Here is a 72089-nt window from a genome sequence, read left to right on the forward strand (position 1 = left end):
TAACGCTGGAGCTGAAACAAGGGCATCTTTTAATTGTTGGAACGAAATCTGACCTTCTTTTGTCAACAAATAAGGTTCACTTTTTACACAGTCATACAGTGGTTGCATTAGTTGACTGGCATGTATAATCCATTGTCTACAATGAGACACTATTCCTAAAAATGCTCGTAGCTGTTTATGATTTCTAGGCTCATTCATCTGTCTTATTGCTTCAGTTCTTTGAGGTGTAAGATGCTTTTTACCTTGACCGCGTATGGCCAATAAAGGATCCTTTCCGTAAAGCATCCCCCACCCCCAACTACCTTGCCCCTCTTAACCCCTCCATCTATTACCCAGGAAAACACACCACCACGTTAATTTCTTTTTGGATAATTTGGCCACAGCGGCCATTTTATTAACAAACAAATACATAAATAACAACATGTAAACAGTAAATATATAAAACCTCGAGGGGGGGGCTCTTGGAGCTAAAAAATCTGGCTCATAATAGGCAGAGAGCCTACCCAAAATTTTTACAAAAAACACGTATTTACCCTCAGCCGTAACCACCAGCTCGAGGGCACCATGTAACCCATTTCGGGCAAACCAACCACAAAGCTCCCGAGGTAAACACCCCGTCCAGAGCCCGTACCAAAAGCCAGATCAACCCTATCAGCATCATCACCAACTCCAAGAACCCCACCCCCCGCCAACGCCACTGTGACAATAATACAGAATGCTTGCCTTCAATAAATCAACAGAAAAGAAATATAATTCAAAAGACCCCTTTTTTTTTTTATTTTTACCTTAAGAATTGACGAACTCGCCGATCTTGCCTAAAGCTACGTTGCCTCATAGAACCGCTAAAACAGGGAGGGTGGGAGGGACTCACTTCGCCCGTCTAAGGTAACTGATCTCCCCTTTTCCCGCACTTTCCCAAGCCCCCACCTCCCTTTTTGCATAAATCCCCACCCCAAATCCTACTCTTCCAATCCCCGGGCTCCTTTACTCAATAACACCTTTATTTTTTAAAAGAAAACCTACTGCACTGCTCCCATGGCAACGCAGTCATGTGGGGGCCTCCTTTTAGCTGCGCCCCATACAGCCCCCCCTCTTGACCGCGTATGGCCAATAAAGGATCCTTTCCATAAAGCATCCCCCACCCCCAACTACCTTGCCCCTCTTAACCCCTCCATCTATTACCCAGGAAAACACACCACCACGTTAATTTCTTTTTGGATAATTTGGCCACAGCGGCCATTTTATTAACAAACAAATACATAAATAACAACATGTAAACAGTAAATATATAAAACCTCGAGGGGGGGGCTCTTGGAGCTAAAAAATCTGGCTCATAATAGGCAGAGAGCCTACCCAAAATTTTTACAAAAAACACGTATTTACCCTCAGCCGTAACCACCAGCTCGAGGGCACCATGTAACCCATTTCGGGCAAACCAACCACAAAGCTCCCGAGGTAAACACCCCGTCCAGAGCCCGTACCAAAAGCCAGATCAACCCTATCAGCATCATCACCAACTCCAAGAACCCCACCCCCCGCCACACACGAACAGCCCTGACCACCTCAGGCTCGTGAGTGCCCCACCACCGCCAAAGCTCTTTCAACTCCTTCCTGTAGACCGAGCGCCCATAAATCCATCCCGATCTCGTTAAGATGCACTCCATCATCCCTCCAAAAATTACCGACCCCGGCCTCCAGCTCGAAATGCCTCACGGCAATACCCCCATTCCGGGACACAAAACTCGCCACCATCCTGTTCAATTTTACCCTGGCTCTGTTAATCCCTTTATGGGAACGGGCCTCCCGCCACGTCTTCCGCGGCACAATGTCTGACCACACAGTCAGCATACCGGGAAAAGATACCCACAGCCTCAACAAGTCATAACGGATATCCCGAATGAGTTCCCTCACGGGTTTTGCCCCCAAATCATTACCCCCCAAGTGAACCACTAAAATATCCGGAGGGCGATCCAGACGGGCGGCGCGGGAGAATTCCGGCAAAAAACTACGCCACGACATACCACGAGTCCCCATCCAACGGATGATCACTGCCTCTCGGCCGAAACCCAGTTGCCTACCATTCGCGCGCGCATCGGCCCGGAGGGCGCCCCAATAAACGAAAGAGTGTCCGACAATCCACGCCAAAAGAGGGGTACGACCTGAAAAACACAACCATAATTAACAATCCGCAAAGACGTCCCTCTTCACCCCGCATTGTTGATTTAATGCCGCACATAAGACAGGTAACGATTAGAACTCCATCTGCCTATTTTCTTGATCACCTCCGGCCCAAGGCCCAAACCATCGGCCTCAGATGCGGCCCCAATCCTAAAAGAATGCGAGCCGAAATTTTCCGGGTTAACACCCAGCAAACCCAAGCCCTTCTTCAAAATGGCTACAAACTGGAAACGTGACAAGAAATCCCCCTCTTGGTGTTGCAACAGAGGGCCTGACCTGACTGATGACAAATTCCAATATGCCTCTAAGCAGCGTTGCGGACACATCCCGCTACCCGCCACCCTTCCTAGCACTACTTTCTTTCCCCTACCTAGCTGATCCGTCTTTGAACGCCTTATCCAAAAGGCAACTCCCCCTTCCCAAAAAACCACATCTTCCGCCAAAAGACCACCTGACCTGTCCTTGCTCGGGGAAACCAATTCACCCAGACGCAAAGCACCAAAAAACGCTAGAGAAAAGGCCAATTGAAACAGTACCACCTCAAACTGAGATGAACAAATTACGCCCAAGGCCTCCCCTAACCGCTGCAACAACCCAAAAGAAATGGGCCTGCGCTTATCAAAAGTCGAATTACCCTTACGAAAACCTTTTAACGCCTGCCGTATAACAAAGTCCTTTGTGACGTCCCTCAATCCTTGCAACTGAAAACCAAAAGCCAAACCTGCTATAAACTTGTTTAACCTAGACACGGACCAACCCCACTCCACGACCTTACCTACCAGTGCCAATAACGCCATTGCCCTGTCGCTATCTGACTCAGCCGAGCCGCATTGAAACAACCAACTTTCCCACATGGCCCATGACGCCGCATAATCTGACCATGTCCTGTTTGACACCGAGGCTTGGATCAATCGGCCTCCCCTTCCGTAACCACCTGCCACAGATGCAAAGGACATGCTGCTCCTGCCGCCTCCGAATCTGGAGCCAAATCCCGGAATCGGTCCCACTGCAAACGAGACAAAGCATCAGCTATATTGTTCTGAACTCCTGGCACGTGCACCGCCGTAATCCATGCATTCAACTCCAAGCATCTCAGTACCAACTCCCTGACCAACCTAATTACTGGAGGGGAAGAAGAAGATAAGCTGTTAATCACGGCCACCACGCTCGAGTTATCGCAATGGAAACGTACTCGCCGATCACGAAAGCTGTCACCCCAAACATACACTGACACCACAATCGGGAACAACTCCAACAATGCCAAATTCTTGGTGAGCCCCTTCTTTCGCCAATCCTCTGGCCACACCCCGACGCTCCATTTTCCTCCACAGTAGGCCCCATAACCAACTCCACCTGCTGCGTCTGTGTAGATCTCGCAATCAAAAGCATTCAGATCCTCCTGCTGAATAAGCGACCTGCCATTATAGCCTTCCAAAAAACGTTGCCAAACAAGAAGGTCCTCCTTATGCTCTCTACCCAAACGAATAAAATGATGAGCCGACCGAACTCCAGCCGTCGCCCTGGACAATCTGCGGCAAAATATCCTGCCCATTGGCATAATACGACAAGCAAAATTCAGGCGGCCCAGCAGCGACTGCAACTCCTTCAATGAAGTCTTCCGCAATTTTCCAATCCGACTCACCTCTCGCTTAAGCAACTCCAACTTATCATCAGGCAACCTACACTCCATTTTCTCAGAATCAATGAGAATCCCTAAGAAACTCAAGACCGTGCAGGGGCCCTCCGTTTTTCCCTGTGCCAAAGGAACACCAAACTGTCCGGCCACCCATTCCATGGTCCCAAGTAAATGACAGCACACTGCTGAATCCGGTGGACCAACAAACAAAAAATCATCCAAATAGTGAATGACAGAAGGAACGGCCGATACATCTCTCACTACCCACTCTAAAAAGGTACTGAAAGTCTCAAACAATGCACAGGAAATAGAACATCCCATAGGCAAACACCTATCCAAGTAAAAACCACCCTCCCACCAACAACCTAACAAAGGAATGCTCTGCGGGTGCACCGGCAAGAGCCTAAATGCCGACTCGATGTCCGTTTTTGCCAGCAATGCTCCAGGCCCGTACATTCGCACCCACCGAACAGCCGCATCAAACGATGTGTAAACAACGGAGCACAACTCCTCCGCAATCCCGTCATTAACCGAGGATCCTTTGGGATATGAAAGATGCTGAATTAGCCGGAACTTGTTCGGCTCCTTCTTGGGCACCACCCCAAGCGGGGAAACAATTACACCCGCCATGGGCAACGAACTAAAAGGCCCCGCCATTCTTCCCAGCTCAACCTCTTTTGCCAATTTAGCCGAAACCACCTCCGCATGCAAGCCAGCTGATCTCAAATTTTTTGTAGAAAAAGGAACAACATGCATCGGGTGAGGGATCTTAAACCCCTCAAGAAAACCGTCCCTAATAACCTCCGCCTTTTTAACATCCGGGTATCTACTTAGATAGGGGGCCATCTTTTGAACCCTCACCGGAGTCACCCCCTTGACCGCCACCCACTGATGGCTTACCACGTGATTTCTTGAAACACTTAGCGGCTCCGTGAGAGGCCCCGTTGCAATGGGAGCACACGTGTTTAAATTTACAAGTGGTGCCATACTTGCACTGGCCCTCATTAAACTGCCAGCATGTCCCAGATTTTTCCTTTGAACCCTGAGACCCGTGTCCTCCACTTTGTCCTGACTGCTGACTGCTACCCCCCCTCCCCCCTGAAAGGACTGCCCATAACGCACCGGAGCCATCACCTTCAGCCACAACCCGATGTCTTTTTGGTCCCACCTTATCTCCGGCCTCACTGCTTTTCGCTGCCTGAACTGTTCATCGTATCTCAGCCAAGCCTGGCCCCCGTAGGTACGATGCGCTTCACCAATAGCATCCAAATAACAAAACAGGCCCGAGCAATTCTCGGGGAATTTCTCCCCTATAACACTCGCTAGAATGGCAAAGGCCTGCTGCCAGTTAACGAACGTCTGAGGAATAAGGCGCCAACGCCTCTTTTCTTCCTCTTCCTTTTTGCTGTCGTCTTTCTTTCCTTTATCCAAGTTAAATTTTTCTAAAGGAAGGAGAGAGAAAATCTCTACGTATTCATCTTTCCAAATCTTTTCCTTGACTTCTTTCTTCAAATGGGCCCCCAGTGGACCCTCAAAACACACATATACCTCGCCTTTTGCCCTGTCGTCTAACTTAACGGTATCACCTTTTCCCGTTTCCGTTTGTACCGACACCGACACCCCCGCCACAGAAACAGGTGTCCCGCTACCCGAGCTCGCAATCTCGTTCGAACCCCCTGCTACGCCCCCGGCAACTGACACCCAGGCACCAGCGGGCGACGATCCCACACTGTTAGCAACTGAGCTACCCCCGCCCCCATCCAATCTACGCAAAATCTGCGACATACCCGCTAGAAGTTCTCTGACCCCCGGGACCTCATTACAGCCCCCACCCCGCTCCACCACACCCGAAACACCCGGCACTGGGGAAAGACTGGACATGTACTCACGTGGCTGCGCAGGTGCTGTGTCCCCACCAGCCGTGCTTCCTGAATCCTGCTGGTCCATTTCGTCGCGATGTTCGTTCCCGGAATCATCGCTGCCGCTCATCTGCCCCAGGCCCGCGCCCCTGGCCTCCACGTCACCAGGGGGGACCGAGACTGGCGAAGGCGACCGGTCCCTCGACCTCCTGCTGGATCTGGATCTGTCCGGCTCCGTGATTCCTCTGCCTCCAGCCGCTGGACTGTCTCCTCTGGACGCCGCTCCTGCGGCCCGACCGCGACCCACTCCTTGCCGTGATGCCGCCGCTGTCCTGCCCGATAGTCTGCTCTGCCGTCCTGTCGCAGAGCCAGGTGCACTGGGGGGATGGGATCCGGGTACCCCCGCCGCAATTGCGCCCGCCGCGATACTCCCCGGCTCCTGCCTGGTGGATGCTGCCGCCGCCGCTGGGCTCCTTCCCCGTCCCCCTGCTCGTGTTGCCGCCACCGCGGGAGGTGCTCCCCGGCGGGTAGAAGCTGCTGCTATCGGTGCTGCGGCGCCGCCGCGCCCTCTGCTAGGCCGCACCGGAAGTGCGGCCCTGACATCCTGTGCAGCGCCGGCGTCCTGCCGCGTCTGCACCGCTCGCCCAGCACCGCGCCGCCTCGCGCCGGCAGGGCCGCCAGGTGGATTCCTGCCGGGGGAGGGGGCGGGCAAGGTGGATCGGCCGCGTCCCCCAGCCCCCGCAGGGTCCCTGGAGGGGCTCCGCGGGCTGCGCCTGCCGCGCAGTGTAGTGTCGGGGGACAGCCTGTCTGGCGGCCTAGACCGCCTGGTTCTGCTGCCCCGGCTCCCGCTGTCCTGGCTCCCACTGCCTCCGAGCAGCCCTGTGAGCTGCTCCTCCAGCCATCCGGCCCTCCTGGAACTGGCCTCCCGACGAAGCTGAGCTACCAGGCTGTCCACAGAAGACATGGTGAGAGGGATGTGGCAGCAGGTCCACTCACTTCGCCCGTCTAAGGTAACTGATCTCCCCTTTTCCCGCACTTTCCCAAGCCCCCACCTCCCTTTTTGCATAAATCCCCACCCCAAATCCTACTCTTCCAATCCCCGGGCTCCTTTACTCAATAACACCTTTATTTTTTAAAAGAAAACCTACTGCACTGCTCCCATGGCAACGCAGTCATGTGGGGGCCTCCTTTTAGCTGCGCCCCATACAGCCCCCCCTCTTGAGAAATGCAATGACCTAGAAAGACCACTTTGGTCTGACAAACTTGTAGCTTTTGTCTATTCACTTTACACCCTTCTTTTTCTAGGAAACATAGTAAACTCACAGTGGACCTTTCTGCAGTTTCTAGATCTGGGCAGCAAAGTAGTAGGTCATCCACATACTGCAAAATTACTACCTGTGGTTCGGGTTCAAACCTCTGAAGGACTGTTTGTAGGGCATTTGAATAAAGAGTAGGGGAGTGTATCATTCCCTGTGGAAGGCGTGTCCACGCCAACTGTTTGCCCTTAAATGTAAATGCAAACAAATGCCAACTGTCTTGGTGTAAAGGAACCGAGAAAAATGCATTTGAAAGATCTATTACAGTAAACACTTGAGAACTGGCTGGTATCTGTGATAGTAACGTATGAGGATTGGGTACAACTGGGGTGATTGGATCTAGAACTTTGTTTATTTCTCTTAGATCATGTACCATACGATATTTGGGCATAGAACCCTTATCAAGAGTTCTCTTCTTGACTGGATACAGAGGAGTGTTAGCAGGTGATTGTATCTCTACCAAAACCCCTTTCTCTCTATATCCCTCTATCTGTTTTGTAATCGCTAGTTCCTGCTGGGCACTCACAGGGTATTGTCTGAGCTGTGGGAGAACAGTTCCTGGTTGCACAGATAGTTTTACAGGAGAGATATGCAATAATCCCACATCAGTGTCACCCTGTGCCCACAGTGTTTCTGGGACTGTTGAGAGGTCTAGATCTGTGGTGTACTCTTTTTCTTCAGTATAATCCTCAAAAGCCTGAATTCTGACATATTGTTCTAATGTTTCCGCATCATCAGGGATAGTCAGCATGACTGTGCCATCTTCCCTAAAATTGATGTTAGCTTCTAATTTCTTCAAGACATCAGTTCCCAACAAACATGTTGGGGCACCTCTGGCATACAAAAATCTGGATGCAAAACATTTAGGTCCTAAGGAGACCTCTAGGGGCACAGTGTATGGTAGTGTTTGAATTACCCCATCATAACCCTCAGCAAAAGTTGTTTGTTGTGAAATATCTTCCGGGTTTGGAAGAAAATCTTGATTCAAAATTGAGGAAGTTGCACCTGTATCTATTAAAAATGGAATCTCTCTTCCCCCCACATTCACCTGTATTATAGGTCTTCTAGCTGGTAGGGAAGTTTGTAACACATTGAGTCAATCTGAGTCTGGTATGGGACCATCCACTATGGATGTCTGTTGGATGTCTGAGGGCTTATTCTTTGGTACAAATTTTCCTGATTTTATGTCTGCCTGCTTCTTTCTACATTCTTTCTGGAAATGTCCTGGTTTCTTGCAGTAATGACAGGGAAAATTATGTCTTGCCCTTCCACCTGTTGTGTTTGCTTGCGCTATTCTGACAGGCTTATGATTTTCTCTTAAATCCAACTCTATCCCTACGGCTTTTTGCCTGGCCAAGTGTGGGTCTTCCAAGGTTCTCCAATCAGGAGTTGCAGCCTTAAGTTTTTCCTTTACTTTTGGAGACAATCCATCTATAAAGGTTTTTGTAATTAACCTCATCATTCCTGGAGCGGTTAGATCTATTCCTTCATCTCTAAAATTATTCTCTACCCCTAGATAATATTCATCTACCGATTGTCCAGGTCTCTGAGCCACCACTCCCGTTGTTCCTCTCTGCCTCTGTTTCTGCCTCATGAAAACTATTAAATGGTCTACAAATTGTGTTCCTGATTCTCTCGTTTGTAAGGCACCTTGTCCCGCTTGTCCCTCTTGTAGCTCCTGTCCCACCTGTGGCCTGTGTCCCTGTAGATGTGTTAGCAGTTCCTGGAAGAGACCAGGAGTCATTTTCATTCTACATAATTCCTCTCCATCTGCCCAGACTCCTGCATGAGTCTGCATAATTTGCTGTATATACTGTGCGAATCTAACTGGGTACTGGGTAGGATCTGGTGCATTATGTAGAAGAGACATTCCTTCAGCGGGGGACCAAGGGAAGTATTGTCGGGTTTGGTGATATCTAGTTGCCATTGCTCCATCTACACCAGTTTCTCTGAAGGGTTTCGGTACTATCCTAACAGGAGCTAACAATTGATGACCTCTGGGGGGGTTCTCCAGTCTGGATTCTGCTGGCAACAATTTTTGCACACCCATCCTTCCACCCCATTTAACCCAGGATATAAATTTGGTTTGGTTTGTCCTCCTTCAGAAGGTACAAATGGTTGAACATTCGGATCTAGGTAAGGAGGAGGAACTGAATGAGTCGTGGCACAACATTTTCCCGTACCCATACTCCATTTGGAAGTGTCTGGATCATACTTCCAATTCTCCTCTTTAGCTGTTTTTGAGACCTTTATCATACAGTGTATGATTTCTTCCCACCCATTGTCTTTGATAATTCCACCTCGTTCTTTACTCAGTCTTTCCCATTCAGTGCTAAACATAAGTGCTTCTGAAATTCCCAATTTTTCTCTTACCCTTCTGATCTGCCTTCTGACTGTCTTTCCACATCTTTCCTGTATGATATCTTTTGCTTCTACTTGTCCTAAGACGGATTTTGTCTGTTTATTTCCCATTTTTCTTTTCAATAATAGCTACACTTATCCTAGGTGACGTTTGGACAATCACCTCACTAGAGTGATGTCTCGTTGTCTTCTTTCCTAGGGAGCTAAGATATTGAAGGGCTGATCTGCTCCGTTCTTTCTAATGTGCAGAATAAACTTGATTCCTACAATGCACGCAAACAGGATCAGCAACACCAAACAGATCACCAAACTCTCCGTCTCTGTTATCATACTTGTCCCAGGCTCATGGACTCGTGTCCTGGGCTCATTCTATCAAACTCTTATCCAAAAATGAAGGAACAAGTTTCTCAAAGAGAGTCAAGCATGGGCGGAGGTCTCCCCGAAAGGACGCAACCACATGACCCAGTTAGGCTGACTTCACTAATAAGACTTGTCCTAACAATTTCGGCTTATTGTTCTACGTACTTTTATCCTTCTTTCATAACATGCCACAACCTTCACACTTGTTCACACACTGCCAGGGACAGGACTCATAAATCTATACAATATGGTAACCCGAGTTTTATAGGTATCTACTCACTACTAGACTAACCCAGCGTGACACGGCTCGTAGAGATCTTTCGGATAATACAGGGCAGATAAAAGAGAACTAATAATGTCTCTTACCTGGCCAGGTTTTTCAATTCATTTGCCGTCCATTATCCCAGATCTCCGTTGTCCGTATCCGTAGGTGAATCTCGAGTAGACACTCTCGCCTCGGGTCCCTGTTTCGGGCGCCAAGAAATGTTGAGTCCTCTTCCGTCCCTGGCTTCCTGGATTGAGGAATCCAAGTAAATGACACGCAGCACAAAGGTTGTGTGTTCATAAACAGGGGTAGCCCCGGAGCACGCCTGCCTCACTGGGCGCTGCCCCTTCTTTATATAGTAAGAAGTTAGGCATTTACAGACATGCGCACAAGCGCTCATATTTCATAATCACTTACAAAGCAAATCTATATTAGTGAAAAGTTACAATATCTGGTATGTGGGTGAAAGGCTACAATATCAAGGAGAAATGCGCGCGTGATTACTTCTATAAAAGGAAATGTCAAGTTTGCTGTGCAGAAGCAGATTTCATCTGGGAGACAAAATGGATCCTTTGGTTCAGTCTGGTCTCCACAATGGTAAGAGGCTGCACTTCATGTCTGTGCATTGCATGCTGCGGTGTGCTGATTCCCTCCCTTCCCATTTTTGGAGTCTGGTGACCTGTATGTGACCTCATCTCTGCTACAGTACAGTCTGATGATGCTGGGTGTACAGATCCAGCATAACCAGGTGACTCACTATATATATGTTGTGATGGTGTGATATGCTATGTGGGCGTCATTTTGTGTATATTTCTATTTTACTTATTTTCATGGTGTTCTCTTGCAGAAGGAGTTATTTGCTAATTGAATTGAATGGCTGTTGCTGCCACCTGATATCAGCCCCCACAGTATTGTATTGTATGCTAATGACATGTTGACCTAACTTGTTGAAACAATGAGCCCCTGAGACCTTCCCCCTCCTGACCTGTGAAGGAGGAGGGAGACTGCACATATAATCTGGGCATGACTTCCAAATCCATGCTTTATTTCTGGAGATATGGCAGCCTTTAGTCCTATTATGTTGCATGTTGTCCTTCCTGATATATCCACCCCTTTTTCTGTATATGGTGCCCCTCATATGTTTGCAGGATCGGGTTATACCCACTGAGCGCTTTTTTATATTACCTAAGATGGTGGATAGCACTAACCTGAGTGGATTACCTGGAGCCTTACTATATATATTTTATCAGGTGTCAATAATTATTCGGGGAGTAATTCAGCACATGGCGGCATGGTGAGTGAGGCTCTAATAATGCAGCATATGGCAGGCAGTGAGTGGGCACTACTAACGCAGTCATGGCGGGCAGTGAGTGGGCACTAATAACTCAGCACATGGCGGGCAGTGAGTGGGCACTCCTAGTGTGATGCTGCACCTTGCTCTGGAGAACACATCACGGGCCCAGTTTTCAGCCCTGTCTCTCGTCTATTGTATGTAGGTAGTGTGACTGACCTTGCAGTTTTCTGCACATACAATTATGGCTGCAGGCAGCTTATACTAGACCTACATATTATATTTTCTTACAATGTATGTGCAGCTGGTGATTAGAGAGCCTGTCTGTAACTGCTGTAGAGGAGCAGGCGGCTTCTTTATTGTTACAGCATATAACACAGCATTGGCCATCATCAAATGTATCTGACCTTATGATGGGACATTTTCCAGTATCAACCTGTAATATACCTTGGTTGTAAACTTACATGGTGTTTTCATCTTCACTTATCCCACATCTTGTGCAGTTGGGGGGGGGGGGGGGAGGGGGTCCTTGAAGTTAGTTATAAATTGGTCTGGGGGATCCATTGGGATATGGATTCCTCTTTTTGGAATTTAATTTGGTTCTTGATCTGGTAAATGGTAGAGGGGATTTTCAGCAAGGGTTTGTTGAATCCTCAGGAAGTTCAAGTGAACAATGGAACCCTGTGGTTGTGGTGCTCCTGAGCTAGTGGGGTAACGGCTGGGAGTAATTGTTGGTACATTTTATGTTCACTTTTTGTTTGGTAATCACCAGATCTTATGAGCCTCAAGGACTCCTCCTTCCCAGCATGTTAATGTTCTTTATGCTTTGATGTTTTATTGTATGTTCTTTTAATTCTTATATTGTCCGCTTCATATATTTGCAGGAATGGTGTATACCCACCGAGTGCTTAATTTTATATTACCTAAGATGGTGGATAGCACAGACTGAGTGGATTACCTGGAGCTGGGCAGTTGGGGAGGTCCTTGAAGTTGGTTACAAATTGGTCTGGGGGATCCATTGGGATATGGATTCCTCCTTTTGGTATTAAGTATGGTTCTGGATTTGGTGCAATGTGGAGGGGAGTTTCGGCAAGGGTTTGTCGGATCCTCAGGAAGTTTAAGTGAACATTGGAACCCTGTGGTTATGGTGCTCCCGAGCCAGTGGGGTAACGGCTGGGAGTAATTGGTACATTTTATGTTCACTTTATGTTTGGTAATCGCCAGATCTTATGAGCTTCAAGGACTCCTCCCAGCGAGCTGTTATTTATGCTTTGTTGGGTTATTGCATGTTTGTTTTAATAAAGGTGTGTATTACTAAAAAAAAAGCACTTGTTTGTTTCTTTTTTAGTGGGTCCTTGAGGCTAATTATAATTTGATCAGTAGGGGTAACCATCTCAGGTATGGACCCTCTGTTTAGGGGGGTATTCATCATAGTATGACCCCTTGTGTGGAGGAGTAAACATCTCGGGTATGGCCCCTGTTTGGAGGGGTGTACATCATAGTATGACCCCCTGATATGGAGGGGTAACCATCTTTGGTATGGCCCCATGGTGTGGAGGAGTGACCATCGCGGTATGGCCCCCTGGTCTGCAGAAGCATTTATATCTTACAAGACCCTGTTAGGGTAAAGTCCCTGTGGTCATGGCAATCATATTCTACATGCATACAAATTGGGTGTTGGACGAGGTCCTGAATATTACCTGGACAGGTTATATGACTGGGGTGTTGGACGAGGTCCTGAATAGTACCTGGACAGTTCAAATGCCTGGGGTGTTGGACTACGTCCTGAATAGCACCTGGACAGGTCATATGCCTGGGGTGTTGGACGAGGTCCTGAATAGTACCTGTGACTTGAGAATGCTGAGGCACAGATTTTGACTGTTTATATTGACCAACTCCTATTTCTTTCAAGGTTGTTGTCTGGACAATGCAGTAATCTGGGGCATTAAACTGAAGAGCAATGTACTAATATGGGTGTCCTGGAGTCAGTGGGAGCGACTAAGGGAAAAGTAATAAAGTGCATCCCGATGCCCTTGAGCCAGTGGGAGCGGCTAAGGGTGAAGAAATCAAGTGCATTAACACAAAGGGCGATGTGCCTATTCCCAATGCCTTTGTCCCAGTTGGAGAGGGTTAATGGTATATGTTATCAAGTGCCTGTAAAGCAATTAACAATGGCATGGCAAGGTTATTAATAATGCCTTTGTAGACTTTTCTGCTATAGGCTTATTTCATTTACTATGTCCAAATATTGCAGAAATTTAAATTATTTAATGATCGGTTATAATGTCAATATTATATTGTGTATGGCTTTTAATTACTCCTTGTTTATAGTATCTTTCTCTTTATATGCACTCATCACTTTTTGGGTAGTAATAGTAAGTGGGTTTAAGAATTGGTTACTGCACAGCCCAGCTACTGTATGTAATGGTGGTTTCTTGAACTGAAATCTGTGAATTAGTGAGTTATTAGAGCTGGCTACAATACATGCGGTATAATAGTTTTTGAGGCATCACAGATGTCATTATACAGGTAGTCAAACTGTGGCTACCCCTTTGTTATGGTTTAGTTTCTGCATTCCCCATTATAGGATCCACATTGCAGGATGTTTAGCGGCTGGTATTTTGCTGTGGTTACCATATTATCGATCATAATTTGGTAGTGTTGCATTGTTAAAATTAATCTGTTGTAGTCCTGGAATTTTGTTCCTTATATGCACAGTCTTTCCATAGCATGCAGGACTGGTTGATGACTTTATTAGGCATGGGTGATGGGGGTCGAGTCCATTCAAGGTGTCAAATGGCCTCGCTGGTGGCGGTTTAGGAGTCAGGTGGAAGTTGCAGACAAGTTAAGGTGGACTCATTTTAACTAATAGAGGATGTAAAACCTCATGGTGGTGAGCAGGCTCGGCTTTGGTGGCCAGCCTCAAGGACGTTGTAATGGTAACATCAATCAGGGGCGGACACAGTGGTTAAGCACAGGAGTGAGGATAATAGGGTCATTGGTGCCCTGAAAGTTTACTGGCTCTGCTTGAATGGCAAGCCAGTGCGTGCCGCCCTTTTATGGCTGTCTGGTGCTATATGTCAGACATCTGGGGATATCGCAGTACTTGTGAATCCCAATGTACTAGCACTCCACTGACTCCTACTGTGATTATTTAATCCTGTGATTTGAATAAGAGGCTGTGGCCATTTTGACAACCAAAACAATGTGTTTTGTGTATTTATTTTAGTACCTAGGTTTACAGTAGTTATGGTGGCTTTAAGAAGGAGTGGGGTCCATCCTGTTCTGTCCTCACTAAATGAGGCAGGCTCATACGTAGTTATACAGTCAGCTAAACCGCTATACCGGAGTCCAATAAGGAGACTGTGGTTGAGTCTGTGCTTTATTAAACGTAGAGGTATATTGATGCAGAGAAACTGTGAACAATGATATACATAGAATCAGTGCATGGTATAGAACAGATACATACTACACGTGATGTACATTATGCATAACATTTAGAAAGCTAGTAACTGAACTAGGAGTACAACTGGTTAAACTAAGCTAATATAGAGCAGAAATATCTATAGGAAGCATAAAGACATACCGGCAATGCAATGGCAAGGGGGATGAAGTGAAGCGTCTTTCCTTGAAGGCAAACTGAAGAAAGTGAAAGGAAAAATGGAGGGAAATGGAGGCTGAGCTACCATAATGCATTGCAAAGGAGGAGGAGAATCAAACATGGAAAATACCAGAAACAGAAAATAGGACTGCCAACATAACTCTGACCGCTAGAGGGAGCCAAAGCATCACAGATAAATAAAGATATGAACAAATTGTATGACGGAGACAGAACACTCCCCGTCTGATATCAACTGATGTCACTACTCCTTTCTTCCGAAGGCAACAATAGGACCAGTTCAGATACCGGTCTGGAAAATGTCTTAGGTTCATTCCCTTTGGTCATCCTCAGCTCAACTTTGCGGACATTGCCGTCCTTGCTCGGGAACGTTGCGGTAACTAGACCAAGTGGCCACTGGTTCCAGTGAATCTGACAGTCTTTCACAAGAACAAGGTCACCTATATTCAGATTAGGTTTAGTAGATTGCCACTTCGTACGTGGCTGCAGGGTAGACAAATATTGTTTGCGCCACCTGTCCCAGAAAGTATTTGCAAGACTTTGTACCTGTCTCCATTGGCGCTTGTAGAGGTCCTTAGCATCGAATCCTCCTGGAGGGGCACTTGACAGTCCTGTTTTCTGGGTAAGTAGAGTAGCTGGAGTCAATAACAAGGGCTCCTCAGGGTCGTTAAGAACTGGAACCAGGGGTCTTGCATTGATTATAGCTGCAGCTTCAGCCATGAAGGTGATTAGGCTTTCGTGGGTAAGCCTCGCTGCTCCTTCACATTTTTCTGTGCCACGAGTTCTGGTGGTCCTGAATGAGCAAGCTATATGAGTCAGGCAGGTAATGGCTCGAGTAAGTGACTTCCAACTTGAGAATCTGTCGAACCTGCAAGATCCAAGCTGGATAACAGAGGTCATTGTATGTAGTGTAGACATCTGAGGGCGGATTTCAGCATCTGAGTCTTCTCCTACTAGTTCAAAGGTGTCTGGAAAACATTCCTCAATGTACAATAGTTTTGGTCCAGAGAGCCACGTTGTGCTTCCTAGTTGACTTGTGTCAACTGCTCTAGTTGCATGATCTGCGGGATTCTGGTCTGTGGGTATGTAATGCCACTGCTGTGGGTGAACTGATCTTCTGATTCGTAGCACTCTGTTATTGACATAAACGTAGAATCGCCTGGTTTCGTTGTGGATATATCCCAGGACTACTTTGCTGTCTGAGTAGAACTTGGCCTGTGTCAGGTCGATATCCATTTCGGATGCGATGAACTCCGCTAACTCAACGGCTAAGACTGCGGCACAAAGCTCTAACCTGGGTATAGTGTGCTCTGGTTGTGGTGCGAGTTTGACCTTTCCCATGACGAAACCAATGTGGCACTGACATTTAGAGTCTACAGTTTTGAGGTAGGCAACAGCGGCAATTGCTTTGACAGTAGCATCTGCAAATATGTACAGTCTTTGGCTCTGTATCTCAGTAGATGGCACAGGGGTGTATGGTCTTGGCACATGCAGGTTGGAGAGTGCCGCTAATGAGTTCTTCCACTCTTCCCACTGGATCCTCTTATCAGGTGGCAGAAGTGCATCCCAGTCAGATGTTTCCTTAGTTAAATCTCTTAGTAGGGCCTTGCCTTGTATAGTAACAGGAGCTGCGAAACCCAAGGGATCGTACAGACTGTTGATGGTAGACAGGACGCCTCTACGTGTGAAAGGCCTTTCTTCCTGGTTGACCTGAAAGGTGAAAGTGTCTGACTGTAGATTCCAGAGAAGCCCGAGGCTGCGTTGCATTGGTGTGGGGTCTGACCCCAGGTCCAGGTCTCTGAGACCATTACATAGGTCCTGAGAAGGGAACGCTTCCATGAGTTCTTGGCTGTTTGAGGCTATTTTATGAAGCCTAAGGTTCGAGCAGGCAAGCATGTCCTGGGCTCTCCTGAGAAGACTGATGGCAGTATCATTTGAAGGCATGGCTTTTAGACAGTCGTCAACATAAAAGTCCTTTTCTATGAATTGTCTGACATCTGCTCCGTATTCTGCTTCTCCTTCCTGAGCCGACCTTATGAGTCCGTAAATGGCGACTGCAGGTGAAGGACTGTTGCCAAAGATGTGCACTCTCATGCGATACTCTGTGACTTCTTTAGTAGGATCATTGTCTCTGTACCAGAAGAATATTAGGAAGTTCCTGTCTCTCTCTCTCTCACAAGGAAACAATGGAACATTTGCTGGATGTCAGCGATGAAGGCAATGGAATCCTTACAGAAGCACATAAGTACACCCAGTAGTTTGTTATTGAGGTCTGGTCCTGTCAGTAGAACGTCATTCAGGGAGACATCATTAAATTTAGCACTGGAATCAAACACGACTCTGATCTGGCCTGGTTTATTAGGGTGGTATACTCCGAACATGGGTAGGAACCAGCATTCTTCAGAGTCTTTGAGAGTGGGAGCTAGTTCTGCGTGACAGTTTTCAAAAATCTTTGACATGAAGGAGAAAAAGTGATCTTTCATCTCTGGTTTCTTTTGCAGATTACGTTTGAGAGAGGAGAAACGTTGTAATGCCTGATTTCTTTTGTTCGGTAGACGTGGTCTGTGGGTTTTGAAGGGAAGAGGTGCGACCCAGCTGTTGGTCTCATCTTTAAAGGGAACCTGTCACCTGAATTTGGCGGGACTGGTTTTGGGTCATATGGGCGGAGTTTTCAGGTGTTTGATTCACCCTTGCCTTACACAGGCGTGTACTACCGAGGACAGAGAATGAACTTCAATCCAATATTGCAGCCAGCGGGTAAGGAAAGGGTGAATCAAACTCCTGAAAACTCCGCCCATATGACCCAAAACCAGTCCCGCCAAATTCAGGTGACAGAGTCCCTTTAACGAGTCCCTTGTCCATTACCTCTAAGAACAACTTGTCCTCTACCGACATTGCCACTTGGTTGTCCTGCTTAGTTCTCTGGAAGACTGTGCACCCTAACTGATCCTCATAGCTTCCCGACACTATACTGCTGTCGTGAGTAAAGTCTATTAAATGATCATGTAGTTGGATGCTGTGTGGCAGTTCCCTGACATGGAACTCATTGTTACAAGGTTGAAACAGAGATGGACGTCCTTTCTCCAATGTATTTGTCAGCATGCTTGTCACAGAAGATGGGGCGTGCATGTGTCCCAAGCATACGTTGCCAATTATGACCCATCCTAGGTCTAGCCTTTGGGCATAGGGAGCATTGTGGAGTCCATTGATATGACGTCTCACTTTATGAATCTGCAGGATATCTCTCCCCAACAGCAGAATTATCTGGGCCTGATGGTCGAGTTTCGGTATAAGGTGTGCTATTCGTTTTAAGTGAGCGTGATGGATTGCTACATCTGGTGTAGGGATTTCAGATCTGTTGTCTGGGATCTGGTTACATTCGATGATCGTAGGTAGCGGTAGGCAGAATTGTCCGTCTAAAGACTCGATCTGGTAGTCAGTAGCTTTCCTGCCTGCTGTTGTCACAGTACCTGCACACGTCTTTAAGGAGTAGGGAGTGCTTGGCCCTTTGATGTTGAATAGGTCAAAGAACGTTGATCTAGCCAAGGATTGATTACTTTGATCATCCAAGATAGCATACAGTCTTAAGGTACCTTCACACATAACGATATTGTTAACGATATCGTTGCTTTTTGTGACGTAGCAACGATATCGTTAATAAAATCGTTATGTGTGACAGCGACCAACGATCAGGCCCCTGCTGGGAGATCGTTGGTCGCTGAAGAAAGTCCAGAACTTTATTTCGTCGCTGGACTCCCTGCTGACATCGCTGGATCGGCGTGTGTGACACCGATCCAGCGATGTCTTCACTGGTAACCAGGGTAAACATCGGGTAACTAAGCGCAGGGCCGCGCTTAGTAACCCGATGTTTACCCTGGTTACCATCCTAAAAGTAAAAAAAACAAACAGTACATACTTACCTAACGCTGTCTGTCCTCCAGCGCTGTGCTCTGCACTCCTCCTGTACTGGCTGTGAGCGTCGGTCAGCCGGAAAGCAGAGCGGTGACGTCACCGCTCTGCTTTCCGGCTGCTGTGCTCACAGCCAGTACAGGAGGAGTGCAGAGCACAGCGCTGGAGGACAGACAGCGTTAGGTAAGTATGTACTGTTTGTTTTTTTTACTTTTAGGATGGTAACCAGGGTAAACATCGGGTTACTAAGCGCGGCCCTGCGCTTAGTTACCCGATGTTTACCCTGGTTACCGGCATCGTTGGTCGCTGGAGAGCGGTCTGTGTGACAGCTCTCCAGCGACCAAACAGCGACGCTGCAGCGATCCGGATCGTTGTCGGTATCGCTGCAGCGTCGCTTAATGTGAAGGGGCCTTTACAGCTTGGTCTCTATGGCCCTTCGGGTATACTCTGATGAGGCATATTTTTGAACGGGATCTACTGTCTATTGTCCCTTTGCAGACCTCGGTACATTGTGAAGTGATCTCTGGCGTAGCTGTATCAGTGCTCCTTTCCTCCCCGCCATGCTCACTGTTAGCTGGCGTGTTTTGTGTACTCCATGGAGCTGGGTGTAGAGCTGTGTTATGATCTGTGGTGCCACATTCTGTGCATTTTACACTGACCTTGCAATCCTTGGCGAGATGAGCTGTGGACGAGCAGCACTTGTAGCAGATACCGTTTTCTTTCAGGAAGCTTCTGCGATCTGGCATAGATTTTCCTCTGAAGGCTTTGCATTTCAGGAGAGGATGAGGCTTCTGATGAAGTGGGCACTGCTTGTCAGGGTCCTGCACCTTTGTCTCTGATTGGGAGCAGCCAGCAGACCTGTAATTAGAACTTGGAGAAGAAACATAAGTCTTGTGTACTGCCACAGATGTTCTGCGTGGATTTGCAGGTGGTGATGGTGTGGCATATGGCATTGCAAAGTCAAAGCTGGGATCGTTTCTAATTCTCGCTTGTTGGTGTATGAAGTCTACAAAAATGGAGAAGGGAGGGAATGGAACGCTGTGTTTGTATTTGTACGTGGAACCATGTGTGAGCCACCTCTCCTGTAGATTGTAGGGCAACTTCTGGACTATAGGGTTAACACCTCTGGCTGTGTCGAGAAATGCAAGTCCCTGTAGGTCGTCCTCGTATTTGGCAACTTGGACTTCCTTTAGCAGGTCGCTTAGCTCTCTAAGTTTCTGGAGACCTTTGTTAGATATTTTAGGAAAGTCATTGATTCTTTTGAACAAGGCTCTTTCTATTACCTCTGCCAAGCCGTAACACTCATCCAGCCTTTTCCAGATCTCTTTGAGGCCAGTCTCAGTGCGGTTTATATTAATGTCTCTGATCCTTACTGCGTGTTTGACTGAATCTTCTCCCAGGTATTTGACTAACAGGTCTATCTCTTCCCTGTGTTGTAGCCCCAAGTCTCTAATGACATTTTGGAAGGAAGCTTTCCAAGCTCTGTAACCTTCAGCTCGGTCAGTGAATTTCATGAGTCCCTTGGCAACCAGTTCACGTCGTGTGAAGAACTTGGCAAATTCTGTCGTGAACTGGTTGTCAGAAGAGTATACTGGTGATGGGTCGCCCTGATAGTGATGTGAGGTGTGTTCATACCTGTTAGTGTCCTCAGGGTTGTGCCAGCCGGTGTCGTATTGCTTCGGCCTGATGTACGGTGTGTCAGCAGGGTGATCCACGTTGGTTACCTGATGAGGAGCAAGGTAGTCATTAGCAGAGTTGTTTTGCCTCACGTTTTCGAGTTTGTTTCTGTCCTGGAGCTGAGCCTCGTGACGACTCTCGCTCACTTCGCTGGAGGAGTCGTATTCTGGTTTTGGTACTGGTTCAGGGTTATAGTTTGGATCAGGAAGTTCATTAACATACTGAGATGTGCGTTGTGGTGAGTTTTGCAGTGGAAACTCCAGACTCGACGTACTGCTTTGGCTATGCAGCTTGGGATTTTGCGCGGCTTCTAGCGATTCTGCTTCGGCGAGGGCAGCGGCAGCTTCCCTTTTTGCTGCTAGGCTTTCTAAGGCGGCATCCACGCGTGCCTTCTCTAACTGCATTCTTCTCTCTTGGTCGGCTCTCTCTAAGCGTGACCTTCTCTCTTGCTCGTCTCTCTCTAAGCGCGACCTTCTCTCTTCGTCATCTATGTGTGCTTTTTCTAATTTAATTTGCATCTGGCAATGGCGACCGCGCTGCTGATGGATGTTGTCTTTGAGGAGACGGAAGTAACAGATCTTGTCCTATGTGATTTGTGAAACATGGTGTCTTGGGAAAGTGCTTGGCTCTGCAGAGATTGCTGTAGCTGTATTTAGTCTCTGAGTAGCCGGTGACTTGAATCCCACTAGTTGGATGGCTGCCGTTTCACTGTTCTGTCCTCACTAAATGAGGCAGGCTCATACGTAGTTATACAGTCAGCTAAACCGCTATACCGGAGTCCAATAAGGAGACTGTGGTTGAGTCTGTGCTTTATTAAACGTAGTGGTATATTGATGCGGTGAAACTGTGAACAATGATATACATAGAATCAGTGCATGGTATAGAACAGATACATACTACACGTGATGTACATTATGCATAACATTTAGAAAGCTAGTAACTGAACTAGGAGTACAACTGGTTAAACTAAGCTAATATAGAGCAAAAATATCTATAGGAAGCATAAAGACATACCGGCAATGCAATGGCAAGGGGGATGAAGTGAAGCGTCTTTCCTTGAAGGCAAACTGAAGAAAGTGAAAGGAAAAATGGAGGGAAATGGAGGCTGAGCTACCATAATGCATTGCAAAGGAGGAGGAGAATCAAACATGGAAAATACCAGAAACAGAAAATAGGACTGCCAACATAACTCTGACCGCTAGAGGGAGCCAAAGCATCACAGATAAATAAAGATATGAACAAATTGTATGACGGAGACAGAACACATCCCATATCCAAAAGTCAAGAAACCACCGGAGACTAGACGGAGGTGGATATGACTTGGCGATGGGTGGACTGAGAACTCCTGCAGCCTTTGTTTGTATTGCAGTGTAGATTTTCAACAAGAGAGTTGTTACTTTAAGAGGAAGTTTAGATGTTTGTGCCTGGTGTATTACTGTGAGGAGGGTGGGGCTTATATAGGGGAGGCAACTCTGGCTCTCCCTCTTTCTGTCACAGGATGGACAGGAGGAAACATTACCCGCCCTCCCGCCCTGTTTATAATCTCTGTCCTTAAACTTTTTAATTATTGCTTGTATAATGATAAATGCTTTATTGTATTTTTGAATTTGTCATTGTATATCTTGTACCAGGTTCAATTGTATATTGGCTATAAAGAGTTATTATTTGCGGTAACCTTCTAAGCCCAAGGGAAGGGCAATCTTTCAGCCATGGTTCCCTGGAGGTTTCCTCCACAGGGGTTTTTTCCTCTCCTGAGCGCTGTAGGATGACTCCTAGTTTTTAAGTTTACAAAAATGATTTAATGATTAAAAAAAAAAGTGTCAAATGAGACTTGGAATTTATAACCCGTCACGGCTTTGCGTTTTAGGAGTCAGGTGGAAGTTGCAGACAAGTTAAGGTGGACTCATTTTAACTAATAGAGGATGTAAAACCTCATGGTGGTGAGCATGCTCGGCTTTGGTGGCCAGCCTCCAGGACGTTGTAATGGTAACATCAATCAGGGGCGGGCACAGTGGTTAAGCACAGGAGTGAGGATAATAGGGTCATTGGTGCCCTGAAAGTTTACTGGCTCTGCTTGAATGGCAAGCCAGTGCGTGCTGCCCCTTTATGGCTGTCTGTCCTGGTGCTGTATGCCAGACATCTGGGGATATCACAGTACTTGTGAATCCCAATGTACTAGCACTCCACCTGACTCCTACTGTGTTTATTTAATCCTGTGATTTGAATAAAAGCTGTGGCCATTTTGACAACCAAAATAATGTGCTTTGTGTATTTATTTTAGTACCTAGGTTTACAGTAGTTATGGTGGTTTTAAGAAGGAATGGGGTCCATCCCATATCCAAAAGTCATGGTTCTATCTGCTTTTTGCAGGTTAGGATTTGCAAAAAAAAGTAGTGAAAACTATCTACGTGGTCTTATTATTGTTTACATCTTGTATTTACTGTGATTTTGGAGCATGAAACTATTCAGAGGATGGAGGGGAGAATGTGAAGCTTAGGAAGGGATCCGAGACTGATATAAAGCACATTCTTGCGTTTTGAATGTGTTATCCCAGGTTAAGTGGAGTCTATGGGTTGGTCTCATGACCTGTGATTGTTCTCATTACCATTAACCTGTTCGGAGACTGTGTATGCTGTTGGATTTATTATATTCATTGCATCTGTAAGTTGGTTTTTTTGCTTCTTGATAAAAGTGCCTACATAAACCTGAGACAGTTCATTCCAACAGAGTCTGTGCCTAGTGGCCACCCTGCAAGTGGGTATTCCTGTTGCAGCATGACTACCACTAGCCATAGTTCTAGTATGGGCACCCAGACACCTCTCTGTGGGCACGGGTGCCAACAACCAAGCTCTACAGCATTCAGGGGTATAGTGATCGCATTATTGGGGATATTATACCAGGAAGGGGACTTTATATCAAAATTGGTATATTATACCAAAATGGAACATTATACAAGCATGGGGGACATTTTACCAGATTTGGAGACATTTTACCAGGATGGGTGACATTATACCAGGATGAGGGCATTATACCAAAATGGGAACATTATACCAGGGTGGGGGATATTTTAACAGCATGGGGGACATTATACCAGGACGGGGACATTATAACAAAATGGGTTTATTATACCAGAAATGGGGACATTATACCAGCAAGGGGGAAATTATACTAGGATGGGGGACATTATACCAGCATTGGGGACATTATATCAGGATGGGGACATTATAACAAATGTGTTTATTATACCAGAAATGGGGACATTATACCAGGATGTGGGACATTGTACCAGAATGGGGGACATTATACTATAATAGGGGACATTATACCAGCCTGGAGGTCAATATACCACTACAGGGGATGTTATGCTAGGATGGGGGACGTTATGCTAGGATGGGGGACGTTATGCGAGAATGGAGGATGTTATACCAGAATGGGAGCAAAAACTTCAGCATTTAGGTAAAATTGTTGGCACTTTGCAATAAATAAGGGGGTTTTGTGTTGCAGTTTGGGCACTCAGTCTCTAAAAGGTTCACCATCACTGGCATAGTGTCATGACCTGATCCATCCTTTGGAGAAGTAATTTTTCCCCCGAATCTTGTATTTTTGCCCCACTAAATAGACACTGAAGAAGCATTATATGAATTCTGAATTCACACCATAAGAGTAGAAGAAAAGTCAGAACATTGTATTTGCCTCGAATCTCGGTGACCTAGTGTAAGTTAAATAATAAAAACAAAGAACTAATTGGTTTCTGTGGATTAGTGCAAATAGGGCACATAGAGTCAATGTTAGTACATTTACCCTACTGAATGTTTGGCTGTGAAGGCACAAGAAATTTCTGCAGCGGCAGCGGCTCCTGAACGGTACTTCTGCTTACCTAATTACGGCAGAAGCTGTGCTCATTAACTCCTCTCATCTGGCTCACTGCTCAGCTAAATATTCTGTAAATGAGCTGACAATTATGGCAGTATTACCACCACTAGCTCCGCTCCCAGCTATGAGGCTGGCTTGGATGCTGCAACTGCCGGTATTATCAGGTTAGGAGTTTTGTAAACATATTGAAGCACTTAATTGGAGGACTATTAAAGCCTGAAAATAGTTCATCAGCACGTGGATGTTAGTTCCCACATCAGTTGCTACCTGCTTATAGTGTGAGCTATGATGCACTATTTATTCATGGAAGATATTGAAAACATCTGCCATCAGTTAAACCTTCATTGAAAAACATGAAAAAATGGCCTTTTACAGGAAGGTTAGTAGGTGTGGACCACACAGCCTTTATGCCAGTCATAGGTAGCACCTATACTCAAGCCCCAGTGCCACAAAAAAATAAAGTTTTGTCATTGGAGCTCACAATACTAGGGTGACGCTCCGGCACAGTCTGTGCATCTCAAAAGACATCTTGTCAGTCCCCAGTCTCTTGGCTCTTTCGATTGACAAAAAAGGTATAGGCTCTATGATTTCCTGCAAGAACAAGACTTCTTGAAGAAGGACAGGGGCCACTTTGTGCATGTAGACTTTTAAGGGTCGGTGCACACAATCAGGAATTGGAAGCGGTTTTGAAGCAGCACATGTCCGCTGCGTCCAAAGCGCTACTGGCTATTGAATGCAGGTCATTCCATATGTTGTCACTGAACCATGCGGATTCACCGCATTAATATTAAAACACAGAAACACCACAAATCACTGAAGAAAATCCTTTTATACATAGTCAAAATTTATCAACTATTCACGGTGCTCTATGTAAGTTGGTGGCTATCACCACCGGACAGAGAGAAGAACCCAAACAACCAAACCATGGACAGCCAGGCAGAAACCAAAGCCAGGAATTTATATCAAAAGATGCCTTTATGATATAATCCTTGTGGCAACAATTTTTAAAAAATATAATATAAAAACAATAAATCTGTACGCATAACAGGACATTTCATAACATACTAATGGCAGACCCAATAACAAAAAAAGTCCCTTACGAGGTAAAAACAAAGTGTCATAACTTATAAAAAAATCCTTATAAAACAATGTGCTGTGCACAAAAAATACATATCTTCACGTTAAAACCTATAAAGTGCAGTGTGCTGTGTACAAGATTTCCTGAATTCACACCAAAATCTATTATATAAAGTGCGGTGTGCCAAAAAAAAAACAATTGCATATATCTACTACAAAATCAATTGTATCCAGTGCAATAAATGAACAAACAAACCATATGTTTGTATGTTCCAAAAAGTGCATGTGCAGGAAGGGACTCAAGAAAAATACTGGTATATACCTTTAAGGGTCGCCTCGTCCTGTAATAGCGCACCCCGACGCGCGTTTTGGACAATTTCCTTCGTCGGGATTCTCCGCATTGAATACATTGTAAGTGTGAAATTTATGTTGTTGAGACTCGCGTCTGGAAAGACGCGCCACATATCCGTCTCCGCAGGGAAGCCGCGGGTGTCTCAGCGCGCATAGTGAAGATGGGATTTCTTGAAATCTCATCCACTATGCTGTAACACCTGGAAGCTGCAGGTTGGACACTGCGGAAGTAGCAGCAATGTAGTTTAAGCGAGCAGCACGTAACGTAGTCAGGGATAGCCAAGGAGTTGATACACGGAAAAAGCAGTATAATTATTATTATTATTATTTATTGTTATAGCGCCATTTATTCCATGGCGCTTTACATGTGAGGAGAGGTATACATAATAAAAACAAGTACAATAATTTTAAACAATAAAAGTCATAACTGGTACAGGAGGAGATAGGACCCTGTCCGCAAAGGCTCACAATCTACAAGGGATGGGTGAGAATACAGTAGGCGAGGATAGAGCTGGTCATGCAGCGGTTTGGTCGATCGGTGGTTACTGCAGGTTGTAGGCTTGTCGGAAGAGTTGGGTCTTCAGGCTCTTTTTGAAGGTTTCGATGGTAGGCAAGAGTCTGAAGTTTTGTGGTAGAGGGTTCCAGAGTAGGGGTGATACGCGAGAGAAATCTTGTATAAGATTGTGGGAAGAGGAGATAAGAGGGGAGTAGAGAAGGAGATCTTGTGAGGATCGGAGGTTGCATGTAGGTAAGTACCGGGAGACGAGGTCACAGATGTATGGAGGATACAGGTGGTGGATGGCTTTGTACGTCATGGTAAGGGTTTTGTACTGGTGTCTCTGGGCAATGGGGAGCCAGTGAAGGGATTGACAGAGGGGAGAGGCTGGGGAATAGCGGGGGGACAGGTGGATTAGTCGGGCACCAGAGTTTAAAATAGATTGGAGGGGTGCGAGAGTGTTCGAGGGGAGGCCACAGAGCAGGAGGTTGCAGTAGTCAAGGCGAGAGATGATGAGGGCATGGACTAGGGTTTTTGCAGATTCTTGGTTCAGGAATGTACGGATTCGTGAAATATTTTTGAGTTGAAGTCGGCAGGAAGTGGAAAGGGCTTGGATATGTGGTTTGAAGGAGAGATCAGCGTCAAGGATTACCCCGAGGCAGCTAGCTTGTGGGACTGGGGAGAGTGAGCAGCCATTTACTGTAATGGATAGGTTCATTGGGGGGGTCGCGTGAGATGGGGAAAGATGATGAATTCTGTTTTGTCCATGTTAAGTTTCAGAAATTTAGGGGAGAAGAAGGATGAAATAGTGGACAGACATTGAGGAATTCAGGTTAGTAGGGAGGTGATATCTGGTCCAGAGATGTAGATCTGTGTGTCATCAGCATAGAGGTGATACTGAAATCCAAGATATTCTATGAGCTGTCCCAGGCCAAAGGTGTAAATGGAGAAGAGCAGGGGCCCTAAGACTGAACCTTGTGGGACTCTGACAGATAAGGGGCGAGGTGAGGAGGTGCTGTGTGAGTGGGAGACGTTGAATGTCTGGTCTGTTAGGTATGATGAGATCCAGGATAGGGCCAAGTCTGTGATGCCAAGGGATGAGAGGGTCTGTAATAATAGGGAATGGTCCACTGTGTCAAAGGCAGCCGACAGGTCGAGGAGGAGGAGGACAGAGTAGTGTCGCTTACTCTTGGTGATTAAGAGGTCATTGGTGACCTTAGTTAGGGCAGTTTCAGTGGAATGGTGTGACCGGAAGCCAGATTGTAAGCGGTCAAAGAGGGAGCAAGAAGAGAGATGGGAGGACAGTTCAAGGTAGATGTGTTGTTCCAGTAGTTTGGAGGCATAGGGGAGAAGTGATATAGGGCGATAGCTAGATAGGATGGGTCAAGAGAAGGCTTTTTAAGGATAGGTGTGATGGGGGCAAGTTTAAAGCTTGAGGGGAAAACATCAATTGTTAGTGATAGGTTGAAGAGATGGGTTAGGGTTGGGATGAAGACTGTGGTGAGGTTTGTGATGAAGTGGGATGAGAGCGGGTCAAGTGCACAGGTGGTGAGATGCGATCTTGAGAGTAGAGTGGAGAGTTGATCTTCTGTAATGGTGGAGAAGTTGGTTTTGGAGGTGGAGGGCTGGGAAGCCAGGAGGAAGGGCAGTAGTGTATAATTCATAGGTTTCGTCAAACTCAATCTGACAGGTGCCCCGCCCCCTATCAAAGTGTATCAAAGTGTGTAACCCCTCCCCTCCCCTTGTCTGACGGCTGGTATCCAGCTGTCCCTCCTTGTTTGATTCCCCCTTTTGATATAGTTTAATATAGTTTAATTTGTTGTAGTTTTGATATTATTCCCGTATTTTGTGGAATAACACATGTTTATAATTATAGCCTAGTCGTGTATTTATTTTACACGTGGTTTATAACACCTTTCTCATTTGTTTTATAATAGATTTTATACGTATCCCCGAGTTTGATTCTGTAAACTTTTGTTTTATTCACAGTGTATTCATATAGTGGAGAACTTAAAGCTGTTTATATGTGTCTTTACTGAACACTATGGTGAACATTAACTAAATGTTTATTTTCCCAAACAGAGAATCTGCTGTGGGTATTTGCAGTGTATTCATATAGTGGAGAACTTAAAGCTGTCTATTTGTTTTTGTAAATGGTGAACACTAACTAAATGGTGAACATTATCTAAATTAGGTTAACTGCGGTTCAGAGGTTCATAACACCTAGGTCAATTGTTGTTGTATTTGCGTACCCAATAAATGTTTATTCTCACAAACAGAAAAGTTATTGTGTCCTGAAGATGGCATCTGAGGTTATTTGTTTTTTGTATTAGCTTTCTCAGAAAACAGCTGTGTTATCTGAGGGTCAGATATTTTTGTACAAACTCATGCTGTTTGGTGATCTTTGTGAAGCAGAACTTTGTTTATAACACATTTGTACCTGTATTGTACCTGAATTGATATTTGCTTTCTCTTTTTTGTGTCCTGAAGATGGCATCTGCAAAGTTATTTGTTATCTACTGAGGCCATTGCAAGCTGTGTTTATTCACATTGTAGCAGGTTTTATCCTTGTGGCTGCCTTATATACACAGAAGAGATATGCACCAATGTCACAACACAAGTTATAATATGACCCAATGTTACAATACAAGTAAGAAGCGGCGTGTTTTATACGAATAAAAACCAAAGACACGATATTGTAAAAAAAAAATTTAAAAGATTTATTTCTCACGATAAAACAGCATCTCAAAGACATTTCAACACTATAAAAAATTCTTACAGAATATAAAAAGTAAAAACATTAAATAGTACAATGAACAATTACACTTCTTACAAAATAATTAATATAGCGTTACAAGGCGTGTACAGCATTTATCCAGTACATTCTTTACATCGTGAGCCACATGGTTTGTAGCAGCGGTAGAGACCTTTTTTTAGGTAGCAAAGTTCCACGTGTGGTACCTAATGACGGGGAATGTAAAGATTGAATTGTACGGGGTGACGCCGCAAACTTCAGCGGTGTAGATACAGAGCGTGTCTCACTGTTGGTAATTTTTAATTCATCTAAAAGCTTCCTAGTAGCGGGGTTACCCACAACTGTAGACGGCATATTTAGCTCGGCCATAGCCTGCATAAATGAATCCCAACCCGGCGGTAAATTTCTACTGTTCAGAGCATGACTCTGCGTTGTACTACGTACCAAATCCAGTAAGTTAGACCCGGGTATTACGGATCCTTTGAAAATAAATTCAGCATTATTATTCCATGCTGTGACATTTTTATTCTGCAGCAGCCTGTTTAGTAAAAATTCAGCATTCTTTTTATATCTTTGGTTTATATGTCCGACATTTTCAGCGATCTCATGATTTTTATCAGAGTCGGTATTTGGCAATTGCTGCTGACCAGGATCAGGAGGGCTAACGAGATTTAAAGCCGTTACTTCTTTTGAGCTGTGCCTCGTATGTACCAAGTAGCGTTGTAGCACAGCGCTATACATTTTAATTTTCACATCATCGGGAATTATTATTATTATTATTATTATTATTTATTATTATAGCGCCATTTATTCCATGGCGCTTTACATGTGAGGAGGGGTATACATAATAAAACAAGTACAATAATCTTGAAAAATACAAGTCACAACTGGTACAGGAGGAGAGAGGACCCTGCCCGCGAGGGCTCACAATCTGCAAGGGATGGGTGAGGATACAGTAGGTGAGGGTAGAGCTGGCCGTGCAGCGGTTTGGTCAATCGGTGGTTACTGCAGGTTGTAGGCTTGTCGGAAGAGGTGGGTCTTCAGGTTCTTTTTGAAGGTTTCGATGGTAGGCGAGAGTCTGATATGTTGTGGTAGAGCATTCCAGAGTAGGGGGGATGCACGAGAGAAATCTTGTATGCGATTGTGGGAAGAGGAGATAATAGGGGAGTAGAGAAGGAGATCTTGTGAGGATCGGAGGTTGCGTACAGGAAAGTACCGGGAGACGAGGTCACAGATGTATGGAGGAGACAGGTTGTGGATGGCTTTATATGTCATGGTTAGGCTTTTGTACTGGAGTCTCTGGGTGATGGGGAGCCAGTGCAGGGATTGACAGAGGGGAGAGGCCGGGGAATAGCGGGGGGATAGGTGGATTAGTCGGGCAGCAGAGTTTAGAATAGATTGGAGGGGTGCAAGAGTGTTAGAGGGGAGGCCACAGAGCAGGAGGTTACAGTTACAGGAGGAGGTTACAGGGAATGTCACGACGCTGTAAAATGTCGCTAATCTCACCATCAAGGCGCCGAATAACACTGTCGCGTATGTTATCTGTAGTACCGGGTCTTAGTTTGTCTAGCTCCTGTTTGGGGACTAGATACATTTTCGTTGTATGCTCCATTATCTTCCGGCGATCAGGCTTGTTATTATTGGGATTGCAAAAGCTAAAAGAGGACCGATAAACCCGCCGGCCTGTTTTAGTAGGCGCTTCTTTTTCTTTATGGGCTGAGACCTGTCGCTCAGGGTTCTTATAGCTTTACGCCACTTCTTTAATATACCTTTTTGGCGCTCTTTCAGCGGAATCCTGCCTTTTAAGATATTTAAAGCAATCTCACCTATGGCTGTAATTAAATCATTGCTTGCATCGCGCAAAATAGACTTTCTGACAGCGGGGGTTGCTTTCACTAGGGTTTTTAAGAGAGCCCAGTTACGCCGGAGCCTCTCAGACATCTTTACATCACAACGACCACAGCGTAGAATGTCTGATACCTGGTAAAATTCACTTTTTAGAAGTTTTTTTCTTCTGAACATAGACAGCGGGCATACGCTGTCTAATTCACTTTTTAGAAGTTTTTTTCTTCTGAACATACAGCGGGCACCCGAGAACGGGTGTTGCAGACGCGTATCCATCACAATACTCGACTAATACCCAAAAGGTAATGTTGTGAAATCGTCTAATAGTCGCCGCTTTGTATAAACGCACTTTTGTGTTTTGCGTAATGGCCTTGTTTCAATATCCCAGTACTTTTTATTTCTCACAATGGACGACTGCTGTACGACAATACGTTTCTGAGTTTCTGCGGCAGAATTGCGCGGGTAGTCCAGAACTAGATCTTTCAGACTGTTGAAATTAATAGATTGAGAGTTACCAACATTTAGTGTTATCCCCTTAACTTTTAAGACAGTTTTACCGGTGTTGAGTTTGTAGCCGTAAGTTTTGGGGCCCGCGGATACAAATTCTGTGATGTGTGTACCATCGGGTATTTCACTGGTCAGCTCCCCCAGGTAATCGCCTAAAGGCGGTTGCCACTCACCATCTCTCTGTACAAAAATAACTGAGTCTGTGTCGTGATAAAGGCACCTCTCCTGCAGCCGGTCCAGCAGCGAATAGAGCTCTAACCGAGCATACGCTGTTGTAAAACACGCTATAAAAATGTTTGTGTTTTTGTTGAGTGTGTGGTGGCCTTTTGCATATTTCCAGTTAATGGTTGCGGTGTCATCATCAAGGAAATGTAACATCGAAATGTCATAGTAAGGCAGGAACAAATACTTAAAAAGCTCATCTGGATCCCTAACAATGCTGGTACATGATAGATTAGATCTCTGAGCAAACTTTCCCCATAAAGAATTTAAGAAAAGCTTGGAGATCTGGCGCTTAGCAGGATTGACAGCTATATTTTCAGGCCGTAATTGGACACCTTCTTTTTCAAGAAAAGAGTCAATGTACTGCCGTTTCTTGGCGTCATCAGTGCACCAGCTAGGATAACCAGAGGCTTCCTGCTTATCCCTAAGATGTAATTTAATGTAAGGCGCAAACAGATCATCAGTGGTTTTAGGAAAATGCCATATTTCATAGATGTGAACGATCCGATACCCTTTTTCTATCGCCATCTCGAGCTCTATAGTGCACCAGGTGCCTGTCAGCGCCCGTTCTTCATCACTGTGGGCACAAATATCTGCCTGGGAATTTGCAGCGCATGTGTAGCAAAGGGGAAACATTAATTTTTTGTTGAGTTTTACCGGTAGAACTGGAAAAAATAAATCTCTCGGCGGGTAGACCTTGACTCTAGCAATGCCAAAGTATTTTTTAATGAATCCAAAATTGTCGTAGATGATGTCTGGATGGCCTACAGGGTATGTTTTAGTTTTGTTTACAAAGGGGTACAGACTGGTGAAATCGTAGTAGTGTAAAGTCTCCCCTTCTTCCAGATGGTGATAGAGCTTAATGGCGTTAGTTCGCCCGCCATAAAGCGCATCACGGGGGTCTAAAGGAACGGGGAATTCCATCTGACGAAGAAATGTTTGAAGGTTAGAATCATTTTCAACCATTTCATTCCACTCATGTTCCCACATCAGTCTTACTGTGTACCCGCAACACTGTAAGTAACGCTTTTTAGCTAAAAAGGTGTAATGTAACTGGCCGTAGGACGTGTTTGTGACCTTATTTGTGTCATTTTCATTATAGCACACGGGACATCCGTGGTAAAAACACCCCTGAAATTCAAAGGCTATGTGCTGGCCGCTAACATAGGCATAGCCATCTAGAAAATACCTCCCGACCTGTTTTTCACCGCCTCTCAAAGCGTGCTGTATGTCGATGTTCTCAGAGTGGGCTACATACATGAGCCACTGTATAGCGGGTGTCGAGTAGCGCTTTTTTGCCTTGTGATAATTATCACCAGGTAAAATGGCGATTGTCTTTTTTGGAAGAAATTTAAACCGGTACATTGTCATACACACCGAGGCCAGGGTGATGAGCTGAAAAGGATCAACACATCTGCGCACTACAATCTTTTGCTTTTGACGCTTACAGTATTTTTTAACATTTTTCTGAGTCATCTGCATAATACGCTCTCTATAGATCTCGCAGGCGTGTCTCAAAATTTCAACATCTTGTTTGCAATAAGATTTTAGCTCGGCCTTGAAGTCAAAAGTTGTATTTACCTGTGTCTCATACCACTCCAGGAACTCTACCTTCTCGCCAGGTGACATGTACTCCACCCCATAATATTTTACATCAGGTATGGGACCTACATAATTTTGGTTTTCTCTGGTATTGAAAAAGTGTGGAAAATGTCCTTTGCCTCCTGAAAAGCCCATGGCCTGTGGTAATTTACTGAGTTTCATGGGGATAAAATTTAGAGAGTCTATGAACCTTATAGACAAATCGGGTAGCGACACACACAAGAGGCGGCCACCTTGGGTTATCAACTGTACTTGTAGTTTTTCAGAAATCAGTTCCTTAACAATAAAGTATGCATCATATCTTCCACCATTGTGGGCAATAAATGTATGATCTGAAAATTTACCGCTTGTAAAGAACTGTACAAAGTCATGTGTACAGGTATCACCCTCAAACTCCCAGGAGGGGTGGCCATACAGCGTTGTAGCATAAATGTAATTCGGGATGTGCGTGCCTGTCTCCTGCATACACTCAAAATCATAAAAGATATAGCAATCTGACTCATCCTGTGCTACATACTTCCGCATGTAACAAAGATGAGCATCAAATTTATTTATATGTCTGCGACATACAGGACAGCGCAAACCATTACATTTATGCTCTGTTTCGCTATTTCTGGGGACAAAAAGGTTGCATTTATCACAAAATGTTTTAAGTCTGCAGAATGCTGGGTCGCCTATTCCCAATTGTTTGTGATAATCTAAGCACTCGCTCGAGCGGCAATAAACTCTGCAAACAGGACATCTGGGCTGTTGGTCGGGCCCGCTTTCTACGCAATTCTCTCTCTGACAGGCTTTACAAAAATACTGACAGGAATGGTTGTTTTTGTGGTGAAACACTGAATTGCAGAGCTCACAAAAGTAATTAGCACCGATAAAACCCTTCATATTTTTGATACCGTAGTAGTGATTATCATGGAACAATATGAATACTGTTTTGCCATTAGCTGTATTACCGCTCTCAAAGTAACGCCAATCGCCCTGACTATAGTACAGTACTTTAATGGTGACCCCCAAATATTTTTCAAATGCAGGGATGTCGCTAAAACTCACTAATTGGTCATCAGGGATGCCCAGTGCTGCGTGTATGTTTTTAGAACGGCTCAGTAAAACACCATCAGTGACATTCGTGTCGTCCATCAGGGCGCACACACTAGCAGCCAAACACAGATTTGTCGTGTAATTGTTAAAATCATACAGCCATTGTCTCTTTTGTTTAATGATCTGACTGCTCGCTATAGATTTCAAGCGCCTTTTTTGTTTTACACCACCGCGTCGGTTTTTAATAATGGTGACGACTAGCTTTAGCGAATTGGATGATATGCATTCACTGTTACTTTGAAGTGCGCGGGCAACAGCATTTAAAAAAGATTCGGAATTAAAATCTTCACGGGTTTGTTTTGTAGTGAAAATAGGGTCTAAAGTATCACCGGTATCAAACTTTAACTGTACAAAGTCGCCAGGTTCAATGTCCCTGATGATTCTATCCAGTAATGCCTGAATGCCTTCATGAACAATATTCAAGCCCTCTTCAAATGATCGTACACGCTCCAAATTTACAAATCTAAAATGATCTGTATGTATATGACCGTTGAAATTGCGGAGGGCCCTTTCATGATGATGGATGTGTTGCAAAAATACTGTATGATCGGGGCGCCGCACATTACCAGCAGCGTCAGCGTCTGCGGATTGTGAATTTTGTGTAGATGCCTGTGCGGCATCTGCAGAGCTGCCTGGACTATGTGAGTGCTGTTCTGACTCTTGTGACGACGTCTGTGGTGACTGTAGAGGCATTGCAGGACACATGTCACCACGGCGCCTCCTAGAGCATAGCGCCCGTCTAGCGCTGACCAACAATTTTAGAGCCCTCTTTATAACTCTAGCCCTATTATACCTGGGTAGTGTTAGTTTAGGCGGTTTATGCATGCCGTAGCCGACCATATCTAGTCATAATGGGGTCGCTGTAGTTGTTATCTCGCCATCCAGCAGCAGGCTCCGAAGTGCGTATAGTTCGGACTTATTAGCCTGTGTTGGGTTTTGTGTTAATAATAATTTTTCAAAAGTATCGCAAAAAAACATTATTTTGGGGACCCAGCGTTTGTAGCGTAAGTAGCGGCCGATGTGTTCCTGAAATACAAGCATTTCAACGGGGTCCCAGCTGCGGGATTCATGCTGCAGATCTATAGCTGGCGCATGAATCCGTGGCTTTTTACACACCTTAAGCTCTTTACACCCCTTAACATCATCCGGCCGCGACCTCTTTGACCGTTTCTTAACATTAACAGAGTTAGATACACAGACATGAGATATGGCACCCAAATTAGAGGGGCCTGAGGGTCCGGCCCCAGAGGCATTAGCAGGACCCGTTACACATGGCGCTGCCGGTTGCATAGTGTGGGACATACGTATAATGAGCGGTTCTATGGATGGTTGCTTACCATCAGCGAGCTGATCAATCTCGCGATCATACTCTTCACGACTCATCGTGGCTGTTGCACCCACGGCGCAGGATGCGGTTGGTGACTCTGTAACATGTTTTGTTTTCCGCTTATGTTTTCGGGGTGCCTCGAGCACTTCTGGATATAGTGGCGCGGGGTCATTCACACGGATTGTCGATGGCTGACCGGTACTTGAATGGGGTATTTCACGATGGTCCGACGGTACAGGGTTTCCTGCGTCCTGCACCACGCAGATCGGTGATAGCGGATATGCTCTAACAGAACCATTAGCCGTCTGTATCGCCGGCCACGCTTGTGCTGCGCCATTCTCGGTGATCTGTAGCGGCTGTAGAGGTGCTGGAGGTGTTTTTCTCATGACTTTGCGCTTAGCTGTAGGAAAGATTATACATGTGTCAGATATGTGCGAGACCGTCGCAGGCCGCTGCGCATAGCTGCAGGAAAGATTATACGTGTGCCAGATATGTGTGAGACCGACGCAGGCCGCTGCGCTTAGCTGCAGGATAGATTATACATGTGTCAAATATGTGGGGGCCATGGATCTCAATGATGAAGCACGTGCATCATTGACTGTACAGAGACTGTGCCTGTATACCAAAATATACACTTACGGGATAGCGATGTGTGGTGAATGATTGCCGTGGCGTCTTCTGCAGCTTCTGCGATGCTCTCCATTAGCTCCGGTATATTCTCTTTTGTGAAAATTCTTCTAGGCTTCAGTTTACAAGCTATAAATAAAGATACAGGCCTTAGTAGAGGCGTGGTGGATTTTCGCAGAGCGGTTGTGCAAAAAAACTTTTCATACGATTCTCACCTCTCCCTTTTTTGCCCGCCGGTCCGAGCTGTTTTTTAGGTGCTCTAGAATCAGGGCTGTTTCTCGGCGTGGGGGTCTGGTACATCAGTTCCTCAACAGGCGGCTGATTGTGTTCCGTGGTGGTTGGTTCTGGAAACATGTCGACATCTGTAAAGAATTAATATATATATTTACACGTCTAAATACTTAAAAGCTATATACACACACACACACACATACATACACAGCAGTCACACAACGCACCTATGATGCCTTGAGTCAAATCCCACACAGCAGCGACACCTGCATTAGTGTTACTATACTCAGCTCCAGGTGTATCACACTCCAGAGTAGGCACGCTGAAGCCGTTTAAAAAATCATCGCTATAGTTGCTGATAAATTCATCTACAGCATCGGGGGTGTTCCTGGTAAATTCATCTAGATTATCGGGGATGGTCCTGATTAATTCATCTTAAACAAGAAAGAATAAACAATATAAAGATAATATATAAAAACAGCCCTTAGTTAGAATGGGACACTAACAGATACATGTATATAAATCTTGAAACATACCTATTACCGAATCCGCAACTTGACTGGAAAAAGCCGAAAAATGTTGGGATTCCATCTAAAATAAATTATCTGTGTAAATTTTATGCGCAAACTATATTATCCACACACCACCACTCGTCAAACTCATTTATATACCCCAACAAATAAACTGCTCCCCGTGTATAAATATTCTTATACTACGCAAATCATGGGTAATACGGCTAAGTCTTTCTATATTAATTATGTGCCACAAATATGATTTATGCGGTAAAACTATATTACACAGCCCCACTAAATATACCGCTACTGTATAAATATGACTATAAATATGTCTATGTTAAACAACACACATGTAGTAAGTAAACGCTGCAGGCGCTAGTTAGGGCGTATTGCCAGTTATTAACTACTGTATTACATAAATTATGTTATAATAGTTGCCCGCGGATAAGTCTTTCTATATTAATTATGTACCACAGAATATGTTTTATGCAGTAAAACTATATTATACAACGATACTAAATATGCTGCTATCCTCCAGTATAAAACTAACTTATTAGACAAATAACACCCTTAATTATGGTTTTAGAGATGCATAGTTAAATATAATTAAGCATTTGCGAATAATAACACAACTGTCTTATATACTTACATTTAGAATAGCTTGCTTTTTTTTAGTCTAGTCGGACTTCTGGTGGATGTCTGATGTACTTAGTGGGCCAGCCACCTGTATTTATCCTGAGTGTCAGAAACCAGCTCACCTGTTAACACCCAGAAACACACCCAGTTACGCCCCCCACCACACGCCTGCTGTTAACACCCAGAACACAACCATACATGCAATTAATGCATGCATTAACTCACGCATGATATATCCGGATTAAAACAGGAATTTTTATACAGCTGAATTTCTGAAAGAAGCAGGCTGTTGATTAACGAACCACAATCATTTTAATCAATCATGACGTCTAAATCGTATGATGCCATATTAGAAAAACAATATTTTACATGCCGCGCACCCGGCTCATTCTCGGGTATTGACAAATTATTTAGATCTGCAAGAGCACGCGGTATAAAGAAATCTGATGTTATTGTCTGGTTAAATAAGCAAGACACCTACACGCTACACAAGCCTGCTAGAAAACGCTTTTTGACAAATAAAATTTACGTCTCGGCCATTGATGCGCAGTGGCAGGCGGATCTCGTAAGTTTAATTGACTATTCAAGGGAAAATGATAATGTCAAATACATCCTGACGGTGATTGATGTTCTATCGAGATACGCATGGTGCGTAGCCTTGACAAACAAGACAGGCGCTAGTGTCGCCAGATCGTTCGAATTAATATTTCAAAATGATAAGCGCATACCGAAGAAACTGCAGACGGATCGCGGCAAAGAATTTATAAATTCATCACTCAAACAGCTATGTAATACGTACAATATTCATCACTTTTTTACAAACAATGATGTAAAAGCCGCTATGGTCGAGCGTTTTAATCGCACATTAAAAACCCGTATGTGGCGCTATCTTACGCATCATAATACCTTTAGGTATATTGATATTTTACCGGATTTGCTGCATAGCTACAACCATACGTACCACTCAACGATCCGCTGTAGTCCCGCGTCTGTGTCAGAGAGAAACGTGATGCAAATCTGGCGCAATATTTACAGTTCTACTATTACTAATAAACCGATTAAACCGTCTTTAACGGTCGGCTCTCATGTGAGAATATCGCGCTATAAATCGACCTTCTGTAAGGGCTATGAGAAGACATACAGCGATGAGATTTTTTTAATCACCGGCGTCTCCAATAAATTTCATAAACCCCTTTATAAAATCAGTGATTTAGCCGGAGAGCCTGTAGAGGGGTCATTTTATAAGGAAGAGCTGCAAAAAATACCTATGGATGAGGATCGTGTCTACAGAGTAGAAAAGATTTTGAGAAAAAAACGTGTCAGGGGTGTGCGTCACTGCTTTGTCAAATGGCTGGGATACCCCGAAAAATTCAATAGTTGGATCCCGGCCTCGGAGTTGACAGATATATAACCATGGAAGCGGGCTCATTTTTCGTGACATTACCCAGTAATTCGTCAATTAAAATCTACCCTGAAAACACAATATCGGAGTACAATACCAAGTTAGCGCGGGCCGTTCATCTTTCGGCAGATTATGAGGTGGCGTTAACGGAAATACAGTAACCCCATACGTGGAACACGTTTGATGCTTTTGAAGGGAGCTTCTACGCGGCTAAACACGGCGAACCTTTAGTACAGTATCACATAAAATCAGGATTTTACTCGTCCATTCCTAAGCTAGTTGGCGCTGTCAATGCCCGAATAGAAGCGCTGTATTTATCTACGCCTGCCTACAGAATACGGTATGATGAGCTACGCCGCGAGGTGATCCTGACCGACCCATCCCCTATACAGTTTACTCTGGGTGCTAAGTTAAAATTTATTTTCGGCCTGCAGACCGTCGATGACTCCCCCGTTGCTTTAATGCCGTGGAATTGCCGCTTTTACCCCGATTCAAAGGCTGGTTTTTATTCGCTTTTTGTATACACTGATATAATTCAGCATCAACTTGTAGGTGACAGTTACGTTCAACTGCTACGAACCGTAGAAGTTAGCGGCGATGATAATGATATTGTCACGGTGCGCTACTCACGGCCCGATTACATACCGCTGTGCAAGCAACACTTTGACTCCATAAACATTACAGTCATGTCGGACCAGGGAACGCCGGTTAAATTCAGATACGGCAAGTGTATAGTGCGATTACATTTTAGACCTCGCCAGCATTGACACGATAAAATGCTGTCTCAAAGGGTGTATGGAGATCCTGCTGTTTATGCCCGCTACTATACTGCACAGTCGGGGCACGGTCTAGAGGGATTCCGCGGGAGCGAGTACATGTATGGCTCTGGACTGGCAGGACTATTTAAAGGTTTATTTCGTCGCGCCGTGCCGCTTTTCAGAAAAGGCTTAGAATTAGTAAAACCACACGTTCGGACTGCTGCCCGGAACATCGCTGCAGATGCCGTGACATCCGCATCGACTGCCCTTATGAAAAGGATAAATACGCCAACCCATCAAGACGGCTCTGGGATAATCTATGTCGCTAAAAAAGCCCAAAAAAGAAAGCGCCGCGTTTGCCCTCCTTTACCGCCGATGCTCATGAATAAAACTACATCCAAGAGACGCCCCCGTCAGAAACGAGTAAGACGCTCTGCGGACGACATCTTCTAATCAGTTACCATGGCTTTCCTGCATGACGCTTCTGTAGAGTGCGCAAAATCTGAACTGGATATTTTTGCCGTACCACCGACTCAAACAAGTATCGAGAAATCTCTATTTGTAGAAGTACAGCCGGTTGCTGCTCTGTCAGACAATGGACCGTTGGAGTTTTACATATCTGGTAGTGGTGATTATTATTATGATCTGAACAACACGCTACTGTACATAAGCTGTCGCATCGTGAAGCAGGATAATACGGCCATCGCCGATGGTGCGCGTGTGGCGCTCATAAACTACCCTCTAGCCACTCTTTTTAACCAGGTCGATATTACTCTGGGAGACCGACTTATCTCACAATCGGACAATCTCTACAGCTATAGAGCCTACATAGAGACCCTTTTAAATTACAGTTCACAGACGCTGGCATCGCAATTTACAGCCGGTTTGTTCTATAAAGACACTGCGGGGCATCATAATGACAGGCGCCTGGATGGCGCAAATGCGGGATTTATCAAAAGAGCCAGTGCCGCCTCTCACTCAAAACCCATCGACCTTTTGGGACCCATTTTTGGGGATATATTTAACCAGCCAAAGTTAATATTGAACGGCCTTGACCTTAAGGTTAAGCTGTCAAGAAATAAGGATACTTTCTGCCTCATGTCCGCAGAAGCCGAGCCGCTGAAGGTACAAATCTCGCAGGCGGCTCTCTATGTGAAAAGAGTGCAGGTATCACCGGCTGTCCGAATCGGCCACAGCCAGGCCCTCCTAGCAGCAACAGCCAAGTACGCTGTTGACCGAACATGCCTGAAAGTGTACAGCAGCGCCGCAGGGACACGGATCACGAACCACGAGAACCTCTTCCTAGGACAGATACCAAAAACTGTTATATTGGGGTTTGTAGATAATGAGGGCTTCAGCGGTTCTTATACAAAAAACCCACTGGACTTTCACCACTACCACGTCAATCATGCGGCATTATATCTGGATGGTCAGCAGATACCCGCGAGGCCTTATAATCCTAATTTTAATGCTGATTTAGCCATCAGAGAATATATGGCGCTTGCCCATATATCGGGCAAGCAAAAGGCTGATTGTGCCATGGCGATAGATCGTGAAGAATTTATGGCTGGCTTCACGCTATTTGCTTTTGATTTATCACCTGATCAAGAGCCTGGAGGCCATTTCTCGCTCATTAAAACAGGTAATCTGCGTGCTGAAGTCCGCTTTGCGATAGCGACACCCCACACGATAAATATGATTGTCTTTGCAGTCAACCACACCATTCTGGAAATTAATAACAGGCGAGAGATCTTGTACGATTTTAATTAAGCAACGATGGACAGTCTGCAGCTTACAGTTGTAGCGCGGTCCGATAATTATACAGACCGCATATTCGCCGGTGTGTTTCCGTGTGATTTGCTTCCGGTAGAAAGAGTGACTCAGAGACCCGCGGCATATATTGTGAATACAGACCCGGCAAATCAAGCTGGTCGCCACTGGATATTAATCGTACTCTGCGACGATAAGACGGGCATATTTTTTGACAGTTACGGTTTCCGTGCGGATAATATTATCTTTCCACGCGCTTTTGTGACATTCCTGTACAAGAATTGTTATTCTTATTGTTATCAGAGCGCACAAATTCAAGATTTGTATAGCAGTGTATGCGGTCATTATTGCATATATGTATTATACCATTTAGCGCGAGGCTTTCCATTTAAGAAGATTTTACAAAATTTTACGTCTGACATGCAGAATAATGATCGAGCCGTATCAGATTTTGTGACATCAAGATTTTCAGGCGCCGTTATTTGTTCATCGTGTTGTTATCAGATACAGCAAAGATGCATTTGTCAGCATCATGCTGTTAGCTAACTTAAAATTTGAGCTGTTGTTTTATCGTGAGAAATAAATCTTTTAAATTTTTTTTTTACAATATCGTGTCTTTGGTTTTTATTCGTATAAAACACGTCGCTTCTTACTTGTGTTGTAACATTGGTTCATATTATAACTTGTGTTGTGACATTGGCGCATATCTCTTCTGTGTATATAAGGCAGCCACAAGGATAAAACCTGCTACAATGTGAATAAACACAACTTGCAATGGCCTCAGTAGATAACAAATAACTTTGCAGATGCCATCTTCAGGACACAAAAAAGAGAAAGCAAATATCAATTCAGGTACAATACAGGTACAAATGTGTTATAAACAAAGTTCTGCTTCACAAAGATCACCAAACAGCATGAGTTTGTACAAAAATATCTGACCCTCAGATAACACAGCTGTTTTCTGAGAAAGCTAATACAAAAAACAAATAACCTCAGATGCCATCTTCAGGACACAATAACTTTTCTGTTTGTGAGAATAAACATTTATGGGGTACGCAAATACAACAACAATTGACCTAGGTGTTATGAACCTCTGAACCGCAGTTAACCTAATTTAGATAATGTTCACCATTTAGTTAGTGTTCACCATTTACAAAAACAAATAGACAGCTTTAAGTTCTCCACTATATGAATACACTGCAAATACCCACAGCAGATTCTCTGTTTGGGAAAATAAACATTTAGTTAATGTTCACCATAGTGTTCAGTAGAGACACATATAAACAGCTTTAAGTTCTCCACTATATGAATACACTGTGAATAAAACAAAAGCTTACAGAATCAAACTCGGGGATACGTATAAAATCTATTATAAAACAAATGAGAAAGGTGTTATAAACCACGTGTAAAATAAATACACGACTAGGCTATAATTATAAACATGTGTTATTCCACAAAATACGGGAATAATATCAAAACTACAACAAATTAAACTATATTAAACTATATCAAAAGGGGGAATCAAACAAGGAGGGACAGCTGGATACCAGCCGTCAGACAAGGGGAGGGGAGGGGTTACACACTTTGATACACTTTGATAGGGGGCGGGGCACCTGTCAGATTGAGTTTGACGAAACCTATGAATTATACACTACTAAGGGCTCTGGGGGTTGTTGACCAAAACTGTCTCTGATGTTATCAATCTTCTGCTTGAAAAATGAGGCAAAGTCTTCAGCTGAGATAAGTGGGGAGGGAGGAGGAGCTGGAGGACGGAGGAGAGAATTGAAGGTGTTGAATAACTGTTTAGGGTTGTGAGACAGGGAGGATATGATTGATGAGAAGTAGGTTTGTTTAGCTGTGGCGAGTGTGGTCTTAAAAGTAGTGATGGACTGTTTGAATGCGATGAAGTGCTCGTTGGAGTGGGATCTTTTCCATCTGCGCTCAGCAGCCCTGGAAGCTTGCCTCAGTTCTTTGGTCAGGCTGGTGTTCCAGGGCTGTCTGTTGATTTTGCAAGCTTTGGTATATGTAAGTGGGGCCGCAGATTCCAAAGCTACAGCTATTGTGGTGTTATATAGAGCGGCAGCGTCATCCCCATTGTGTAAGGAACTTATATCTGTGAGAGGTAGGAGGGATTCAGAGAATGAATGTAGGTCAAGATGTTTAAGATTTCTGCGAGGGTGTGAAAGTTTGTGGGGTGGAGATTGTAGACATGGAGTGGAGAGGGAAGAGAATGTGAGAAGGTTGTGGTCAGAGAGAGGAAGAGTTAGAGAGGTTAGATAGGGAGCAGAGGCGGGTGAAGATGAGGTCCAGTGTGTGACCATCTATGTGGGTGGCTGTAGAAGACCATTGAGTGAGGCCGAAGGAGGAAGTGAGAGATAGAAGTTTAGTGGCAGCTGAGAGGGAAGTGTTAATGGGGATGTTGAAGTCGCCCATGATGATAGTGGGGATGTCCGCGGAATGGAAATGAAGTAGCCAGGTGGTGAAGTGGTCAAAGAAGGTGGTGGCTGGCCCTGGGGGGCGGTAAATGACAGCCAGTTGGACGTTGGAGTGGGAGTAGATGCGCACAGAGTGCACCTCAAAGGAAGGGAGGGTAACAGAGGGTGGCAGTGGGATTGGGGTGAAGGAGCAGTTATCTGACAGGAGAAAACCAACTCCTCCGCCATGTTTGCTGCTGTGGCAGGGTGTGTGAGAAAGGTAGGAGCCACCGTAAGAGAGTGCAGCAGGGGAGGCTGTGTCAGAAAGGGTGAGCCAGGTTTCGGTCATGGCAAAGAAGGAAAGTTTGGTAGTAACAAAAAGATCATGGATGTAGGAAAGCTTGTTGCAGACAGAGTGAGCGTTCCACAGAGCCGCCCACAAAGGTACAACTGCACAGGCGTTGGAGATGCCTGACTCACACACAGATGCCATAGTAATGTTACATATACAAAGGTGGCGGCGCCTGCGCATTGAGACAGAGCGCCAGAGTATAAAGCATAGACCTCATATAGGGTGAACCAGGCGAACCAAATGCCGCCCACAAAGGCTGACGAGTTTAGAAAAGAGGCAGCGTTCCCCATAATAAGCTGCTATATTTTCAGTCAGTGTAACAATATCTCAGGTATGCACAGGCGCCTAGCTTCCCTCTCATTGCTGAAAAAAAGAGATGAACTCCAGCAAGAGTGCAAGCGTGTATAGATCACTGAGCTAATCTATAAACTGCCAATACTATTTTACCTAATTATTATATTGTTTTCTTCTGTGTGTAAACATAAACAAGTATGCTGCCCCGGTGTTCTGAATCTCTGCTGCCATTAACTATATTTTTTAATAGTTGATTTTAATAATTCTCAAGATTATTTTAATATTGTTTTTGTGTGGTTGTAGACCCAACTAGCAATACTTTACCCAAAATGTCCCATATTAATAAAATAACACACAATTTTAACCAAATTCTTACTTTTAATGGATGTATGTCAGTCACAGCCAAAAAAGACGTGCTCAGCACATAGGTATCATAACGTTCAAACAATTCCAGTTAAACAGGTACAAATCACAATGCAACAGCCAGGCTCCCGGCACAAGGCAGACTAAGGAAAAAGCATTATGGTATAACAATTGACCGCAGCTGTGACTTAAATAAAACCAACACTATGTCATGCTGAATGAGGGAGAAGCTAGGTGCACAGCCCGGGAAGAGGGTGGGGGAGCCCAAACACAAGGAAAGAGGGAAGTGGAGACCCCTAGGCAGATCTGACAACACCCTGTCTACCCTAGCGCCCCTAAATAGATTCTGCACCTATCTCCAAGCAGGAACCTAATCTCTGACTGCCCCAAGGGATGGGCCATGGATAGGGAGGGGAAGAGTTGAGCGCTAGTCAGCCCCCACTACAACGAAAGACAAAACAGGAAGACAAACGAGGGAATACACAAGAGAGATCACGTCAGCAATCCTCCAAGAGGCTCCAAGAAGAATCTAGTTGACTTCTAGCACTTGCAACAGATAGGTAACTAGAGCTAACTCCAGCACCTTGCTGAAGGGACTCAGGGTATTTAAACATCCAGCAAAGGTGTGTAAATAAGCAGCAGAATGTGGAGATTGCTGTTAGGTCCTAAAGGGAGAAGGATATCACTGCTGTCATGCTGTGCAGTATAGCGCAACCTCTACCAGGAGGAACTTGAGAGGGAAGTGAGACTGCACACACAGAGCAGCAGCACAGACGCCACCAAGTGGTGAGAGAGTGGTCAGACAAGCCGAGTCACAAAACTGTTAGAAGCAGAAGTACCAATAGTAGCCGAAGTATACGTGGTCAAGAACAAGCTGGGGGTTCAGCAACGGTCAGAAGCGGATAAGACAAAGACAGAAGGCGGAAGCAAGTCCAAATATGAGCCAAGTCAAAAACCAGAGAATCAAGCCAACAAATAGGGAAACTGTTATGATAAGGTAATTCAGTACCACAATGGACATAGAAGCCAGAGCACATACAGTGACCTGACAATAACCCAAAAACATAGAACGAGCTCTGAGACGTGGAAACTCTGCTGACCGCAATCCCTAATCCTCTCCAACCACACTAGAGGCAGCCGTGGATTGCGCCTAACGCTCCCTATGCAACTCGGCACAGCCTGAGAAACTAGCTAGCCTGAAGATAGAAAATAAGCCTACCTTGCCTCAGAGAAATACCCCAAAGGAAAAGGCAGCCCCCACATATAATGACTGTGAGTTAAGATGAAAAGACAAACGTAGAAATGAAATAGATTTAGCAAAGTGAGGCCCGACTTTCTGAACAGAGCGAGGATAGGAAAGGTAACTTTGCGGTCAACACAAAACCCTACAAACAACCACGCAAAGGGGGCAAAAAGACACTCCGTACTGAACTAACGGCACGGAGGTACACCCTCTGCGTCTCAGAGCTTCCAGCAAGCAAGAAAAAACAAAAAAGCAAGCTGGACAGAAAAAAACAGCAAACAAAATAACAAAAGCGGAACTTAGCTATGCAGAGCAGCAGGCCACAGGAACGATCCAGGAGGAAGCAAGTCCTATACTAGAACATTGACTGGAGGCCAGGATCAGAGCACCAGGTGGAGTTAAATAGAGCAGCACCTAACGACTTCCCCACATCACCTGAGGAAGGAAACTCAGAAGCCGCAGTACCACTCTCCTCCACCAACGGAAGCTCATAGAATCAGCCGAAGTACCACTTGTGACCACAGGAGGGAGCTCTGCCACAGAATTCACAACAGTACCCCCCCTTGAGGAGGGGTCACCGAACCCTCACCAGAGCCCCCAGGACGACCAGGATGAGCCATATGAAAGGCACGAACAAGATCGGGAGCATGGACATCAGAGGCAAAGACCCAGGAATTATCTTCCTGAGCATAACCCTTCCACTTAACCAGATACTGGAGTTTCCGTCTTGAAACACGAGAATCCAAAATCTTCTCCACAATATACTCCAACTCCCCCTCCACCAAAACCGGGGCAGGAGGATCAACAGATGGAACCATAGGTGCCACGTATCTCCGCAACAATGACCTATGGAATACGTTATGGATGGAAAAAGAATCTGGAAGGGTCAAACGAAAAGACACAGGATTAAGAACCTCAGAAATCCTATATGGACCAATGAAAAGAGGTTTAAACTTAGGAGAGGAAACCTTCAAAGGAATATGACGAGAAGACAACCAAACCAAATCCCCAACACGAAGTCGGGGACCCACACAGCGTCTGCGATTAGCGAAACGTTGAGCCTTCTCCTGGGACAAGGTCAAATTGTCCACCACATGAGTCCAAATCTGCTGCAACCTGTCCACCACAGTATCCACACCAGGACAGTCCGAAGACTCAACCTGCCCTGAAGAGAAACGAGGATGGAATCCAGAGTTGCAGAAAAACGGCGAAACCAAGGTAGCCGAGCTGGCCCGATTATTAAGGGCGAACTCAGCCAAAGGCAAAAAGGACACCCAGTCATCCTGATCAGCAGAAACAAAGCATCTCAGATATGTTTCCAAGGTCTGATTGGTTCGTTCGGTCTGGCCATTAGTCTGAGGATGGAAAGCCGAGGAAAAAGACATGTCAATGCCCATCCTAGCACAAAAAGCTCGCCAAAACCTCGAAACAAACTGGGAACCTCTGTCAGAAACGATATTCTCTGGAATGCCATGTAAACGAACCACATGCTGGAAGAACAATGGCACCAAATTAGAGGAGGAAGGTAATTTAGACAAGGGCACCAAATGGACCATCTTAGAGAAGCGATCACAAACCACCCAAATGACTGACATTTTTTGAGAGACGGGAAGATCTGAAATAAAATCCATAGAGATATGTGTCCAAGGCCTCTTCGGGACCGGCAAGGGCAAAAGCAACCCACTGGCACGAGAACAGCAGGGCTTAGCCCGAGCACAAATCCCACAGGACTGCACAAAAGAACGCACATCCCGCGACAGAGATGGCCACCAAAAGGATCTAGCCACTAACTCTCTGGTACCAAAGATTCCAGGATGACCAGCCAACACCGAACAATGAACCTCAGAGATAACTTTATTTGGCCATCTATCAGGGACAAACAGTTTCTCCGCTGGGCAACGATCAGGTTTATTAGCCTGAAATTTTTGCAGCACCCGCCGCAAATCAGGGGAGATGGCAGACACAATTACTCCCTCTTTGAGAATACCCGCCGGCTCAGATAAACCCGGAGAGTCGGGCACAAAACTCCTAGACAGGGCATCCGCCTTCACATTTTTAGGGCCCGGAAGGTACGAAACCACGAAGTCAAAACGGGCAAAAAACAGCGACCAACGAGCCTGTCTAGGATTCAACCGCTTGGCAGACTCGAGATAAGTCAAGTTCTTATGATCAGTCAAGACCACCACGCGATGCTTAGCTCCTTCAAGCCAATGACGCCATTCCTCGAATGCCCACTTCATGGCCAGCAACTCTCGATTGCCAACATCATAATTTCGCTCAGCAGGCGAAAACTTCCTGGAAAAGAAGGCGCATGGTTTCATCACCGAGCAATCAGAACTTCTCTGCGACAAAACAGCCCCTGCTCCAATCTCAGAAGCATCAACCTCGACCTGGAATGGAAGTGAAACATCTGGTTGACACAACACAGGGGCAGAAGAAAAACGACGCTTCAACTCTTGAAAAGCTTCCACAGCAGCAGAAGACGAATTGACCACATCAGCACCTTTCTTGGTCAAATCGGTCAATGGTTTAGCAATACTAGAAAAATTGCAGATGAAGCGACGATAAAAATTAGCAAAGCCCAGGAACTTTTGCAGACTTTTCAGAGATGTCAGCTGAGTCCAATCATGGATGGCTTGGACCTTAACAGGGTCCATCTCGATAGTAGAAGGGGAAAAAAAAATGAACCCCAAAAATGAAACCTTCTGAACACCAAAGAGACACTTTGATCCCTTCACAAACAAAGAATTAGCACGCAGGACCTGAAACACCGTTCTGACCTGCTTCACATGTGAATCCCAATCATCCGAGAAGATCAAAATATCATCCAAGTATACAATCAGGAATTTATCCAGGTACTCTTGGAAGATGTCATGCATAAAGGACTGAAACACTGATGGAGCATTGGCAAGTACGAATGGCATCACTAGGTACTCAAAATGGCCCTCGGGCGTATTAAATGCAGTTTTCCATTCATTGCCTCGCTTAATACGCACAAGATTTTACGCACCACGAAGATCTATCTTGGTGAACCAACTAGCCCCCTTAATTCGAGCAAACAAATCAGATAACAGCGGCAAGGGGTACTGAAATTTAACCGTGATCTTATTTAGAAGGCGGTAATCTATACAAGGTCTCAGCGAACCATCCTTCTTGGCCACAAAAAAGAACCCCGCTCCTAATGGCGATGATGACGGGCGAATATGCCCCTTCTCCAAGGACTCCTTCACGTAACTCCGCATAGCGGCGTGCTCAGGCACAGATAAATTAAACAGTCGACCTTTTGGGAATTTACTACCAGGAATCAAATCGATGGCACAATCCCTATGCGGAGGTAGGGTATCGGACTTGGGCTCATCAAATACATCCCGGTAATCAGACAAGAACTCTGGAACCTCAGAAGGGGTGGATGACGATATAGACAGAAATGGGACATCACCATGTACCCCTGACAACCCCAGCTGGACACAGACATGGCTTTCCAATCTAAAACTGGATTATGGACTTGTAGCCATGGCAACCCCAACACGACCACATCATGCAGATTATGCAACACCAGAAAGCGAATAACCTCCTGATGTGCAGGAGCCATGCACATGGTCAGCTGGGTCCAGTACTGAGGCTTATTCTTGGCCAAAGGCGTAGCATCAATTCCTCTCAATGGAATAGGACACTGCAAGGGCTCCAAGAAAAACCTACAACGCCTAGCATACTCCAAGTCCATCAAATTCAGGGCAGCGCCTGAATCCACAAATGCCATGACAGAATAAGATGACAAAGAGCAGATCAAGGTAACGGACAAAAGAAATTTTGACTGTACCGTACCAATGGTGGCAGACCTAGCGAACCGCTTAGTGCGCATAGGACAATCAGAGATAGCATGAGTCGAATCACCACAGTAGAAACACAGCCCATTCTGACGTCTGTGTTCTTTCCGTTCAACTCTGGTCAAAGTCCTATCACACTGCATAGGCTCAGGTTTATGCTCAGATAATACCGCCAAATGGTGCACAGATTTACGCTCACGCAAGCGTCGACCGATCTGAATGGCCAAAGACATAGACTCATTCAGACCAGCAGGCATAGGAAATCCCACCATGACATCCTTAAGGGCTTCAGAGATACCCTTTCTGAAAATAGCTGCGAGCACACCTTCATTCCATTGAGTGAGTACGGACCACTTTCTAAATTTCTGACAATATACCTCTATCTCATCCTGACCCTGACACAGAGCCAGCAAATTTTTCTCTGCCTGATCCACTGAATTAGGTTCATCGTACAGCAATCCGAGCGCCAGGAAAAACGCATCAATTTTACTTAATGCAGGATCTCCTGGCGCAAGAGAAAATGCCCAGTCCTGAGGGTCGCCACGTAAAAAAGAAATAATGATCCTAACTTGTTGAACTGGGTCACCAGAGGAGCGAGGTTTCAAAGCCAGAAATAGTTTACAATTATTTTTGAAACTCAGAAATTTAGTTCTATCTCCAAAAAACAAATCAGGAATAGGAATTCTTGGTTCTAACATAGAATTCTGAACCACAAAGTCTTGAATATTTTGTACTCTTGCCGTGAGCTGATCCACACATGAAGACAGACCTTTAATGTCCATCGCTACACCTGTGTCCTGAACCACCCAAATGTCTAGGGAAAAAAAAAGGCAAAACACAGTGCAGAGAGAAAAAAATGGTCTCAGAACTTCTTTTTTCCCTCTATTGAGAATCATTAGTACTTAGGGCCTCCAGTACTGTTATGATAAGGTAATTCAGTACCACAATGGACATAGAAGTCAGAGCACATACAGTGACCTGACAATAACCCAAAAACATAGAACGAGCTCTGAGACGTGGAAACTCTGCTGACCGCAATCCCTAATCCTCTCCAACCACACTAGAGGCAGCCGTGGATTGCGCCTAACGCTCCCTATGCAACTCGGCACAGCCTGAGAAACTAGCTAGCCTGAAGATAGAAAATAAGCCTACCTTGCCTCAGAGAAATACCCCAAAGGAAAAGGCAGCCCCCACATATAATGACTGTGAGTTAAGATGAAAAGACAAACGTAGAGATGAAATAGATTTAGCAAAGTGAGGCCCGACTTTCTGAACAGAGCGAGGATAGGAAAGGTAACTTTGCGGTCAACACAAAACCCTACAAACAACCACGCAAAGGGGGCAAAAAGACCCTCCGTTCCGAACTAACGGCACGGAGGTACACCCTCTGCGTCCCAGAGCTTCCAGCAAGCAAGAAAAAACAAAAAAGCAAGCTGGACAGAAAAAAACAGCAAACAAAATAACAAAAGCGGAACTTAGCTATGCAGAGCAGCAGGCCACAGGAACGATCCAGGAGGAAGCAAGTCCTATACTAGAACATTGACTGGAGGTCAGGATCAGAGCACCAGGTGGAGTTAAATAGAGCAGCACCTAACGACTTCCCCACATCACCTGAGGAAGGAAACTCAGAAGCCGCAGTACCACTCTCCTCCTCCAACGGAAGCTCATAGAAAGAATCAGCCGAAGTACCACTTGTGACCACAGGAGGGAGCTCTGCCACAGAATTCACAACAGGAAACACTGGAAAAAAGGCAGACAGAGGGAGATAACAGACACGGGGCAAGTCAGGGATCACAGCAGGACAGAACAAGAGCTACCAGAGTCAGGTTCACATGCCGAAGGCAGAACTATAGCTGACACTGCCAGCAGGATGCATCGGAGCTAAATAGCACGCCTGAACCCAGAATGAGGCAGAGCAAAGATAACCCTTGCCATTATCCGCCCGGAATAAGGGCAGACAGGATTAAACCCTGGAATGGATCATGACAGTTCCCTCCTCTCAAGGTTTCCCAGGATAACATGCATGAAATGCCAGAACCAATCGATCAGCGTGGACTTATCACGCCGGGACTCAAGATCGATCCTCAGGACTGTAACCCCTCCAATGGACCAAATACTGAAGTGAACTACGGACCATGCGAGAATCCACAATCCGTTCCACTTCATACTCGGTCTGACCATCCACAGAGACAGGAGGTGGAGAGGATGGAGACCCAGCAGAGGATGGTACATATGACTTAAGAAGGGACTTATGGAACACATTGGGGATCTGAAGTGACCCAATGTTCTTCTAGATCTCTTTCCACACCTCCCCCAATCATTGCACTGCCGTATCAGCCCTTTGACATCCTGAATCCAGCCAAGAAAATTTGCCAAAATGGGGGTGAAAACCATAGTTACAGAAGAATGGAGAGGTGCCGTGGACTGGTTAATCCGATTGTTAAATGCAAACTCAGCCACGGGCAACAAAGAATACCAATCATCCTGCTGAGACGTAGCAAGACACCTCAAAATCTATTCAAGTGACTGATTGGTCCTTTCCGTCTGACTGTTGGTCTCAGGATGGTAAGCAGAGGAGAAGGTCAAGCAAATACGCAATCTTTTACAAAATGCCCTCCAAAATTTGGACACAAATTGTACCCCTCTCTCAGAAACCACATTCAAAGGCACGCCTGCTAGCCCTACAACGTGCTTAACAAACAGATAGTGTTTCAGCATTAGGCAATCCTGCCAGAGGTACAAAATGCGCTTGTTTACTGAATCTGTCAACCACTACCCAGATAACAGTTTTACCATTAGAAGGCGGGACATCAGTGATAAAATCCATGGGCAAATGAGTCCAAGGTCTATCCGGAATTGGCAAATGGTACCAATTCCCCGGCCAGCCAGCTTTGGGAGCTCTTCGCACGGTCACAGGTATCACAAGCAGACACAAACACAGTGATATCAGAGGTCATGGAGGGCCACCAAAACAGCCTAGCAATGGCTTTCCAGGTGGCTGAGATCCTCGGGTGTCCACTGACAGCAGAATCGTGGAACTCCCGGAGAACCCCCCACCGGTACTGAACTGAGACAAAGAGCTTATTGTCAGGCAAAGAGGGAGGAGCAAGAGACTGAGGCTTCCGAATCTCCTGCTCCAATTCAGAGAATACCCCCACAACAACCATCCCGTGCTGAAGAATGGAGGAAGGAGGTTCGGGGGGTGATATTGAATCAAAACTGCGAGATAAGGCATCCGCCTTGACATTCTTGGAACCAGGCCGAAAAGTGATTGAAAAATGAAAACGAGAAAAAAAAAGCGACCACCTAGCTTGTCTAGGAGTTAACCGTTTGACAGATTCAATACAAATCAAATTCTTGTGGTCCATAATCACCATGATCAGATGAATCGCCCCCTCCAAAAAATACCTCCATTCTTCAAAAGTCAATTTTATGGCCAATAACTCCCAGTTACCAATGTCATAGTTCCTCTCTGCAGAAGAAAACTTCCAGGAGGAAAAGGCACATGGTCTTAAATTGGTCAAAGTAACGGGTCCTTGAGACAACACAACCCCTAGTCCCACCTCTGATGCGTCCACCTCTACAATGAACGGTTCAGATGAATCGGGCTGAACCAATACAGGAGCTGACATAAAACACTTCTTTAAAGTAACAAATGCTTCAACTGCCAAGGGTGACTTAACTTAGAGATCAGCCCCCTTGCGACTGAGAATGATGGCTTGACTACCTGAGAAAACCCCTTGCTGAATCTTCGATAATAATTGGCAAAACCCAGAAAATGCTGCAACCCCTTGAGGTCTCTGGGTTGCACCCAATCAACAATGGCCTGTACCTTTCCGGGATCCATCCAAAACCCATTGGCAGAAAGGATGATCCCCAGAAAGGAAAGCTCCTGGAAACAAAACAAACATTTTTCGGGTTTAGCGAACAGAGAATTTCCCCGTAACGTGTGAAGAACAACACGCAAATGACCAATGTGGGATTCCTTTTCAGGCAAGAAAGCAAGGATATCATCCAGGTATACAACCATAAAGCGCCCAATAAAATCAGAAAAACATAATTCATGAAGTTCTGAAACACCGCGAGTGCATTCGTGAGACCAAAGGGCATGACCAAATTTTCAAACAGACTCTCGGAGGTGAGAAATGCCGTTTTCCACTCATCCCCTTCCTGAATGTGGATAAGGTTATATGCTCCCCTGAGATCAAGTTTGGAAAACCACTTAGCCCCAGACAAATGGTTATAGAGATCAGGAATGAGTGGGAGAGGGTAGGTATTTCTCACCGTAATTTTATTTAGTTCCCAAAAATCGAGGCACCATCTTTTTTCTTGACAAAAAATAATCCCACGGCCATAGGTGAGACAGTGGGACAGATGTGACCTTTGCATAAACTATCAGAGATATAATTTTTCATAGCAGTACGTTTCGGGCCAGAAAGATTGTACAAATGGGCTTGGGCAATTTAGAACCCGGAATAAGATTAATGGTACAATCATAAGGATGATGGGGTGGTAAGACCTCTGCCTCTTTTTCAGAGAACACATCCCCAAAGACCTTTAGGTACTCTGGAATACCCTCTGGACTAATGGCAGACACAAAAACAGCAGGAAGACAACCATTGGAACAATTAGGACCCCATTTAACAATATCACAAGATCCCCAGTCTATAACAGGATTATGCCTCTGCAACCATGGGAACCCCAACACCAGTCCCGCAGGAAGATTATTCATAACATAACATGAAATTCGTTCCTGGTGCAAGGAACCCACCTTGAGGAGGAACTACTCAAAAACAAACTTAAGGATATTTTGGGCCAACGGTGTCTTATCAATGGCAATGATATGGATGGGAGTCTCTAGCCTAACTGTCCCTAACTTTAACTTGGACACCAGACTAGAGTCAATGAAGTTCATGGAAGATCCACAGTCCACAAATGCTGAAGTGGATGCAAAACCACCTCCATAATACAGTTCCACCTCTAACAAAACTTTTTGAAATTATGAAAATGGTACCTGAGAGTCTGTATGACCTCCTAGACCATCACCCAGACTCGGCAGCTTGTTACTCGATGGACAAGAGGGGCAGTCCTTCTTCCAATGTCCCAGATCTCCACAATAAAAACATAATTTCCCATCACGTAGTCGATTTAAAGGAAATAAGAGTTATAAGAAGAAGAAACAAGACGGCTGGATTACTGATTCAGAATCTAGCGCCACAGAAGACACAGGTGATGCAAGTTGCAGCTCTTTGGTAAGAGCAGGTCCATCAATCCCTTTAGAAAGAAAATCAGACGAGGGAGAAGAAAGCGCAACCATCAGGAGAAAGCACAAGCAAGTCTCATGGAGGAAGTAAAAACAGAAAGAGATGAACTTCAAATATTGAATTTATCTAAAAGAACATTGAGCGCTGACCATATTTCACTCCTATCTAAAGGATTAAACTATTGCATACCAGAGACTTTCGACTTAACAGGCTTCAAAATAGACTTATTTAAAAGTGTGAGAAAGCTTCATCTTCATAAATATTTCCATAAAGATAAAAAACAAATTTCAGATGATCTTAGTTCCCAAACGGAAATTAATACCTCTTGTTCCATGTTAGAAAATAATATAGGTTTGTTGGGCTTTATGGTATATCCACCTCAGGATACTGCAGATATAGATGATTCAACTTTGTTGCTTAGTATAAATAATCCCTCGGCGTCATTATCTACGAATGTAGAAACTATATCTAGTTCCCAGAAAAAAACATTTAGAGGAGGGAATTTGTCACAGTTTATGCCACCTACCTCTCCAGGTAACGTTATTGACCTGTTCCATGATTTAGTGATTAAGGATGTAGAAGCAATTTTATATCAGACACCTTGTAAAAATTTAACCAATAAAGAAACACTAGCATTAAAAGAACTACAGAAATGGGAAGACATCGAGATTAGAAGAGCAGATAAAGGTGGTAATATTGTGGTATTAGATAGAGATTATTATATTTAAGAAGCCCTCACACAGTTAAATGATTCAGTAACTTATTGTTTACTGCCGAAAAATCCTACCCAAAATTATAAAATAAAATTAAGAACTTTATTAAGAAAGTATGTAGAAAAAGGAGTCTTATCCAAAAAGCGTGCTGAAAGTTTACTGCCCGAATTTCCACAATATCCAAATTGGTACAGTATACCTAAAATTCATAAATGTTTGAAAGAACCTCCAGAACGACCTATAATTTCGGGTATTAATTCGGTCACACAATCGTTATCTCAATATATTGACTGGTTATTAAAACCGCTTTTACAAACTATTCCATCTTATATTAAAGATTCTGGAGATTTAATTCTAGCCCTTAAAGAAATAGATTGGCAATGTACATTTTCATTGACATCCATAAATGTAGTAAATTTATATACCCGCATTCCTAAAGAAAAAGGTTTATTAGCTATTCAAAAAATTTTACAGAGCAGAAATTTAGATCCAGGAATAATTTCTTTTATTCTGGAAGGTCTAGAGTTTATTCTTTCCCACAATTCTTTCAAATTTATGGACAAATGGTATAACCAATTAATTGGGACTGCTATGGGTACGCCCACTTCATGTACTTATGCAAAAAAATTTTGGCAGCATTTGAGGATACATATATTAATAACACAATCCTTTCTTGAAACATATTCACCTTTTTATAAGATTTGTGGATGATATTATGATAATATGGGATGGTAATGAGGTAAAGAACTTTAAGACAACTAGAGATGAGTTCAATGATCACCTAGATCATTTATGGGACAGAATTGATCATTATTTAGCAGCTCTTCCACACTGTAACAATGACGCAGCAGATTTAACCAACACATTGAATCGTTTATCTGCCACCTATGATTGCTTCCAGAGACTGTCTGCAAAGTACATCACATTCCTGAGTTCCTGAGTAAATGTGGCATGGAAGATTCCCCAACAGAGCTAGCTGAAAGGGAAACTCTTCTCTAAAAAAAGACCTTATTAGTGCGAGATGCCAAGAATAAGGCAGAACTCCACATCGCACACCTCCAAGAGGTTAGATCACATCGCACAACGTTAACCTAAAGCACATCTCGATATTCCAGATCATCTCACTCTAGGAAGTCAACATTGTCTGATAAGCTACTGGAAATCCTTGCGTCTGCAGAAGAAGCTAGAGTAAGAAGTTCCTTTGCCAGGAAGGAGGCTGAGATAGAAGTCCAATTAAAAATGAAGGAGGTTGAGGTGGAGGCACGATTAAAAAGGCAAGAGGCTCAATTAAAAAGGCAGGAAGAAGAGATGGAGGTCCAATTGAAAATACTCCAAGCAGAAAGGGAAGAAGCAACAACCCTTGCTAAACTGAAGATCCTTGAACAAGCACTAGGTCAAGATGCTATGAACTGCCTTGTTCCAGGAGAGATGGAGGACCAGGCTGATCGCACTACTGACTACATGCTAAGACATATAACACCTGTACCAGTGCCACCTCCATTCTCCCACATGGGCACTCCTGCAAGCCAAGAGATGTCGCCACCTACTGCCAACAAAGTAACTTCCAGCACTAACCCACAATTTAGGTCGCAGCCACCAGACCTTATAGAGACTAAGCCACAGCTTAACCCTCATGCCGCATCATTTCGCCCTGATTCATCACAGTCATATAAGCCACAGAACTTACATTTCCCAGGAATTCCACAAGTTAATCCTGCAACTATGACAATGAGATCGGACATGTCTGACTCCACCAGATGCATGATTCACAGGGAGTTAATAAACATTAGTCTCTCAAAGTTTGATGATCGAGCTGAAAATTATAGAGCCTGGAAGTTGACCTTTCAAGCAGTAATTCAAGACCTTAACCTCACCGGCAAGGAACAACCGGATTTGCTTGTTACCTGGTTAGGCCCTGAATCAAAAGAGCGTATCAAGACAATAAGGGCAGTTCACGTGGACCATTCAGATGCAGGTCTTATTGCAGCATGGGAGAGACTGGAGCAAACCTATGGCAGCTCAGAAGCCATAAAGTGTGCCTTATTTAAGAGACTGCAAACCTTCCCAAGGATAACTACCAAGGACAACCAAAAGCTTCCAGACCTGAGACCTGCTAAAGGAATTAGATTTGACAAAATTAGACCCACATCTCTCAGGACTGAGTTACCTTGATACTGTTCATGGCGTGAATCCAGTAGTCTCCAAGTTGCCATACAGCATACAGGATAAATGGGCAGACTACAGCTCACAGTATAAATGACAGCATAATGTGTAATTTTCTCCCTTTTCACATTTTTGCAGATTTGTCAGTGGTATGTATTTTTTCTGAGTTTTTTCTATGTTAGCTGTTTTTTGATATTAGTGGTAGGACCCGCAATATTATGGGGACCCTTGACGTTGGGTTGCGGGCTTACTTTATTTTGGCCAAAATATTAAACCAATACCCCATATAGTGTATGTGTTTATCATATGCATGCATTTTTTTGCAGGATGTGGCCAGGCCTCTTTATGTTGGCTAGGTTTTTCTGGGGCGTCTGTCACTGTGTGCTGCATTTTTCAGTGCTGGGAAGCCCGCCTGTTAATACAAGGGGCGTCATTAATAGGTTGCATACCAGACACTGTGCACCACACCTATCAGTGTGACTGGCGTCCTATGTGAGCTTTATCAATGTGCATTTTTTCTGCTAGGCAGCCAACCCCCTGCAATGTCTGGTTGGGGTGGCTGTTTTTATCAAGTAGTTTGCACCTGTGCCGCTCCTGGCCTTTATCAGTGGAGGCCTGCTGCATCCTGCTAAGTGTGCATTTGTCATCAGACAGGGTTTTGGGAAGGCCGTATCTCATGGTATGTATTTTTTCAGATTTGTCAGTGATCAAGCTCTGAAGAAGAATGATCCCAGCTTCAATTTCACTGAATCTACTCCACTAGCTTCATTGTCATCATCTACTAGGTATGATAACATTACCACCAAATGTCGAGAGGTAAAGGGCACAGTATCCGTGAGAAAGACTGATGTTCCACTTACAGCACCCCCCTCCACTAAAACAAATGCTGTTGCTCCTAAGGTTATGTACACTAACCCTATGTGCCCTATCCACAAAAGACCTCACCCACTTAAGGAATGTCATGGACTCAGGGCAAAGACTTTGCAGGAGCGCAGAGATATGCAGCGCCCCAGAGACCTGGTCATTGCAGTATGGCGCTCTGCCGCTAAGGGGAGCAGCAGTACGTATGATGGCACTAAGGAGTTCTCCTGACCAGGTATCACTAGAACACATTACACTTCACACTCCAGCCACTAGGGGGAGAAAAAGGCTTTATTTATTGGGCCACTCCTTACACTGGTAAAACTAGGGGGTGGGGAGGAAGTTAGGCAGAAGCTGACTGGGTTGGAACCAGGCAACATCCCGTGGCAGGGGGTGTTGCGGGGAGAAGGCACAGGGGGGTCCCTGTCAGGCGTGGGAACCTGGCAAGTGCCTAGCGAACAGAACAGAACGTAACAGAACCGCGCCTGCACACCCTGCGGCGGTATCTAGGAGAGAGACACGAAGGGAAGGATATTGTGGAACAGTGTAAACGAGATCAGCACAAAGGAGAGCCAGTAAGAGTCGTGCCGAGAGAGAGAGGCAACATCTTACTGAGGCACGTAGTCGGTGGCCGGATCACCGTAGGAGTAACTGACTTAAGGCCTTACTTCAAATTCCGCTGGACAGTTAATCATAGGTTGGCTGTCTACCTTCTACACCTACGAAGACATAGGGGGCAACATTGGGAGAGGGGCGTCTCTAGGGTCCTGGAAGTCCTCCAAGCCTTCCCGTCAAACGGGTGGCGTCCTAGCCATAACATATCTGGGGGACGTTAGAAACTAGTAACATCTGGAACCAAAGAACGAGAGGGAGAAAGAAAGCTGTAGAGAACGAACGAACGAGAGCAGCAGTTGTGAGGACTATTCCGAATGTTCAGCAGGGTAGGACTACAACACACAGGCGCTATTAGTAGGCAACGATTTCCATCTGCGAATGAAACTCTGGATGTGCCCATCGGACCGGCCGGTCTCTGATAGCCCGGTTGAACGTGCTCTGGACTGAGGATATTGAAGCCTTCAGTAAAGAGGTAAAGAGACTGCAACCTTGTGTCCTCGTTATTGCCTGCACCTCACACCATCACCATCCACCTTACTGGGAAGCCCTGGGGACACACTTCACCTGTGGGAAGGTATACCATCCAGCTGCCATTCCATCACCCCAGCGGACCCCACAGCAGCGTCGGTCACCCTGACCGAACACCACAGGTGGCGTCACGAACCCCTGACAGACAGTACCATCACCTTTATTGGACGCCCCTTAGCAGGGTCACGACTGGGTCCAGCCACCGTGACAACCGCATAACCGAGCAGAAAGGACCGGTACCGAGTGACCTGTGGCCCTGTGTCTGGGGGCGATCCAGATACTCTCAAGGAGCTTTGGAAATGTTATAAGTGTTGCGCTTCCTCAGACTACCTTGCTAAGAACTGTAAGGCCGTAATTAAATGCACTGAATGCAGTAGTGCATTACATCGTTACATCTATGCATCCCACACCAGCTCCACACACTTCACAACCTTCAGAAGCATTTACCCCTCCTCAAAAGCATTGTGGGAAGCCACAAGTTCATGATCTTACTGCAACTGCTCTTTCCTCCTCATGTATTGAATGTGGAGAAAGAAAATGGTCCTAAATGTTGTGCCAAGTTATGTGTGGCCAATGTCTATCCAGAAGGACAACCTGACAGGGCCTCCAGAATTTATGCCATAATAGATGAGCAGAGCAACAGGTCTCTAGCAAAGCCAAAACTCTTTGAAATCTTCAATATAAAGGGACAAATGACTCCATATGCCCTCAACACCTGCTCTGGTCGTATTGAGACTTCTGGCAGAAGAGCTTCTGGATACATTGTCTCTTCAATCAAAGGGAACGTGCACATACCCTTGCCAACTTTAATTGAATGTGACCAGATACCTGATAACATGGAGGAAATTCCCACTCCAGAAGCCGTGCTTCATCATCCCCACTTGAGGCACCTAACTAACCAGATTCCTCCTCTGGACACGAATGCTGAAATTCTAATCCTACTCGGGAGAGACATTCTGAATGTCCACAAGGTGTGCCAACACTGCAATGGCCCAGATCATGCTCCATAAGCCCAAAGACTCAATCTAGGCTGGGTACTCATAGGCAATGTATGTCTGATTAACCCTGCTGTTCTGTTTGCATTTGCTATACACTTGTACTGTTCCTGGGTCAATATGACCCGACCTATTAATTCTTGATTTTTAGCTACTCTAAGTGTTTTATTTGAATACTTTTTTCATTATTATACTGTATGTGAACATGGTTGATCATAAACAAATGAAAAATTTAAATTTAAACTTAATAATTTTTTTTTTTCATAAAAAGGTTACACAGGCTTTTTACAATTATCTTTGATTTTTATACATATTAGTCCAAACCTTTTACAGAACACATTGAGCACAATGGTAAACACACCAGGGCCTGCCAGATGATAAAACCAGGCCACAAACAATGTTCAGTTCAAGATATATATTTATTTGTATCAAAAAAAGGAATAAAAACATCCATATATTAACAATACAATCTCATAATGTGGAAAAATACCTCCAAACCAATGTCTGGTTTAAAGTGCGGGGCATACAAGCTGACCAACAACCCCTCTTAAGTACATAGTGTGGTAAGTATAAATTAATTTATTCCTGGTTGTTGCTGCTTAATTATAAATCTCTAGGTCAGCCTGGAACAAAACATTCGGTCTGTTGAAGTGTCAGTGTATTAACATAATTACTTGAACACCAGCCTGTAAGGCTTGAATGGTTTGTATGGACTAAAGGTACCGTCACACATAGCGACGCTGCAGCGATACCGACAACGATCCGGATCGCTGCAGCGTCGCTGTTTGGTCGCTGGAGAGCTGTCACACAGACAGCTCTCCAGCGACCAACGATCCCGAGGTCCCCGGTAACCAGGGTAAACATCGGGTAACTAAGCGCAGGGCCGCGCTTAGTAACCCGATGTTTACCCTGGTTACCATCCTAAAAAGTAAAAAAACAAACGCTACATACTTACCTACCGCTGTCTGTCCTCGGCGCTCTGCTTCTCTGGTCTGGCTGTGAGCTCCGGGCAGCCAGAAAGCAGAGCGGTGACGTCACCGCTCTGCTTTCCGGCTGACCGACGCTCACAGCCAGAGCAGGAGGAGAGCAGAGCACAGCGCTGGAGGACAGACGGCTGTAGGTAAGTATGTAGTGTTTGTTTTTTTACTTTTAGGATGGTAACCAGGGTAAACATCGGGTTACTAAGCGCGGCCCTGCGCTTAGTTACCCGATGTTTACCCTGGTTACCAGCAAAGACATCGCTGAATCGGTGTCACACACGCCGATTCAGCGATGTCTACGGGGAGTCCAGCGACGAAATAAAGTTCTGGACTTTCTTCCCCGACCAGCGATCTCCCAGCAGGGGCCTGATCGCTGCTGCCTGTCACACTGGACGATATCGCTAGCGAGGACGCTGCAACGTCACGGATCGCTAGCGATATCGTCTAGTGTGACAGTACCTTAATGCTCATCAAGATTTGCTACCTTGGTTAAACCTCTATATAACACTAACGGCTTAGAATACAAACAATGCTACCAAATATAAAGCTCGCTGAGATATGAAACAGGAGACCATAATTACCTATATGCACCCACACGAGACCAGCATAAACCCCTACGCGCGTTTCGATATGTTCTTCCTCTGGGGGCGTATGAACGTTGGTTCATATATCTTGAACTGAACATTGTTTGTGGCCTGGTTTTATCATCTGGCAGGCCCTGGTGTGTTTACAATTATCTTTGATTGTTGGCATTCTGCACACAAATAACAAAACATGAAATTTAACTTTTTGAAAACAATATTTATAAATCAACAAATGAAAAATCATAAAAAATGAACATGTTCTTGCGTTTTTACACTGACCACAATAATAAGACACATGTCCTTTACACAGATATTTTGAACATCCAGCACATGTCAGATTAGTCTTATTGTCACAGGAAGATGGACAGAAGCTACATCTCTTCCTTTTTTTGCTGGTAGCTGTGCTGCTGGTAGCTGCGCTGGTGGAGGCCGTGGATGTGGAGTCTCTTTCTTGAGCATGCTGGACACTTTTTACAATGGCTGTTGCTCCTTCACTTCTGGGGGTCACTTTTCTGCTCTCAATATATGGCCTAAACAGGGATTTGGCCAATTCCTCAAGAAATATTCTTCTTTTATGCAGCTTATTCTGGTTCCAATCGGGGTCGATTTCTCTTCATAAGACAAATGCATTGTATGCAGAAACATCCAGTATCTTATAAAATAAAATCTTTGGCCACCGATTGGTTTTGCGTTTGCATGTATATGTTGATATTGCTTGGTCTAAAGTATCAACTGCTCCCTTTGTGGCATTATAATCCAAAATAATGTCAGGCTTTCTGTCTTCTCTATCACTTACGGCATTGTCATGGGGCATTGTGCTCATTAGAATTACCTAAGTTTGGAAAAGAAAAGAATAGTTGTAAAGATATGTATTCACAGCGTCAGTCAATAGACATTTTGGAAACCTTTTTATCCAAGTTTTGAAAAAAAAATACCTGTAAAGATGTGTATTCACAGCTCAGTGCTCTCTCTCTCTCACAGATTCCAGTGTCTCTTTCACAGGACTAAAGGTACCGTCACATTTAGCGACGCTGCAGCGATCTAGACAACGATCCCGATCGCTGCAGCGTCGCTGTGTGGTCGCTGGAGAGCTGTCACACAGACAGCTCTCCAGCGACCAACTATGCGAAGTCCCCTGGTAACAAGGGTAAACATCGGGTTACTAAGCGCAGGGCCGTGCTTAGTAACCCGATGTTTACCCTGGTTTCCAGTGCTAATGTAAAAAAAACAAACAAACACTACATACTTACATTCCGGTGTCTGTCCCCCGTCGCTGTGCTTTCCTGCACTGACTGTGAGCGCCGGCTGGCCGTAAAGCACAGCGGTGACGTTACCGCTGTAATCTGCTTTACGGCTGGCCGGTGCTGACAGTGCAGGGAAGCAGAATGCCGTGGGCCCTGCGCTTAGTAACCCGATGTTTACCCTGGTTACCAGTGAAGACATCACTGAATCGGCGTCACACACGCCGATTCAGCGATGTCTGCGGGAGATCCAGCGAAGAAATAAAGTTTTGGACTTTCTGCTCCGACCAACGATGTCACAGCAGGATCCAGATCGCTGCTGCGTGTCAAACATAACGATATCACTATCCAGGACGCTGCAACGTCACGGATCGCTAGCGATATCGTTGTGAAGTTGGTCAGTGTGAAGGTACCTTTAGCTTCAGGGTGTAAGTCAAATGACTGGTGTCCAATTTATAAGACAACAGTGTCTTCTCTCACAAACTGAAAATGCATTTGACTAAATAAATACTTGATTACTGATGACTAGGGTTGAGTGAAAGGGGTCGAAAATTTTCAAAAGTCGCCGACTTTGGGCAAGGTCGGGTTTCATGAAACCCGACCTCTGTGTGGGGTCGGCCATGAAGTCAGCGACCTTTTGAATCTAGAATCGGAATTCCGATACTGATTCCCGATATGTTTAAGATATCGGGAATTGGTATCGGAATTCAGATTTAAGTGTAAGATAAAGAATTAATATAAAAAATATCGCAATACTTACCCTCTGACGCGCCCTGGTACTAACCGGGAACCTTCCTTCCTTAGAATCAGCCTTCCAGGACCTTGCGGTGACGTCGCGGTGTCGTCGCGGCTTGTGATTGGCCACGCGGCCGCCCATGTGACCGCTCGCGCAACCAATCACAAGCCGCGACGTCACCGAAGGTCCTGGAAGGGCTGATTATTAGGAAGGAAGGCTGTCGGAAAGAAGCAGTCCGAGGGTGAATATATACCTAATAGGAATATACTCACCCTCGGACGCGCCCTGCTTCTTTCCGACAGCCTTCCTTCCTAAGAATCAGCCCTTCCAGGACCTTCGGTGACGTCGCGGTGACGTCGTGGTGACGTCGCGGCTTGTGATTGGTCACGCGAGCGGTCACATGGGCGGCCGCGCGGCCAATCACAAGCCGCGACATCACCGCGACGTCACCGCAAGGTCCTGGAAGGCTGATTCTAAGGAAGGAAGGTTCCCGGTTAGTACCAGGGCGCGTCAGAGGGTAAGTATTGCGATATTTTTTATTTTAATTCTTTATTTTACACTAAAATATGGATCGCAGGGCCTGAAGGAGAGTTTCCGCTCCTTCAGACCCTGGGAACCATGGAAACCCAATGCACTGCATTGGGTTTCAGGTTTCGTCCGACCCCGACCCCGACTTTTTTATAGGATCGGCCGATTTCACTCGACCCGACTTTTGAAAAAGTCGGGTTTCGTGAAACCCGACCCGATCCTATAAAAGTAAAGGTCGCTCAACCCTACTGATGACAGTGAAACCCCCAGCCTTTGAATGATAGACAACCAGTCTCCTCTCTCACAAACAGCAAATGGATAATACTAGATAATTACTTGTTTACTGATAAGGACAGTGAAACCACCACCATTTTGAGATGAAGTACACATAAAAAACATAACTTTTGCAGTCAGAAATAATCAGAGACATGTAGAACAGTATAAAATGCTATCGGGTCATATTGACCCGAACAGTACAAGTGTTACAATCAGAGTGTAGCAAAAAGTAAACAAAAAAAAAATATATAGAGCTCCACAAATCAGGAGAAGTTAAGATACCACTAGTTTCAAATCCTCATATAAAAAAATCTACAGGGTCTCAAAAATCATTTCGGGTCATATTGACCCGAACAGTACAGCAGGATTAAGAGTCACAAGGCATCGGAAGTAAACTATAAAACGTATGTACTCCAAAATGGTCACACAACTCACTTCAAACCATGCTCTTATCACTATGAAGTGAAAGAAAAGTTCACAGTCGTCATCCAAGAGCCTGACATCATTCCTACTCCCTATGGTGATGACTTGGTGAAGAACAGTGTTTCACACAAAACAAGAGGACAACAAAATCAACTTAGCCATAGAAGACAAGGAATGTATTAAAATAATAGACAGTGGATTCTTCAATAATGAATCTGATCACTGGGTTGCTCCCTTACCCTTCAAGGGTACAAGGACCAAGCTTCCTAACAACCGAGAACAGGCCTCATCCTGGTTCACCTCATTGCAGGAGAAAAATAAGAAACAAACTTGAAATGAAGGACCATTTTGTAGCCTTTATGGACAAGATATTTCGCAATGACCATGCAAGAGAATGAAGAAGGCTCTTATCTAACTTCTTTTGAAGTATATCATCTGAGAAAAACTAAACAAATCAGTGTGGTGTTTGATTCAAGTGCCCAGAATCATGGTTTATCTCTGAACAATGTTCTCCTTACTAGTCCCATCCTGACTAATAGCCTGGTGGGAGTACCCATGAGATTCAGAAAAGAGCCAGTCGCTATTACTGCTGACATTGAACAAATGTTCCATTGTTTCATCGTGCGACAAGATCACAAAAATGATCTCCATTTTCTATGGCACCGAGACAACGACACCCACAAGGAAATGGTTGAATACTGCATGAAGGTGCACATGTTCAGAAACAGTCCATCTCCTGCAGTCGCTACATACAGCCTACGTCGGACTGCCTCTGATGGGGAATCAAAGTTCGAGAAGGATGCCCAACAGCTTGTTGGAAAGGACAACGGTTTCAAATCCTTGCCCACATCTGAAGAAGCCAGAGATCTGCTCAGATGGACACAAGGACCCGAGTTCCTTGGTGACCAGTATGGAGAGACTGCCATTGAAGACAGCTTCTGCCTTCAGGATCCAGACGTTGACCCAGAGATCCATCCTGGTGTTAATACCTTCATCACCAAATCCAAGGAGAAGGTTGGTTTGGACTGCCAGCGATTTGATCGCTTCTCCAGATGGACAAGGCTCGTTCGCGCCATTGCAAGGTTAGTCCACATCGCTCAATGTTATCACAATAAGGACAGTAACACTGACTATCGTGGTTGGCACATCTGTCATAAGCCTCTCTTTGCAGAAGACATTACTCTGAGTGAACTGTTGGTGATACGTAATGTGCAACTACATGTTTTTCGCAAGAAACTGGAATGTATACTTAAAAATCAAAATGTTCCTAAAAACAGCCCCCATTGTCAACTTAAATCCAGTAATTGACAAGAAGGATTTACTGATTGTTGGTGGTCGCTTAAACAAAGCCAAGTTGGAGGATCCAGAAAAGAATCCTCTAATTATTCCTGGCTGCCACCATATCACCACTCTACTAATACGACATTACCATGAAAAGACCAAACATCAAGGCAGACACTTCTCTGAAGGTGCCTTAAGAGTTGCAGGCCTTTGGATTGTGGGAGCTAAGAGACAGGTTTCCCATTTAATTCATCATTGTGTTCAGTGTCACAAGACAAGAGGAAAACTGCAGCAACAGCACGTCTGATTTGCCTACAGAGTACAAGAGCCACCATTCACCTATGTTGGACGTTTTTGGCCCGTGGGCAGTCAATGCACGTAGAACCAGACGAGGACATGCAGAGAGTAAATGATGGGCAGTGTTGTTCACATGCATGCGAGTCGCCCGCCTGGGCAGTGGGGTACCCGGTACCAGCTCCGGTCGCACTTAAAGGGATGTCACTGTGGCTGCAACCCAGGTCGTGGCCCTGGGCGCTCACTCTAAAAGGGGAAAGGTCTTTTTAGGGTATTTGGGAATAAAGTCTATTCGTGATGCCACCCGTGGTTCTTGGTCATAGGGGACTGACACTGCTTAATGGGGTCCTCTGGGGTGATGTTGTTGCAGCAAGATGGTAAAGCTTCCCACAGGTGAAGCAGGGTCCCCAGGGCTCCTAAGGTGTTTGGGATGGTGCATGCCGGCAAATAAGTGGAGGACACAGGGTTTTAAAGTCTTTACCTGGTTTACTGGCAGTAGCAGTCCACAGTTCAGTGTACCAGGAACAGGTGATGGTATGGTCCGGCCGGCCTGGAGGCAATAGTGAATCCCTCTCCCAGGTGAGGTCTGTAAGCCTTCCTACTCACGCTAGTGTGCGAGGTCCCTGCTGCCTGTAGCTTGCTGGCAAAGTCCTCTCCCTCCTGCCCTGAGACAGGTACCTGTATGATAGGCAGCTTGAGCCATTTTATAGGGTGTCTATCACGACCCGGGCTCTTCAGGTGCTGCTTCGCCTCCAGGCATGGTGTGGGCAAATAACATACAGTCCTATGTCCTCCAGTTCTGCTATGTGTCCTACAGTACAACACAGCCTCGGGCTCCTGATGCCCGGGTCCTGCGTTTCGGCTCTGAGGGTGCCTGGTTACAGTTTCTCTCTGAACCCCTTTCCTTCTCCACTGTGCTCCTTTCCTCAGTAGCTCCACCACTTTCAATCCCCCGGGTTCACTTCCTTTCCCTGGAGCTGCAGCTCAGTCCTGGCTGCATGGCTCCGCTGTCTGCTCTCAGTTCCAGACTTCCTTCTCTCTCCTCTCTCTCCAAACGACTGCTCTCTTTGGTCTCCCTGGGCCAACTACCAAACTCCTCCTCCAGACCAGGATATCACTATCTGAGGGAAGCTCCCCTGAATCCGGGTTCAGAGCTCCCCCTTCTGGCCTGGATTTGGAATGTATTGAGTGTGGGTGCGTTACCTGGTAAAGAGGATCATTCTTGCCTCCAAGCATGATATTGCCCTCCCCGAAAGGAAGGCAACATCACTGTAACAACCGGTTACCTGGGGTGTTACACATGAGTGTGCGAGCGATACATATGGAAGTAATAGAATCCATGGATTCCTCCAGTTTCATCAACGCCTTAAGAAGATTCCTCGTCATCAGAGGACCAGTAAAGCAATTGAGATCTGATTGTGGAACAAACTTTGTAGGTGCCTGTCGAGAACTACAATTAAATTTAACACCAGTCCAGGAATTCTGGGTAAATAATGGTTGTTTGTGGGTCTTCAACCCTCCTCACGCTTCCCATATGGGTAGATCATGGGAAAGAATGATAGGCATCACTCGTAGGATCCTGGAGTCTATGTTGATGGACTCAAATCTTTCAAGTCTCACTCATGAAACCTTAACCACTTTCTTAGCAGAAGTGTTTGCTATTGTCAATTCAAGAAAGCTTGTTCACATATCTATGGATCCAGAATCTCCTGCTATTCTTACCCCAGCAACTCACCTCACTTAGAGACTTGGAATTGTTCCTAGTTTACCTGAAGACTCTGTCTGGTAACAAATATCTGAAATGGTGAAAACATGTACAACATCTGGCTAACTGTTTCTGGAGTAGATGGAAGATGGAGTATCTTACTCTCCTCCAAAGAAGAAGAAAATGACAACAAGTCAAACCAAACCTACAAGTAGGAGATCTTGTCCTCATGAAAGACCAGAAGGTTGAAAGAAACTCATGGCCTATAGGACTTATATCAAAAACCTTTCCAAGTGAAGATGACAAGGTACGCAAAGTGAAAATCAAATAGGCTGTGGCAGTTCCAGCCCATAGACCGCATGCTAGTGCTTATCACCATGGTGGAGAGCAAGTTCCTAGCCAAGTGACAAGGCCCATATGAGGTGGTGGAAAAATTGGGTGATGTTAATTACAAAGTACATCAGCCGGGGCGAAGGAAGCCGCACCAGGTCTATCACGTGAATGTGCTGAAACCCTGGCGAGACCGAGAATCGCTGGACACCCCCTTACCTGGGAGCCACTCCCAAAGTCACCGCGGATGATGTCACCATTGCAGAGACTCTGATGCTGGCCCAGAGGCAACAGTCTCAGGAGCAGTTGCACAGAACCAAGACCTATTTTTAGAGTTGCTGGGGCATATGCAGGTGGTCGAGCATCACGTGTTGACGGAACCGCATATAAGGGTGAACCACAAGCCCTATAGAATTCCGGAATCACAGAGGGAGGTGATATCTAATGAGATGAAGAGGATGCTAGACCTCAGGGTGATAGAGGAGTCGAAAAGTGGATGGTCGAGTCCCAGCATCCTCATACTAAAGCCTGACGGTAAGTGGCAGTTTTGCAACAACTACCGCAAGCTGAATGAAGTCTCTAGTTTTTATGCTTATCCAATGCCTCGTGTGGACGAACTCATTGAGAGACTTGGACCCGTGAGATACATTACAACCCTGGACCTGACAAAGGGCTATTGGCAGATCCCCATGTCCCAGAGTGCCAAGGAGGAGACAGCCTTCTCAATGCCTGTTGGGTGTTTTCAATACACCAGGATGCCCTTTGGTCTGCAGGGTGCCACCTTCCAGTGGGTGATGGATCGGATCCTGGCTTCGCATAAGAAGTATGCCACAGCGTACCTCGATGACATTGTGGTCTTTAGCCCTGACTGGGCTAGTCATCTGCCAAAGGTAAAATTGGTTCTGGATGCCTTAAGAAGTGCAGCGTTCACCATAATTCTGAAAAAGTGTGCCATAGGGAAGGAAGAGGCCAAATATCTAGGCTATGTTTGTTGGAAGGGGCGAAATTAAACCGCAGATAAATAAGATCAAGGCGATTTAGAAGTTGCTGCAACCGCTTTCCAAGAAACAAGAAAGGGAATTTCTTGGAATTGTGAGTTATAACCAGCAGTTCATCCCAAGTTTTGCTATAATCGCCGCACTATTGATGGATCTTTTAAAGGTATCAAGTCAACTATAGTTAAATGGACTGCTGAGACAGAGATGGCGTTCCAGGAGCTGAAACAGGCTCTGTGTAAACATCCGGTTCTGGTTGCACCAGACTTTAGCAAGCAGTTAGTGATCCAGACGGATGCCTCAGAAGTCGGGTTGGGAGCCGTGCTGCCTCAGGAGATAAATGGAGAAGAGCATCTCATCCTATATTTGAGCCGGAAGCTCTCGTCATGCACAGTGGATACATTGAGGTATTATCTACTAGTTCAGAGGTTCACACTTGTGTTCCATCATATCCCTCTGAGATGTTTACGGGAGAAACAGGGTAAGAATGCCCGGATGACTAGATGGTTCCAAGTAAAATATAGGCCCGGTAAGCTACACGTGAATGCAGATGCCCTCTCCCAAATTCCATGTTTAGTGTCCGAAGGTGCTCTTGGCAGAGGGGGGGAATAGTTGACAGCGTCACTGGTGTGGTGAAGGGACATATGTATCACAAAGATTGCTTTCCTGCGTGATGTGAAAGCCATAAGTGTTTTCTACAGCATGATATATGCTGAGAAGAACGATCCAGTTGCTATATGGGCCTGGCTTTCATGGTGGGCAGTCAGAAATGGATGGGATGCCTACCCACCATATCTCTACCTCCAGGGTGTGGCTGGAGGGAGTTAAATGTACAACCCTTTTTTTTTCTCTATCTATGTTGTGTAGAGAAAGGAAGTCTCCATCCTGAAGCTCCTGTGAGAGCTGCCATAGGTGTTGTCCCAGAAGTACTGGGCAAGATTGTATTAGAACTTTTTTTTTTCTTTTGAGCCAGACAGGCTGTTTTCTGCTACCAGTTTGGGTTCCTGTTAAACGGGGGTATCTGGGACTTTTCAAAAAAACAAAAAATGTACGTGAACACTAACAGGCAGGTAATTTTAGCTTACCTGCATGTTGTGCAAGGCAGGGAGTGTAATGCCAGGTTTAAGTAGGGTCTTCAATGAGGATGGAGCCAATCAAGAACTCAGGCTGGAGACAATCAGAAACAACACAGGTACAAGTACAGTACATACCAAAAGTTTGTACACACCTCCTCATTTAAAGATTTTTCTGTATTTTCATGACTATGAAAATTGTGAATTCACATTGAAGGCATCAAAACTATGAATTAACACATGTCGAATTATATACTTAACAAATAAGTGTGAAACAACTGAAAATATGTCTTATAATCTAGGTTCTTCAAAGTAGCCATCTTTTGCTTTGATGACTGCTTTGCACACTCTTGGCATTCTCTTGATGAGCTTCAAGAGGTAGTCACCGGAAATGGTTTTCACTTCACAGGTGTGCCCTGTCAGGTTTAATAAGTGGCATTTCTTGCCT

At 45.1% G+C, this 72089-nt stretch overlaps 1 protein-coding gene across 1 annotated transcript; it reads right to left on the minus strand.

The window, feature by feature from the left end:
• Nucleotides 1–24821: 24821 nt before the first annotated feature.
• LOC138642252 (uncharacterized) lies at nt 24822–37080 on the minus strand. The gene is made up of 6 exons (XM_069730341.1): nt 37019–37080; nt 36710–36916; nt 36467–36613; nt 36264–36380; nt 35567–36024; nt 24822–24935 (listed from the first exon to the last, which is right to left on the minus strand). The coding sequence occupies exons 1-6, from the start codon at nt 37071–37073 to the stop codon at nt 24822–24824; spliced, it is 1098 nt and encodes a 365-aa protein (XP_069586442.1). The 5' UTR covers nt 37074–37080.
• Nucleotides 37081–72089: the final 35009 nt, after the last annotated feature.

The sequence above is a fragment of the Ranitomeya imitator genome, chromosome 1 (genome assembly GCF_032444005.1).
Source record: "Ranitomeya imitator isolate aRanImi1 chromosome 1, aRanImi1.pri, whole genome shotgun sequence".
Lineage (NCBI taxonomy): Eukaryota > Metazoa > Chordata > Amphibia > Anura > Dendrobatidae > Ranitomeya > Ranitomeya imitator.

What these genes read in the sequence shown, in the direction of transcription:
- LOC138642252 (XM_069730341.1), bottom strand. Translation starts at nt 37,073, where the DNA reads ATGGAATCCCAACATTTTTCGGCTTTTTCCAGTCAAGTTGCGGATTCG. An exon ending in AGTTGCGGATTCGGTAATAG is followed by an intron (nt 36,917 to 37,018) that starts GTATGTTTCAAG and finishes TTCTTGTTTAAG; the next exon opens with ATGAATTAATCAGGACCATC. An exon ending in TCACCACACATCGCTATCCC is followed by an intron (nt 36,025 to 36,263) that starts GTAAGTGTATAT and finishes TCTTTCCTACAG; the next exon opens with CTAAGCGCAAAGTCATGAGA.